The sequence below is a fragment of the Nicotiana tomentosiformis genome, chromosome 5 (assembly GCF_000390325.3).
Source record: "Nicotiana tomentosiformis chromosome 5, ASM39032v3, whole genome shotgun sequence".
Taxonomy (NCBI): Eukaryota; Viridiplantae; Streptophyta; class Magnoliopsida; order Solanales; family Solanaceae; genus Nicotiana; species Nicotiana tomentosiformis.
The window spans coordinates 124,348,570-124,420,658 of NC_090816.1; the positions used below are offsets into that span (position 1 = coordinate 124,348,570).

Consider the following 72,089-nt stretch of genomic DNA (forward strand, 5'->3'; position numbering starts at 1 on the left):
GTTGGGCATGATTTGTATTGAAAATGAATATGAGAACTCTTCTGAGTTCCTTGGAAGGTCACTTACCGCAAAGTTTTCAGCGGTATCAATCTCAGTTCCAGAAGTTGTTCTTAAGAACGAGTTGAAAAAAGGGACCCAAAAGTTATTTGCTAAGGTCAACGTGATGGAGACTTGAGAAGGTCCTAGTATTGTCGATGTGCAACTCAGTGGCTAAGATGTTGAACTTGGTAATTGGAAAGACACTCCTTTCTTGGCTAGCTAGGGATGAGTTTTGGTGGTTTATTTTGTCGTCGTTTCTGTTGTCCGGGTTATTTCAGGGTTGTAATTTGGATATTGTCTTGTGGCTCAAACCCTTCTTCCTCTTATTTTGCCTAGTTCGTTTAGTTGTAGTAACTCATCTAGTGTTATCTAGGATTGTTCCACAGTTGTAACCTATGTCTATTTTGCTTGTTTTGTTGTTCAAACCCTTTCACCGTATGTCTAATGCAATTTCCTATTTTCTGTTATTTCTAGGCAGTTTTTGTTTAGTTATCTTTTCCTTTTATAGTTCTTTTCACGGTGACTCTAGTGACATGACATGCACGTAGAATTCTCAGCCTGGTCTTAAAAGTTAATCAAATCATGTAACAATGAAACAAGGTTTGAAGATGACAGGGACATTTGAGGGAAAATAAGTAAAGATTTGGAAATTTTGAGAAGTTAAGAGGACGACAAGAATTTGTTACAAGAGAGTGCGTCTTGGACAATTTGAAGCAAGGAACTTTGAGTTCAAATGCATCTCAATTTACAATATAAAGCCAAGAGAGTTTGCTCTAAATTGACGGAGGACATCCATTGTGAAGAGGGAATCACCCAACAAGAGTTCTGTACTTGACAATGTACTAAAGAAAGGTGGAAGGCATATCTGTGATATCAATGCCGATGCTGCAAAAGAAATTCTACGCATGATCTTCAATTTTAATCTTCAAGCTGCATGTGTTGTACTTGGCATTTTCAGGGATTGGGAGGCCCTCTTTCAGCTACCCAAGCACTTTACACCATTCGGTACCCCTTTTGAGCCTATGTTAACTTTTTTGACATCCCCTCTTTTGGAATTAAGTTAGCCAAACAAAATCCATTTCCCCATAAGGTTTGTTTTAGAAGTTCATCCCGAAAAAAATAGAGAAAAAAAAGGAGAAAAGGAAAAGAGATAAAGAAAAAGAAGAAGTCAAGAAAAAGTGAAAAAGAAAAAAAAAATAAAAACAACAAAAAGTATTCTTTTGAACTATGTTCGACCTGATTCTTGTGTCAACAAGATACGTAGGCAGCCTTACTATGGGGTTCGGTCACACCAAGTCAAAAATTCAAATTCCCTCGTCTCAAGAAACTAGGGCAAAAGTTTTGTTTCTAAAGAAGAGATGATTCCAAAAGTTGTAAGTGTAAACCCCTTTTGTCTTAGTTTTAATTCGAGCCTTTATGATATCCTTTCTTTCTAACCCTGTCCAAAAATCACATTACAGTCCAAAAAAGACCTTCCAGATAATCTTTGAGAGTGTCGAGTTAGACATGCAAGGAACATATAATATTTTTACAATGGTTAATGCCTTGTCATCTGCAGAATCAGAGAAAATAAAAAGAAAAGAACAAAATTAGAGAGTCTTATCGGTGAAAACCCTCACGAGCACCATAAGGCGACGATGAGTTGAAAGAAAGAATAAAATGAGAGAGGCTTGATAGTGAAAACCCTTCAGGGCACTACAAGTCAACTGAGGATCGTGAATTAGAAAGGACAATTGGAGCATTGAAGCCCAGTTTCACGTCTTAGTGGTACAACAAGAGTTGAACATTAGACTTGCTTGACAGATTAGGCCACTTAATCCAAAATGCATGTCATGATCATTAGAGTTGGTATCCACAACTGATAAGTTTCTACTTTGTAATTTTCTTGTTAAATATCATCTCTTTCCATTGTCCCCTTTACTATGTTCCGTTTGCCTTGTTTAAGTCCTCTTTTTGAGTCTGTTTTGTCTAAACAAATGAGAAATGATTTAAAAAATTGCTACCAGCTTTCCAATTGCACAAAGCGGAGTCTGGCTAGCACATCAAAGTGGTACAAGTCAGGAAAGAATATTATGCACACTGAGTTGGTAACAATTGACGTGCTTTGGGATTCATATGAAATGCAAAGGTTCGGTAAATATCAATTCATGAGCACAATGCAAAAGATAAAGGGTATAGGGACCGAATAGATCAGAGGTGTTTTATGTGGTAAGGTTGACAGAAGAGTGGTTAGCCAATAACAAGCAGGAGCTTCCAAGTTTAAATGAAATTTATCATGGCAAGTGTATGATCAATCGCCCTAAAGATCAAGGCCACAAACCAACCACCATATTTTAAACTCACAAGTTTTCTATGTTTGAAATAGGGACGAAGACTATGTCCAAATCAAAGCTTGGAAGCTTGAATTTTTCAGGTGTCGTGCCCAAAATTTGTTAGCACAAAGGCTGTTTGAATAGGTTTTTACCTCTTAGACATTCCCCTAGTTGAGAAGAACCGTACCTCCTAAGCATACCCCTAGTTGAGAGGAGTCCTTAGCATTTCTTAAGTTCAGGAGTACCACCTGCAGAATATGGTCAATTTTAGTTTTCTTAAGTTGTTAATCTTTAGCATTTCTTTAGTTCAGGGGTCCCGCCTGGAGAATAGGGCTAGTTTTTAGTTTTCTTGAGTTGTTAATCGTTAGTTTTCCTTAAGTTCAGGGTCCCGCCTGTAGAATAGAGTCAGTTTTAAGTTTCCCTAAGTTGTTAGTCTTTAGCTTTTCTTGAGCTCATGGGTCCCGCCTGGAGAATAGGGTTAGCTTTTAGTTTTCTTAAGTTGTTAATCTTAGTTTTTCTTTAGTTCAGGGGTCCCGCCTATAGAATAGGGTCAATTTTAGTTTCCTTAAGTTATTAATATTTGGCTTTTTTAAGTTCGGGGGTCCCGCCTGGAGAATATGGTCAGTTTTTAGTTTCCTTAAGTTGTAAGTCTTTAGTTTTCCTTAAGTTCAGGGGTTCCGCCTGGAGAATAAGGTCAGTTTTTAGTTTTCTTAAGTTGTTAATCTTTAGTTTTCCTTGAGTTTAGGGGTCCCACTCGGGGAATATGGTCAATTTTAAGTTTAGTCAAGCTAAGTTTATAGTTTTCCTTAAGCTCAATCTCACAGGAGACGTACATCCTAGTCGAGTCTTTAGTTTTACTCTCATTATTGCATTCTTCATCAATAGCAAATGTGATTTACAGTTTTGCTAATAACTCATAAATCTTCCTAGTGCAAACTGGGGCAGAAATTTTTGTTCGTTTTGATTGCAGACACCCACCTGGAGAACGAGGTCAATATTTCAGAAATCGGTTTTAAATTCAAATCAGAGAAGTACTAGGAGCCCGCCTGAAAAACATGGTCAACTTTTATTTTTCAAGTTCGAGTCAAAGGCACCAGGAGCCCGCCTGAAGAACAGGGTCAACTTTCAATTTTCAAGTTCAAGTTAGAGAAGCATTAGGAGCCCGCCTGAAGGAGAGGGTCAACTTTCAGTTTTCAAGTTTAAGTGAGAGGCACCACGATCTCTCCTGAAGAATAGGGTTAACCTCAAGTTTTTTTCAATTCAAATCAGAAGTAGCACGAGCCGCCTAAAGAACAGAGTCAACTTTCACTTTTCTTCAAGTTCAAGTCAGCACGAGCCCACCTGGAGAATATGGTTGATTTTCAATTTCAAGTCGAAGACTCAAGGAAGATTCAAGACAAAAGTAGATAGATCTTGTATTTTTCTTTTATTTTCCTGTAATTTTTATTTTATTTTTGATGTAATGGAAGGAACCGCGAACCAGAACCTCGATGGCACTTCGCTCGACTCTCCACCTTGGTATCCTCCTCTACTTCTCCTACTTCTGAATTATACATGACTTGATTCCTTTATAGTCAAGGATATGTAGGCAGCTCAGATACCAGGACTCGCTCACACTTTCTTATCCATCATTATTTTGTTTTTGAATAAGTGTCGGGTCAGAAATCAATTACGTCGCGTACTTATTTCTTTGCTCAAAAACACTTCGTGTTTCCAAGCAAAGAGGGGCAGCTGTAAGCACGTAATTTTTGACCCGCACAAATTTTAGAGTAAGTTTTAATATCTTTAAAATATTCACTTGAGTTTATTTTAATATAATTTTAGTCTATTTTAGTTTTAATCTTAAGACATAAATTAAAAAACACAAAATAGTTTTATTTATCATGTTTCTCACCTTACTATATTTTCATTTTTAGTTTAAGGTCAATTAGTATATTTATAGTAATAGTATTTTTATTCTACCATGACTTCAACATATTTTTCTCTACTTTTTATTCTAGTATAACCTTAAAAAAAATACCAAAAATAGTTGCACTTTTAAGGTTTAGATTTAATTTTATTATATGTATTTTTAGACAATTGGGCTTAGTTTTGAACTTTCAGCTTTCTTAAGCCCAACATAGGCCCAACTTGAGCCCAAATTCGGGCAGCCCGACCATCCTTAACCCCATGACCCGCGCCCAAGACCCATAACCCATCTGAGTCATCTCCCTTAATAATTTAATCCTAGCCCTTCATCTTCTTCCAATCCAATGGCCAATACTCTAGACCAAACCAGCCGCACCCTCTTCTTCACACCCCACTGCCGCCTCCCTCACTAGACTAACTCGCCGGAATCAGGCGAGTTAACTCGCCCCACGTGGTCCCCCTCGTCTCTTTCTGCCACGTACCCTAACGACCTCTGACATAAGAATATTCCTCCAAGTGATTACCGCATTTCTTATTCTATGTTGGACAAATATTGAAAAAATGGGAGCCATAGGATCAAGATATTTTGATCCTAGGTTTTCACTTGTCTAGAATCGGTCCATTCATAAGGAATTTTGGATTTTGGAGATTTTTGGGGATTTTAGAGAAGAATTCGGATTTTTCCTGGGGAGGAAGTATGAGAAGCTTCTGGAGAGCTATATATTCTCATTTTTCAGATTTTAGAGGGGGTTGGGAGAATTGAAGAGATTTTCAAGAAAAACATTAGGGGAAAAGCTAGGTTTCAGAAAAGGAGTTCTTCAATTTCTCACCTGATTTTTCTGTTTTTTGAACATCTCAGAAGAAGGGATATACAAAACAAAGGAAAATGTTTCTATTTTGAGTTAATTAGCATTTGAATTTCAAAAAAATACAAAAATATTCCAGTTTCTTCTTTTGATTTTGAGTCTCATATATGGAGTTCGATTGAGCTGAGATCGATTCGAGTTCGCGTCCGTAAATTCATTTTCCAGTCGAGGTTGTTCCGTCCGAGGTTCAAGTTGGTCGTTCCTGATTAGCTTGCTGTCGTTTCAATTTTGTGGACGAGTTTGTCGCCGGACTATCTTGTAATCGCCTACTAGCAGATTAATCGAAAGCTCTCATTCAGGTTCATATCTTATCTTGCTCTGTTTATATATGTGTGGATCCAAGTGCGGTTGGAGCTTAGGATATAGGGGTTTAAATTATATGTCATTCCTAAGTGAGTTGTTAGTGAATGGAGGCTGTGATCGAGGTATTATCAGTTTTTGAATTTTTGTTTTTTATAAATTAGGGTGTTTGATTTCTTCATGTGCTTGAAACGTCATTTACGTTCATATTTGCTCGACTTTTACATGAATGACTGAACTTCTAATCAGCTCTGTGATTGATAGGCAAAACATGGTATTATTGCGTTGATTTTCTGTTGTTTGAAGAATTTCTTATGCATCTCAAGTTCAAACTGGATTCATAATAATGTTAATCAGTGATTCCGGTTATATCTTAATTAGTTTAACTGGACATATCCATTAGAGCATGCCATTATGTGTGGAATTTAAGGAGTCTATGTTAGTTGTGAATCAGCAACTTTGTTTTAGCTTTCAATTGCTTGAATGGTAAAGTGATTTGGTTTTAGTCTCATAGTCTTGGTTCAGTCTGTATGTTTTCGGGAGATTAATTAGTTTTTGTGTGATGATAATTCCTTGGGGATAATCCTTCTCGCTAAACTAGAACTCAAATGGAGTCGATTTAGCTGTGTATTTAGTTCATTTTCTGGAGTTTGAATCTGCCTGTGGCAAACAGAGCATCTCTGTAGTTACTAACTTGGTATTTGTCGTGAAAGCTCATACAACATTAAATTAATTAAGCCTTCCAGTAATTACTTTTTCTGATTTTCATAATAATGTACATTGCTGATAATTGGGGTTAATATGCAGATTGCTGAGCTTTTAGTTTGAGGAATAGACTTGGATGTGTGAATGGTCCTACCGTGCTTGGATTCATTTTCTTTTCCTTTCTTTCTTCCTGATTTAATTGATTAGCTCTTTCTTTATTTCTTCTCCTTAATTGCTAATGTTTACTTATTTGGTTTGTGTTGAAATTGTTTGACTGATTGTTATGTTGGGGTCGCGGGATCGGGATAAGACCAAAGCCCATTAGTAATTAATTTGTCTCAATGCTTTAGGAATTGGGCTTGGTCAAATACCTTAAATAAAAAGTTAAAATAAGAAGGTATAGTTTCAAAATTGTCCAGGCTTTCAAAACTAAATACAAAATCCTAGCAGGATAATGATATTTATATCCAATGGCAGCAACATATTTTCATTTAAATCAGAAACGTATGTATCACAAACAAAGTCTTCCTAAAATCACGCATAATGGCATAAGCTTTTAATTCTCACACAATCGTTTCTTAATTTCTCGCAAGAATGACTTTCACAAGAAATAATTATTGGTATAATATATATTCAATTAGCAACATTAATTATATAAAAGGTATAATACTCAAACGATGCCATTATATATTTATAGAATAATTTTGGTATATTTCATACTCAACTATATAAGTGGTATAATAATGGTATAATGTATATGCGTTCTATATATATTTGGGTCTTCTATTTAGAATAATCTTGGTATATTTACATAATAATTATGGTATATTGAATGTTTAAATATATATATATGGCACAACATGGTAATTTTTATCAAATATACATTAGATAAACTATAAAGTATATATCTTATTCTTTTTTATTTTCTTTGTTCCTTTTTCTTCCAAAGTGAGGAGATAAAAACAGATAAGAAGGGCATGGGTAAATAATGGTACTTTTCTGACGATGTTCCCTTTTCAGATTTGAAGGTGATGGATTCACCATTTCTGTTTGTTGGTCGTTGACAGATTCAGAGGTTAAAAATAGAGGGGCTATGGTGGTTAGGTTGAAAAGGGTGAAGGTGGAACATGAGAGGAGAGAGAGAGAGAGAGAGAGAGAGAGAGAGAGAGAGAGAGAGAATAGATATGGGGTAGGCAGTGTTTTAAAGGGCGTGGGCGTAAGGCGGAGTGTTTTACATATGCCTCAGCAGGGCGTAAGCCCCGAGGCGCGAGGCGTAAGCCCCATAGGTATTTAATTTTTAATATTTTATAAAATAATATAATGACTGTTAATATTTATAAACAAGTAAAATTGTATAAAAATTGAAGAAAACTATATATATGTGTGCTCCATCCCCACAAAAAACTAATCAAAACAATCTATTATACGTTACTTACAAGCACAATTAATTTAAGTCTAAAAGAATACAGTTTTCTATATGGAGGAACAAAAATGATGATTAACCTGCAATTTGAACTTTGAATTTGCTGTTATGAAGAAAAATGTAGTTCTCTTTGTATTTGTAAAAAAAATTAAACATTCGTTGCTTTTGAGAGATATTAGCAGATTAGCAGACAAGATAAAAATTTGGAAAACCCATGAATTAGGGCTTAAATCAATAAAAAAAAGGTCTTTACTTTTAAATTTAATACTTTTGAGTTTCTTTTTAAACCTTTTGAGTAATTACCAAACTGACTTTTGAGAATTTTGGGAATTATATGAAGGATTAATTCAACAAATTTTGTTTTAATTTGAAAAAGTCTCTAGGGCTTACTCCTTACTAAAAAAATGCGCCCCGAACACCCGGGTGTACGTCCCAAATTGCGGGGCGTACGCCTCTTGAGACTTTCGCCCCACACCATCGCCCCGGGACGTTTTTGGTACGCCTCGCCCCGGGGCTCGCCCTTGAAACGCCTTTTAAAACAGAGGGGTTAGGGGATACGAGAAATTTGAGGGGAGAGAGGATAATAGGTTAATAGGGTATAAAATCTATTAATTAGTGGGTCAAATGTTCTTTTTAACTAATCCATGATTTTGTGGACATGTTAATGTTTTAATCAATCTCATAATATTTCAATACTGCTAAAAATGTAAAAGAATTTGCTTTTTTTTGGAATAAACAAAAAGTAGTTTTATTTATGAAAGTAATTTTTAAGAAAGGACCAACCGTGTAAAAAAAACTCAAAGAGAATATAGGTATGATTTAGAATTTTCTTTTATTTATTTATTCAATTTGTTATATTATTCGCTAGTAGAGCATGCTTAAGCCGACCACATTTGGGTAGGCAAACCTTTAGGGCGTTAATGTTTTAGTTTCCTTTGAGGCGAGAGGTTGTCCCTTTAGTCAATTATATTATCCGGAGAATGCCTCGAAGAACTTGTAAATATTTTGGAAGTCGTGATGAGCATCGTGGATGAAACATTGTGTAGGTTAGTTTAGAACTTTTCTTGTCTTTTCTTTTCCTTTTCTTTTATTTAGGTAGGGACAAACTCTGACTTCTCTTTGTGTGTTTTAACCTCAATTTGAGTATTTTCAAAAGCCAACTTGATTATGTACGCAACCGTACTAGTTACGGGGAATGCCTAACACTTTCTCTCCGAGTCAAATGAATCCCTTAGAATTTCTGGTGCAGGCTATGTTTTAGAGTCTAAATGTGTTTTAAAGGAAAAAATCATTTCTTAAAAAACGGTGACCTGCCACACCAAAACCAAATGTCAGGTGGCGATTCAGAAAATCCTTTGAAACATAATTTTTGTCACTTTCAAATTGAAACTCTTTCTAGCTTTACCAATCTTTTTATCTCTTTTAAAGAGGGGTTAGTGAGGTAAAAAAAGGGTGTGACACTATAAAAATATTTTTCAAACTATTTTGTGCAACCAAATAGTGAAAAATGAGAAAATATTTTCTTTCATACCAAACACACCCTTAATTTCACCATTTTAAATTTTTTATCATGTTTTGGGAAAATAGCCATGCACCAGAATTTTGAAGCACGCTGCTAAAATTTTCAGCATTGTGATCGAAAAATCTGATGATCGTCAAAATTTTCATCAGAATATAAACTATTTTTCTTTTCTTTTTTTTTGGTTAAACTGACAAGATTTTCATTTAATTAAGTATAAATATGTATGACCGCTAGCTCATTTGGACTCTAGAGCTAGACCAAAAAGATAAAACAAAACAATTCCGCAACGATTCAGAACTAGAATTCATTTTGCCTTCTGAGGTAATATTCCAGTACAATATTTTTAATCCTCTGAGTGCATCAGTAATCTTTACTAATATTAGGATTGCCTATATTATTCTGAAATAAATCTTTTCAGATTTTAAGTTCACATTTGACATTAGTTAACATGAAAGGAGCCCTAGCTTGTTGGATTATTCAGTTTTTTTATTCTTTTTATCCCAGAGTAGGTCAGAAGTTCGATTCTTTACAAATTACAACCTCCATTTGTTTTATTATTATATGATACGAACCAATTTGGTGGGACTAACTAAATTATATGAAATTTTGTTAATGAAAATTGCCTAATACCATTCTGTATTTCTGTTATAATGTCTTAATCATTTAATTGGTTACAATGAAATAATAAAACATTTCCTTCTAGATTCTCTATGACGAGAGCTCTTAATCATGTATTGCTGGTATTTAAATAACATACCAAAAAATATGACTTATCATACCTACCATTTCAACCCCTCTTGTAAATACATGTGAGTTAATTGATTGTAAGATAAAAAAAATTATTTTCTCACGCAATTTCCGATATCTACATTAGGTTCCTGGGTAATTCGAATTTGAGTCGTGTAAGGCATATTAAAAAGGAATGTGTTTCCTATCATGATTTTTTTTCACTTTTAGGCTTCGAAACTAAGATCTCAAATTAAGAGTAGAGTGATTCTATCTATTCCATCGTCGAATTGATAAAGTTAGCTAATACATTATATATGCTAAACACCACATACTGATATTAGGAAATTACAGACTTAATCTCTATTCACCCCAAACCAACCGTCACCCCCAATAGATAAAAATGAGTGATTTTTTTTTTGAAAAAAGAAAAATAGTCTTGTAGAATTAAACTGAATTTATTGTTATTGTTGTCGAAAGAATAGAAAACAAGTTAGGCAGACAAAAAAGGATGACCCTGGATCATTTACAAACCTAGACCTACAATGAACTCGGTGACAAAAAGGATCTCTATTATATTCTGCAAAGTTGAGATTTTAATGAAAAACAAATACTACTATTATATACTATAGTTGCATACACTGCATGTGCAGATTGTTTTACTGTATTACGTACTAGCATAATTTTTTTGTCAGACTGAACCATAGTTTAAATAATACCCACACCATACTTTGGCCGGTTTCTTAAACAACCAATTGATATATACAGAATATGTATATTGCACCGCAAAAAAATATGGATATATATATGTTGTTGAGACTTTGGTGGTCAATAATAAGTTTTCTTTATTATAATTGTGGTATCGGGGCAACTTCCATGCATGTACGCTAACTTAACAGTGTACGTACTACTTTCCACCGGCAAAGGTATAGTATTAGTAACTTTGTTCATTGAATTTTTTTTACTGTACTTAATATTTCTAATTTGAGAAACCGAATACCAATTAAACGTGGCATAAAATATTACTGAATTTATACTAGAATAATATGGTTACTCTTTGTAACCAAACAATCCAAAAAATTAGAGAGGCTTTGGCCTCATTTGTTTTTTTAAAGATTAAAACGTATGGATCTGAATACATGTCTGAATATCAAGATTTATATTAAGATTAAGACATCTGAATCTGAATACATATCTGAATATTAAGATGTGTATTAAGATCTGAATACTAAATGATTAAGACTGTTTGTTTTTTAACATCTGAATATAAAAAAATTATCTTTATTTAATAATTAATAAATATAAAATTTAAGTAAAATTCTAATTAATCAAATATCTGTCAATATATATATATATATATATGGTTGTTGTTGGTGGTGGGTGGCTAACAGAGGTGCGTGTTAGTGTCGACTAAAGACGGTGGTTGGTGGTGTTTTTGGTTGATGGTGGTAGTTTTGAGTAATAGGTTGTGGTGATTGGCAACGATTATGGTTGAGGATGGTGGTGGTGGTGGTGGGTGTGATTGAGAAAGGTGATAATGGGTGATGGTGGTTGTGATTGAGGAAGGTGATAATGGGTGGTGGTAGCTAGTTTATAATGGCGGACAATACTGGCGATGGTTGTTGATGGTGATGGGTGGTTGGTTGTAGTAGTTGAGGTGGGTAAGTGTGTAGTTGTGGTTGATGATGATGATGGTTGGGATGGTGGGTGGTGGTAGTGGTGATAGTTATGGTTGAGGATGGTGGTGGTGGTACTTGATAATGATAGGCGGTGACGACAGTTAGTAATGAATGTACATGATATCATCTTAATAAAATTAAGTCTTTGTTATAGATCTTAATCATACAGTTCTATTCAAACTCATTAAATGATTGTGAAGTAATAAAACAAATACACCTAATGAATAAGATCTGAATAATTAAGATTCAGATTTTAAAAATAAACACACTTAATAGCTGAAATCTGAATAATTAAAATTAAGAACTCCATTAAGTGCAGACAAATGAGGCCGACACTTTATTAAGCACATGCATATTTTTACCTTAGCATATAGCAAAAACATTTGAACTATAATTGGACATAACGGTTGTTTTTTTTTAGGATAAATATTGACAAAGAATATAAACTTTAAGATTTACAAAGCATTTTCTTTGAATATTTCCTTTATGTAAAAAGCTGCAAAAACAGCCACATTTTACTTTAGCCTTTAGTCATGTGGTAACATGAATACATGTTTGTCTTTAAACTGAAATTTTCTATACTTGCTGATATGGATCCCATACCATTAGTTGGTTGTAAAACAAGAAAAATGGTGGTTTTGCAAAGTAAAGCAATGTAAAAGCTCTAAAAAAAATAAATGCAACAAGGATTTAGAATAGTGTGTAAAAAAGAGTCAGAATAATAAATATAAATAAAAGGAGGAGAAAAAAATGGTATCAATTACTTCGCAATAACTCGGGATTTAATCCCGTAGAGATAATAAATCTTTAACTTATTTACAAGCAAAATTAATTTTGTACGCAAGATTTTATGTAAGTTGCGTCAGTTAATTAGAACAATTGATAACTTGTACGTATGTAAGTTTGAGAGTGTTGTAGTATAGTTCTAAGGTTTTACACTTTTATTTCTGGTCTCAAATTGATATTTATTTTATATTATTTTCAAGTTGTATGGATCGATTATATATATGGATATTATTTTCTTAAATGTACCCCTGCCGTTTTACTTTTTGTTATTTAGTTTAAATGAAAATGGAGTTTAAAAAAGAAAAAAGATGTTCGGAACTTATAACCTTAAAAATGTTTGAGATTTATGTGGCTATAAAAATAAATAATTTAAGTGTAAAATAAAAAATTTAAATAAATTATTTTTTAATATAAAAAGTGTCATTTTCTTAAACGAGCTAATCAGGAAATATATGCCACCTAAAATGGAATTGAAAAGAATATTATTTAAAAATATAATTATGAATTGTTTTAACAAAGTGATGTTGGATGATACACGTTGTAAGAGGCCACCGAGCGAAACTACTCCAAAGCAAAACGATAATAAAAAAAAGATTATTGGAGATTTTAGAGTTAAGTCTTAAAAATGTTTTTCGAATTAGGTCAATAGAGCAAGTGACTTCGAATATTTGACGATTATACTTAAAAAAAAAACAAATATAACTCAAGCTGCACTATTTGCGAAATACAAAAGAAAAGGTAAGCAAAAAAGTCAAGCCACCGTCGAGCATATTAATAAGAAGATAATGAAAAAGTAATCAACTTGTTTGATTTTGAAAGCAATGGGAGCTAAATTATACTTTTCCTTTCTTTTCACCAAAATTCTAACCATTTCATGAAATTCACGAAAAGTACTTGTCCTTTGCATTTTTTTCATGCATCGATGTTTCTTTCATATTTTTTCACGCGTATAAATTTTAATTTTAATGCCATTTTATACTTTGACTATTAATCACCATGTTAATTATCTCAAAATCTCTTTTATGACAATTAAATTTTCACATTAATCCAATAATAACACATCTTTTATTAATTTTTTAAGTTCATGGATTAACTATATATATGGCGATTAGTATACTTCATAAATAAAATAAGAAAAAGTAAAAGATTTTGGATTTGAGTATTGAATATAGAGTTACCTTTATAAGAAGAGTTTTATTCTTTAATGTATGCGAATCAAGATTTTGTCGAGCGCTAATATAAATACTAAACATCGGGGGTGGAAAATCCAAAACAGAAAAAATAAAAGAAAAAGAAAAAGAAGAAAGTGAGTTATGAAATCATTTTCACTTTAAAAAGTGTAATAACTCCAATATATAGAACCAAGAATAGGGCGGTGGAGAATTACACAAATGCTGACTCATCTTTGATGTTATCCTCTTACATTCTTGTTTCAACTTCATGACGATGATGTCTTTTTGACTAAATAAAAGTTTTTTTTTGTTGTTGCAATATTTCCCTTCGTTATAAAATATATTTTAATATTTTCTTAACCTATTTTTGAAGAAAGCATCAATTAATGGATCCATTTTCCTATTACGTCACTCCCAAATCTAGCAATTATATAGTATTTCGTTCGCATTATTTGAACTTCATTTACGACCTTTTTACCTTTTTTTTCTAATTGCGTGAATAAAGTCCCACATAGAAAGTAGAAAAAAAATTAATTATAAGGATGTTGGATACTCTTAATGGTGTGCGGTCTTTTGAAAAAAATTGTGCAAGTTTGGGTCAAAGCGAACAATAGCACACTATGTTAAGAATATTTTTGGGTTGTTTTCGCCCGACAACTGCTATCACAGCAAGTAGTTTAGTGGAACGAGTATGGAGGTAGCAGAGTGATGGCGTACGACCGGTTTAATGCCTTTGCCCGTCTATGGGCCGTTTTACTACCGTTACTCATAACTTCAAAGACGCCTACACAACCTCTTCGTTAGGTTTTGGTGACCATAAATACTCGGATTATGTGGGTTACACACGGTTAATATTCAAATTAGCCCGTGAATGGTGACGTGTCATGTGGATTGGGCGTGTTGAACAAAGTCTCACATAAAAAGTAGAAAAAAAATTAAGAAATTTGATACTCTTAAAGGTATGATGTCTTTTGGGGAAATCATGCCGGTTTGATCCAAAATAATTTCATACTATAATAAGAATATCTTTGGACCGTTTTCGCCCGACAAATTATTCTTTCTCCTCTCTTTTATAACTTATTGCTCTTGAACAAAACTAAACTGGCTTCATTAATCATTATTATATGTTTCTTTGATGATGTATTGTTCATTACGCTGTAGAATATATTCATTGTCATAATGCCATATATAGAAATATGGTTTCTCTCTCTCACACACACACAATTTTTTTTTTTTTTTTTTTATGTCTTCTTCTCTAATAGCATCTTTTCAAATTATACAACTTAACTTAATTCCCATAGAATAATTTATTTATTTTATTTTTGGTGTGCATTCCTCATCTAGCAACCAACTATTAACCTAGCTAGTACTATTTAGCGCCATGCCATTTGATTTTTTGCTTGATGTCCAGAATCTAAGTGCTAATGTGATAAAGACCAATTTGGAAGGGCTAAATAAATGAAATGCAATTCTTTATGATAATTAACATAATAACCACTTCTATTATATTTTTGCTCAATAATGAAATTGGTGGGATGAATTATATATTATATTCCTCCACGTATTATTGACTGATTTTTGAAATTTGATATTGTACCTACCTCATTCATTTCAACTACTAATCTTGAGAAAAATTGTCATAGGAAATCCTATCCAAATAGCATTTTGTTTAGACATGAAAGAAAAACAGAAAAAACTTCATATTCTTGAGCTAAATAATTCATGGGCATCTTGCTAACTAATTTTTTCTCAACTAGCATGGATAGAGTTTTTGGGGATATTTATATTTTTTCAGGAAATTAAACTTTTTTTTTTAGTTAAGTATCATATATTTGTAATTAAATCAATCATAACACTTTAGTAGGGGTGTCAATGGTTCGGTTCGGTCGGTTATTATATAAAATTTATACCATACCAATTTTTCGGTTATTCTATTATGTATAACCAGAATTAAACTTTTCGAAACCGTCCCAATTATGTCGGTTTCTCTTCGGTATCGGTATTATTCGGTTAATTTTCGATATTTTTTAAAATATCATATAAAATTCAACAGTAGAAGTAGAATGCAATAACATACGTTCTTTTTATAGGACTTAGCAAAATTCTCTAGACATTCTTACTGTTTAAAGGGTGATGAATTAAAAAAAATAAAAGATGGCTAGAGTGTAGATTCATCAACTATTCTACAACAACGTAAAAAAAACCAAGCAAAGGCAAATAAAATATAAATCACACGAGTGAAAAGATATTAACCAAGCTGTGACTCATCAAGAATAAAGTTTATAGAAGATTAAATATTCAAAAAGATAAATCTAAATTATATGAAAGGAAACATATTCAATACATTGTAGTTTGCTACTCATTATCGCTAGAATACTTTGTGTCTTGCTAATAAAGATATTTGAAATAACTTAGTTTAAGTAGATGTAGCATAATAAGTTTTAGGAATTAGTATTTTGAGTTTAATTACTTGTTGGCTTGTAATAGTTTTCATAATTTCAAGGCCCAAAGAAAAATTTAATGCATTATTCTTTTTAAACTTACTAGATAAATATGTTTTCACATGTAAAATTTATTCGGTACGGTTCAGTATTTTTTCGATTTATTTTTATAAAATAAAAAACCTACCCTAATTATCGATGCGGTTATAGATTTATATAAAAACCTAAAATCGATTCGGTACGGTACGATTCGATCGATTTAGTCGATTTTCGAATATCCATTTACACCGTTACACTTTAGCATGCAAATGTCTTTAATTCCATGATGTTTGCTTGGTTTTGGAACTTGACATGCTTTGCCTAGACGACAATGGAAACATCTATAATTGTAGTGGTGGTTGGCAAATTAATACAAAATTTTGAATCATTATTTATGTTTTCTTTTGTGCAATTTAATTATATTTCTATAAAAGGTAAAGTTTCATAGCTTTAGGATCTTTTTTTTCAACTCTATGAGCCTAAGGTATTTTCTAACAAACATGTTACTACCAAGACATGTTATTTTCACTTGATGGGATGGGAACTTGAATTCTAAATTTTCAAATTTCAGCCTCTGAAGTATATTTAATTATTTTTATTTACGACCACTTATTTCTTTTATTTTGGTTTATTTATTTAAATTTTATATAAAGTCTTAAAATCATTAAAACGTTATTCATGAAGATTTATATGAAAGTGATATTTTTTTCATTACTTTGCCACTATAATCACCACTCGCCATATATTGCAACGTCAACCACCAATATAACTTGGTTAATCATCGAGTACAAATAAGTATTTTGAAAGATTTAACTTTTTTTTATATAGTATATATGCTCCATATATATTATCTAGTTAGAGTATGCCGTAAGGTCTTGTGTAGTAACCTGATAAAAGATCTTTATTCAAGTCCTAGTAGAGAGAATCCTTTTAATCCAATAATAGTTGACATTTTATTATAGTCTCAATTGATATGAAATCTTAGGTTCCAGTCTTAATTGAGAATTTTTTTTTATATTTCGTTAGTTAAAAAATAATTACAGGCAGTGGCAGAGCAATAAAATCATATAAAATATTACAGGGTTTGATCCTTTGACCTAAAGATTTCTGAAACTCCTTTTTTTGTTTTACTAGAATTTTTCCTTACGTCAAAAAGGATTCAGCAGCTTATATATAAAAAAAAAAAGAATTCGATTTTTTCTTCCAAAATAAAAGATTTTAACAAAAGGGAATTCATTTGAAGCGCCATCTTTCAAGCTAGATCCGACCCTGATTATAGGTAGTTCTATATAATAATAACTTGAAATTACAATTTGAGGCATATAATTAACAAAAAGGATTCCATCTTTCCCAAACTTTCTGTCACTATTACTTCAAGAAATACTAGCCTATATTTAAGTCTAAAACGAAAGAACAGAGTAAAACAAAATTACTAATCACCATTTTAATGTTTATTATTTTGGTGTAATGATAAAAAAATATATGAAAAAGGCAAGAGATCTACCATCTTATTATTGCAGTTATGGCCTTCAAAAGGCTATATAGTTAATTTAGTTTAGTACAAATCTTAACATTCACAAATCACAAATCTTTCTTTTTTTTCAACCTATCCATTTTATATTTAAGATTCACTAGCATTGCTAATTCGGAATATCATCGCATATAAAAATGAAGCACTTCCTATCAAAAAAATTATTCTCAAAGCTCGAACTAGAAACTTTTAATTAAAGTTGAAAATAATTCATTCATCTATCACACTCTTTAGAGATCGTTTGGTTTGAAGACAAGTTATTATGAGATTAGTTATGATGAGATTAGTGGTGACAAATGAATTTTTAAAAAATAGTTATCCATCTATATTATCCACTAAAAAATGGGTTGGATAAAGAATTGTTTACAAATGGGTCAAATATAGATAAGAACCATATTATCCACTTAAAAGATGGATAACTAATTGATTTAACTTTTATATCTGTAAAGACTCAAAACGAGGATTTCTCAAGTTTGGGAGACTAGGAATTCTCCCAAAGTAATCATATTCAAGAAACCATGGATAATATCATCTGTAGGATCGTGTCAAATCAATTTTTTGTATTACTTGTTTTTGACATGTCCATATCCGATCCGCCCGTTTGCTACCCATAGCTGAGATTAATTATATTGAGATTAGTTATGTTGGAATTAGATATTCTGATATTATTTTTTATTGACCGATATGTTGTATTAATTCTAGGATTGCGAGAAAAAAATGGATTGAATAAAGAATTGTTTACAAATGGATCAAATCACCCTTTGGTTTCGATCTTTCTCCTTTTCAAAAAAGAATCTCGAGCCCCTAAAGTAGCCAAATCCCACCTCCTATGTTCCTTTCCCCACAGCCCCACAGGAAGCTGCTGATACATTTTGGATAAGCTACTTTCTTGTTAGAAATAAAAAATCTCAAGTTTTCTTCTCAATTTAATATATATTCAAATATGGATCTTATATTAGAATAATTACAAAAGGAGCCAATTATGTGAGTGGCTCGAGGTCGAGGAGGCTGCAAAAGGAGAGAAAAAATAACAAGAGCCTCTCTTTCTCTCAAACTCACAATTCTCATGTGGGAATTGGGTTTTGGCTTATTTCAACATCATAGCCACTAATACACCAAAAATCTCTTCCTTCTTCTTCAAACAAAAATATAGTACAAAACCTAAGTCCAAAACCCTAATATTAAAGCCAATCCAATATTCTTTTTTATTTCTTGTTTAATCATATTTTCAACCAATATTATACCCATTCTTGTTTTCTTGTACTACTTATATTATATAAGGAACATTACATTTTTTACAAAATTTTCAAGAGCAAGACATCTCTTCCCTCCTTTGAGAGAGTTCCTTTTACAGAAGAAACAGACCAATTACTACAACTACAAGGAATATTAATTCATTCAACCATTTGTATTACACTTCTTAAGATGCTTTCTGCTATTTGTATTCTCTTATTCTGTTTCTTAATCTCATTTTTCCCACTAATTACAACTTCCCTTAATCTCACCCTCCCCTATCAACACCCTTACCCTGAAGCTGTGGTTCAAGAATTACAAAGGTAGTATTTACATTTCAATTCTAACTTTATTCATAGCATTAATACTCAAATTCCTCATATGGGGTTTTCCCATTCTTACATTTTGCTCATTTGATCTTTATACAAGTAGCAAGTCATATTCACTGTTTTCTTTTTTATAGCCATCTATCTGCATTATACATTGATGATACACAATTATACAAATAATGCATAAAGTATATTATACCTCTATCTGTTATTTTTGGTTTAAGCGACAGGGTGGAAGGCTATTTGGGGTTTTTATTTTTTTTATTTTAAGAATAACCCATCTGGGTTCCTCTGTTTTACTAAGAAAATCAACAAAACCCATCTGGGTTTTGCTCATATTAAACTTTTGAACCTTTCTTGAGTTAAGTACTTTTTGTGTACACATTCTGCTTTTGCCAAAATCAATCAAGAAAATATTGTTTTTTTCCCAATAAAGCTCCGATTTTTTCTAATTTTAAAGCTCAAAATACCTAAAACTTTCACCTACTTTTTCTTCCACCACCTGCATTATTCATACAATTTTTTTCTTTTTTCTTGTTATGACGGATTATGATTTAATCATGTTAGCACATTTACTTTATATCGTAATTGTTTTTATTGTTGCATTGTTACAGGAGGGTGAATGAGTCCATATCAAGAAGACAACTGTTAGACACAACCATAAATGCACAATGTCAAACAGGGAACCCAATAGACGATTGCTGGCGCTGCGACCCAAACTGGGCCAGCAATCGTCAACGTTTAGCAGATTGCGCCATAGGCTTCGGTCAAGGCGCAATCGGAGGAAGAAATGGCAAGATTTATATTGTTACTGATTCCTCCGACAGAGACACTGCCAACCCAACGCCGGGGACTCTCCGGCACGCGGTAATCCAAGACGAACCTCTCTGGATAATTTTCTCGGCCGACATGTTCATAAAATTAAAACATGAACTTATCGTAAATAGTTACAAAACAATCGACGGTCGTGGTACAAAAGTACACATTACTGGCAATGGATGTATAACGTTACAGTATATTAGTAATGTTATTATACACAATGTGCATATTTACAATTGTCGCCCTTCGGGAAATACTAATATACGTTCGACCCCGACTCATGTTGGGCATAGAGGTAGATCGGACGGTGATGGAATTTCTATATTTGGTTCGCGGAATATTTGGATTGATCATTGTGCATTGTCGCATTGTACCGATGGCTTAATTGATGCTATCATGGGGTCCACTGCGATTACTATATCTAACAACTATTTCACTCACCATGATGAAGTTATGCTCTTGGGACATGATGATAGATATTTGCCCGACTCCGGAATGCAGGTTAGATGTATTTTCTTTATTGAAAAAGGTTTGACATTTATCTATTATAGTACGAAATATTTTAATTTTATTCCTAGTTATACTTCGGATTATCCATATCTTTGTCATTAGTAAATGTCATTTCCAGAGTCGGATTCAGAAATTAACTTTTATGTGTTCAAACTCATTATACTTTTAAATTTATGGGTTTATATCTATTTTCTCACCTGTTGGAATAGACTATGTATGTTGTTGTTTGTTGTTGGGTTCATATCTATTTTTTTTTGCAATTTTAATAATTTTTTACACATAAATTTATAATCCTCTTCGAAAGTCTTTTAGATTACGGTTAGTGGGGATGAATTTATTGGGTGCACCAATAAATCGTCTCATTTATATCTTTTATAATATTGATGCACCACTAAATTAAGGAGAAACAATAAAATATTAAGGGGGAATTAATCTCTCTTCCTTTGGGTAAAAATTCAAAATTTAACCACGTATATCATTCAACCTTCTTAGAGCATGGCGGGCAAATAATATTTAATTCTAAGAAATATCTAATAAAATACTTAATTTGACGAAAAAATTATGGATTCATATGCCCTATAATTTGGGCCTAAATCCGCCCATGACAGTTAGGATGCCTGCTGATGTTCTATTAGATTAAGATGACTTGCTAACGACGGATATGAATAAGCCGAAAGTATAACAAATGACAAAACTAGGATATTTTGTATAGTAGAAAAATATTGTTTGACTACTTTCCTTCATTTTTAAGAGTTTTTTCTTGCTGATATTGGAAACTTTTGGGGATTAATGTGTAATTTATGGTAAAATAGGTGACAATAGCGTTCAATCATTTTGGAGTAGGATTAGTACAAAGAATGCCAAGGTGTAGAAGAGGGTATATCCATGTAGTGAACAATGATTTTACAGAATGGCAAATGTATGCAATTGGAGGAAGTGCTAATCCTACTATTAATAGTCAGGGCAATCGCTATATGGCGCCAGTTGATCCAAATGCAAAGGAGGTAATTTTCTTTCTTAACTCTTTTAATTTAGATTTTCTAAATCTTATTATTTTCATTCTTTTTTTCTCTAGTGAAAAAGAAGAAAATCATTGGCTTAATGATGTTTGGGAAAATCCTTGTTAACTTTTTAGACCATGTCCCACAAATTTTTTAGCGCAACCACTAAATAAGAGTGATTTTGGTATTCTCTTTTTTTGCACCTGAAAAGACCTTTCAGAACAACGATTTTCGGTTTAGTGCCTGGTCTTTTCTGGAAATTTTACAATGTATTAGAGACTTCTTATTTTTTACCTGAAAAACCGGAGCAAAAACAATTGTAGTTAAAATAAATTAGGATGATTGTGCTCCCTCTGTTCACTTTTATTTAGCATGTATACTAAAAATAAATTTTTACTTTTACTTATCACTTTACGCATATCAATAGAATACAATTTTTTTTCCTGTTATACCCACAATATTTATTACTCATATCAAATCATTTTCTCAAATCCAATAAAATATGCATCAATTAATATGAATATCATAGTAAATTATGTATTTCATTTATTATTTTTAAAGGACGTGAAAAGTCAAAACGTGCCAAGAAAAAAGTGAACCGAGGGAGTATAAATTTTCATTGATCATATTCTTTTCAAATTTTGTCTGCTTAAGCTTGCTAACATTATTGTTCTCTGTTTCCGAATAATAAAGCAAACATAATAGAGAAAAACAAGAACACTTATCAAAATCTCTTTCCTTATTGTTTTTGCTTTAATTGAAGGGGAGCTTTGAATCAACAGTAAAGTTATCTCTGTTTGACCTATAGGTCACGGGTTCGATGTATGAAAACAACCTCTAATGCTTGTGTTAGAATATACTATCTATAATAGATTATTTAGGTCCGACTCTTTTCTGAATCCTCCATGAGTATAGAATATTTTATGACTGTATTGTTGTTCTGGCTGTGGTTGGGCCTTTTCTAAGATAATTTTAAATCAGTGTTTGAAAATGCAAAGTTGGTCATAATGATGTTTGCTTGAAATGATTATATTGATATCTTCATATACTGATTAAGGGAAAGGTGTTTGTGTGGGAACAGGTGACAAAGCGCGTGGAAACAGACGAGGGGGAGTGGAGTGACTGGAACTGGAGAAGTGACGGGGACGTAATGGTAAATGGAGCATTTTTCGTGCCATCAGGTGAAGGGCTGAGCAACCAATACGCGAAGGCCTCGAGCGTGGAGCCCAAATCCGCTGTTCTTATTGATCAACTCACCCTCAACGCCGGTGTTTTTGGTGCCCCGAGGTACTCCTCTTTTCATAATTTAAAATGAATATTATTTAATATTGTCAACTAGCATTAAGTATTACTACATAATAAGTTAACCAAATATTTTATATGCTTAGATTAATTATTTCAAACTATCAACCAACGAAACCTTAGTTAATACAATACAACAACATACCCATTATTATCCCACACCGTAAGGTACGAGAAGGGTAGTGTGTACGCAGACCTTACCCATGACTTGTGAGGATAGAGATATTGTTTTCAATAGACCATCGACTCAGAATATATTAGTTAAAACAATCACAATAATATATTCAGTGTAATCTCACGAGTGTAGTTTAGAGAGCATAATGTTTACGCAGTTATCACAATAACATATTCAGTGTAATCTTATAACTGGAGTTTAGAGAGCGTAATGTGTATGCATTTATCACAACCAGGGGCGAAGCTACAATGTAGCAATCGTCGAAAAATATCGGAAAATTAACACCGTGTATATAAGTAAAATTTTGGATTTACATGCATGTAATACATATTGAACACCCTTGCAACAATGAAGATTCTTAGCTCAGTGGCAAAGGGTGGTCAAAAGGGCCTCATGGGCGCGGGTTCGAGCTTCACTCTCCACAATTTTTATTTTTCTTGTACAAGTTTGAAACCCTTGAAATATTTTATAGCTTCGCCACTGATCACAACAACATATTCATAATTTTACAAGTAGAGTTTAGAGACCGTAATATGTATGTAGACCTTAAGTCTATCTTATGCGAGATAAATAAGTTATTTTTGATAAATCATGACTCAAAGAAAAAACAAAGTAAGTTTGAAAGAAAAAAATAGTAGTGAAGAGGCTAAGGAACCACTAGTTATTTTTAGAAAAGAAAATGATGGGCTTTTCTCATTTTTAAACATTTTCTGCTTTTATTTTCTCTATTGAACCCATAGAGTAGATTTGTTAAAGATTATAAAAAAAAATATACTTTTTAGAAAAGGGCAGAACAAGTACAAAGTTATGGCTATATATAAAAAATAAAGCTGGCATTGAGAATCGAATTTATACATAGAGCCTTGTACTCTTGAGTTGTCTCATTCCCACTTCTCATAGATTTAAGCAGTCACTTTTAGTGATACTGCTTTGGCCTTTGTGTATAGAGTTCTATAGTTTGCGATAAGGATTACACTAGTATGGTAGATATTCTTTTATCTTTAATTTTCATGTTTGAATTCTGGTTATGAATATGCTATGTTAAAAAACGCTTAATCCCATAATGTGAAATTTCTCTTGCGAATTTGTATTCAGTCGGTGCTCCAATATGAGTATCACACACCGAATAGAAAACCAAATTTTTTTTTATATAGCTCCATTGCCTATTTGCATTTTAGAGGGAAATTAGGCGACTTAAGTTTAATGAATTAATTTTTAAATCTTTTAGCAAGAAAACATTGTATTTTCGAAAAATATTAAACCTGTTAAATATAAGCTGAATCCGCCTTATCATTGCTCAAAGAAGGGGTCCACCCTTACATAGAAAACTTAAATCGAGGTTCATATAAACCGGAATAGATGAGATAAAAATTTAAGATTGTTTATGATTTTTGTATATATATACACACTTCGATTTGTTTTATTACAATATCAATATTTGATTAAATACAAAATTTTAAAAAAATGAAGTTCTTGACGGGGAACAACTTTGTAACTAAGTTGGACGCGGCTAGAATCTTTTTATTTTATTTATTATTTGTCTAATGTCTAATTTATGTAATTAATAAAAAAAACTAAAGCAAGGAAAAAGGGAAGATCGGGATCAGGTCATGTGAGGTGTTAGATGAGAAGTTAGATTCTGCGATTCATGCTTTCCAGCCCATGGAAAACGTGGGCCCCATAAGACTTTTCTTAAAGATTTTGGGCCCCACTTTTGATATTAACTGGGCTTGGACCAATTTCCGTTAAGATAAAGGTAGGGCATATATGGATTGTTAGTCAAGATTTACAATTGATATTCAAGAATATAAATTGACTTTACAAACTAATTGGATTTCCTAATCAAAAAATATATAATTTATCGACTATTATTTGGGGGAGCGGCTAAGAATATATAATTCTCAAGATTTTTCTCTACTATGGAAAACACTATGATTCCGGAAACCATTATCATTTAAAAATATTTTTAGTGACGCACTAATAATCAATTTATTATGTGTTTTACGTGATAGATTTTAGTTTGGGTTTATACGTTGGCAGCATAAAAATTAATTCAATTTTTACTCTCTATATATATATGAAGTAAGATAGGTTATCAACTATATTATGTTAAAATGCATTGAATATATTACATTACTTACACTATCAGTATATATAGGTTAAATTCCTCTCCTTATTGGTCCATATTGTTCTCCTCTTTCTCTTCTTCATACTTACTTACACTATCAGTATATAGGTTTAATTATCTTGCATTATTGTAAATAAACAGGGATAATAGTATTAGCATATCATACGGAGGAGGGACCACCACCGGAGCTAGCGGGAGCGGCGGTGTCGGGTCCACCGGCGGCAGCGATAGTGATTTCTTTGGAATGATATTTGGGAGCGGCGCAGCAGAAAAATTATCACCATCTACAATCACTACTATTCTATTGTCTCATTTAATTATTTTAGTTTTGTACATTACCACCAACCATGGTGGGCAATTATCATTACAATTATTACACTTACTATAGCATTTTTAGTAAAGAATATTCCTATATTATTCAAGAAAGAATCAAAAGTCTAAGAAAATTTGCAATTTGATAAAGACCAATCACAAGGGTCCCAATTTTTCTTTGTATATAATTTTCTTTAGTTCATCATTTGGTGTCCGATACCTGTATTGAGCACAATTAAATTAGAATTTACACCGAAAAGTCTCACGTTGGAGTTAAATCGATATCTAACAAAGACGATTTCATACTAAAAACTCGAACCTAAAACCTTTGGTTAAGGATTAAAGAGTACTTATCATTCACCACGACACTGGTTGCTGTTTGTACATAATCAATTGATAGGAATCTATAGGGGGGAATTTATGAGTTGTTAACTCTTGTGTCAGCATTTTGTTTTCATTTTTTTTTTCCCTTGTGGGGTTTTTGAATATGACTTGGAATTGGCGGCCACAGGATTTTATTGACTTTTTGGGTTAGATGATGATGAATTAAAGTGAGGAAATTGTATTAATTTTTAGAAAGATAGGGTGTGGGTGGCCATGGTTCCTTTTTCGGATCATACATCAATTTCAGAGCCTATGTGACTTTTTAACCTTTTTCAATTCAGCCAACACTTTGATAAGATATGTTCTTTGCTTTTTCGGTGGCGGGAGTCTTGGAGTAATGGTAAAATTGTCTTTTCGAGCAATTGAATCAGCCACTAATACTTTTATGTTATGTTGTTTACATCATATATCTCTTGGGATGCGATTCTTCTCTGAATCGTATGTGAATACATAATACTTTGTGTACCGTGCTGCCTTACTTTTTTCTTGGATCTCATAATTGCATCAGTAAAATGTGGATGTCTCCACTACTAAAACAGAATTGACATAATCCAAGTGTAAGAATGATTTGAGGAAATTCTAGATATCCTTTTCCCTTAATAATTCAAGATTTCAAGTTAATAGGGGAAAAGAACGATATTGTATTTTTAACTCCTTTCAACGCTCAACATCTTGTAGCATTTCAATAATTAAGGACTTTATCATTGGTAACATGCGCCTAAATAATTTTCGATTAATCGCTTATTAATGAAAATGGCTGAAAAATATAAAATCTCCTCAATAAAAGAAAAAAAATAAAGTAATGCAATAACTAATATTATTGTGGATGAAGAAAGTTAAGAACTCATTATAAGAAACTAATTCACCTCAATTTTGCTGTCTTCATTGTTATTGTTCGTCATTGATATTTATCTCCATTTAATATTTCTCCATAATTAAGAGCCAATATACAAGAGGTGCCACTTCCCTTTGCAACAACTAGCTCCCTCCAACACAACGTCCAAATCCTCCAATTTTGTGACTATGCAACAACCATTATATACTCAGAAATACACTAGAAATACGTATGTGAACATATCAAAACTAAGGCCAAGCCTTGGAACTAAAAAAGTTCTACTTTCATGTCTTCTCCTCCTTCCAATTAGGGGTATTCGTCGGTCCGTATTGTACGGCAGTGGCGGACCCAGAATTTTGTGCAAACGGGTTCAATCTTAGAAGTACATAACTTTAGTCGTAAAATAGTAGTTGTCAAGTGGGTTCAAATAAAATATTTATACAAAATTTACACTGCTTTAATCATAATTTATACATATACACAATATTATTTTTTGGTGAAGCGGGTTTAACTTGCCACCACGTGCGTCTGCCACTATTGTACGATATTTAGACATTTCAGTTCGGTATTTTCGGTATTCAGTTTCTTAAAATGCAATACCAATACCGTACCTAATTAAATTTTGTATGGTTCAATTTTTCTTCTTTCAGTTTCGGTTTATTCGGTTCGGTAACTTCAGTTTGAATGTTAACTAGTACGTAGAGTCATAGATTATAATATTCTTAATTAAAGTACTCAAAAGTACAAAACTAAAAAAATTTGTTGATAAAAGTTTTGTCCAAAACCAGTAAATATAAACCTAGAGAGAAAAAACTATACATAAAGGAATAAATTTGATCATTAGAAACGTCTTGTTACTTGCTTAGAGTTAATTGATGAACTTAAAGAATAAAGGAAAACAAAATTTAATATATATTTCGATACAGTATCGATATTTCGATATTTCATTTTAAAATATCAAATACCATACCTAATATCATTTTTTTTTTAAAATTAAACCAAATACCATAACAAATACCAAAAACCAAAATTTTCGATGTAATTCAATATTTGCCAATACCCTAATTCTAATAGCAAGCTATTTATATTGAAGTGCGTACTTCTTCACGAATAGCTTTCTTCGTACAGTTAGTTGAACCCTAAAACTTGAGAATACAAGGTCAAGTGGTAAGTGTTCAAATTTTAATAGTACGATCTCTATTTCGGCATATAGACTTGATATAACATAATAGAAGCCAAAAACCCATATAAACAATAACAGCAAGATGGAATTCAAAATTAACTATGCCAATACACTAAAAAAATTGTATTTCCGTAAAAATTGTAAACCTCTATTTCTAAAGAACCAAAGTTAGCCAAAATTGCTTACTCCAGGTCCACTTGACATCAACATGTTTTTAGACGCCCTTTAAGCAATGTGTAAGCTGAAAGATTGTAAATTTAGCTATCTGCAGACTAGGCTCTAAGCATTTATGCACTTACTAAGATCACTTTCCTCTTAGCATTTTCCCCAAAATAAGTAATCAAACAAAAGTAAATAAAACAACTAGAAGAGACAGGTACTGGACCAAACACAAACTGTTGAAACACCATACACCAACCTAGGTTATACTTCTTGTTCTTAAATTAATTCACTTTAGCTTTACTCCTTGGTTTGCACTAAAGTGAAAATTAAGTAAGAGATTATCAAACACCCAACATTCAGAAGTTGGTATTCTGCAATTCAAGTCAATTGCTTATACATCTAGCATCTAAAGTGCCATTTATGCTTTCCCCAAAGACCAAGTCTATCCTTTAATTCTTTTTACAAACCAAAAACCAGATCATTTACATGGATAACTCGGTCGACCCTCCATAGCAAAATAACCTGCATAAAGAAAAAAACAAAATAAGTAGAATGTACAACAATAAAGTTGATGGAAATGGGCGCAGCAAACTGGCAATGCAAATGAAAATTTCTAGAACCACAAGTAGACTAAATATGCTACTTATAATAGAACAGAAAAAATAAGACAAAACAAGATAAATAAAGGAAAGACAAAGAAAAGACCGCATATAGCCCCTTAAACTTGGTCAATTTTTTTCATTTAGACACATAAACTAAGCCCATAACCTATTGAATACTTGAACCATGCTCAAATTATGTCAATTGAACCCTTACGGAACCTGACAAAAGACCAAGTGCGTGCAACTCAATCGCTGATGAAGTGGCACTCAACAAACAAAATAAAGACAGGCAAAGCAAAATTCTTCTTCGTTTTCTTCAACAAACCCAGTATTTCTTCTTTGATTTCTTCAACATCCTCTCTTTCCACCATTCAAACCAGACCTGCAGACACAAAGCATTAGTCTTTCGTTTTTTCTACCTTCTTCTTTGATGTTTATCTTCCTGACCTTCCTTAATCATGGATGCACCATACCTCCCCCCCCCCCCAAAAGTAAACCATAAATCTATATTCATTGAATACAAAACCTCCACCTTCAGAATCACTCCACTGCACCACTCCTTCAACCCCATCGAAAACTAAAAGGCAAGCAATTCAAAAAATAACTCAAATTGATGCAACCCAGAAGGTGGAGCAAAAGAGCAGATAGGTCTATAACAGTGGAGTTATGGAGTTGTTGTATAGGGGTAATCAGATAGAGGCTGGTTTTAGAAAGAATGAGGACGACTGGTGTTTGTTTTGGCAGGGAAGAATGGTGGTTCTGTGTGTTTATCAAGATGGAGCTGTTTCTCCAATGTTTACAAAAATACTTCATGGCGAGGGTACAACGAGGAGCTAGAGGTGATGGCATCAGTGGCTATGGTGGTGGTATAATGGCGGTGGCAGAGAGAAACCGAAGGAGAAAGAATTCGAAAAATAAAAATTAAGAAATTATGTATCTTCAGTCTCTCTTAAGTGGCGTGGTACATGCAAGTGGCCACACCAGCAACTTGTGTCTACTTGACACATTTTCAACTAGCATCGAGTGTTCAATAAGTACAAGCTTTAGCATAGGTGTCTTAAGTGAAAGATTCGGACAAGTTTAAGTGGCCGCGTATGTATTCAGCCGAAACAAAATATATTAACATAATAATATCAACAGGGCGTGTATATTAAGCATAGTATAGTGACACATTATGATGTTTCAAATAGTTTATCTTTAAAGTATTAAAGTAAAAAGTTGAGACTATCATCTCAAATATTTGCAAGTAGAATCTATGCACCATGTAGGAAAGTTTGAGTATAAAGACCTAAATGAGCAGGATATAAAATCAACAAGTTTAAGTACAAATAATTACTGTTCAAAGATGTCACCAGCCTCCCTGACTGCCAGAACTGTTTCCTTTGCCCCAAGAGTTGGTTGCTTTACCCCACGCATCACTCGGTCCATCACTTGTTTCTTTTGATTTGTTCACATCCTCAGTATTGGATTTGTTTGCAGTCCAAGCTGTGGTCGCATTTCCTGAAGCAGCTCCCTGGTTCCAGCTTGTTCCCATGCCATTCTGATCCTCCTTTCCACTAACAGTTGTCTGCTGACCCCCTCCCTGACTGCCAGAACTGTTTCCTTTGCCCCAAGAGTTGGTTGCTTTACCCCACGCATCAGTCGGTCCATCACTTGTTTCTTTTGTTTTGTTTGCAGTCCAAGCTGTGCTCGCATTTCCTGAAGCAGTTCCCTGGTTCCAGCTTATTCCCATGCCATTCTGATCCTCCTTTTCACTAACAGTTGGCCGCTGCCCCCCTCCCTGGCTGCCAGAACTGTTTCCTTTGCCCCAAGAGCTGGTTGTTTTACCCCACGCATCACTCGGTCCATCACTTGTTTCTTTTGATTTGTTTGCAGTCCAAGCTGTGCTCACATTTCCTGAAGCAGTCCCCTGGTTCCAACTTGTTCCCAAACCATTCTGATCCTCCTTTTCACTAACAGTTGTCTGCTGACCCCACCCTGAAGATGTACCTCCCGTAGTAGCAGTAGAAGTTTTCCAACTATTTCCTGGAGTATTCCAACTGGTAGCACTAGTACCACTTCCACTCCCATTCTTCTCGGAGTCGAATCCTTTCTTCCATCCACCATCATTAACATTACCTCTACTATCAGCAGTCTTCCAGCTCCCTCTGTCATTGTTACCTTGACTCCAACTGCCCTTATTAGACTTCCATCCCTCAGCATCACTGCCTGACTCTTTGCTCCAACCGTAGGCTTTATCTTCCTGCGAATCAGTTCTATTTTGCCAATCACCACTTTCATCCCTCCTTCCATGCCCTCTACCACGAAATCCTCCCCCATCCGATCCTCTACCTCTAAAACCTCCCCTGTCCCCTCTACCTCGAAAACCTCCCCTTCCTCCAAAGCCACCGCGATCTGAACCACCCCTACCTCCGTATCCACCTCGATCTGATCCATCACGGCCTCCCCTCCAACTACCACCTCTTCCCCGGTCACCATAAGAATCAGATTGCTGGTCGTTGTTACCAAAACCACTGCCAGAATTCCAGTTACTTTTGCTGCTCCAGGAATCTTGATTTCCAACGGCATCATCCTTTCCGCTCTTCCACAAATTACTTTGACCCCATCCTGTAGATGAACCTCCACCATCTGAAGTTCTTTTACCACTCCATGGATCATTTTGATTTTTCCCATTGGCATCTTGTTCGACTGCAGATTTGCTATTCCATGCAGAGGAGTTTCCTGCTGACTCTTTATGAGTGATCTTGTTGTCCCAACCAGCTGACTGCTTGCTCCCAGATTCACCAGATTTTTTGTCCCAATCAGACTGGTTTCCACTAGGACCTCCTACCTCCTTTGAGACTGAATTCTTGTTCCAACCAGAAGACCATCCTTCGTTTGATGGTTTGGAGGCATTCCAACCACCACCACTCTGGAAATCAGATGATTGATTACCAGCAATACTGGTGTCTTCATTATCGACTGCAGCTTTGCTATTCCAGGCAGAGGAGTTTCCTGCTGCCTCTTTCTGAGTGATCTTATTGTCCCAACCAGCTGACTGCTTGCTCCCAGATTCACCAGATTTTTTGTCCCAATCAGACTGGTTTCCACTAGAACCTCCTACCTCCTTTGAGGCTGAATTCTTATTCCAACCAGAAGACCATCCTTCATTTGATGGTTTGGAGGCATTCCAACCACCACCACTCTGAAAATCAGATGATCGATTACCAGCAATACTGGTGTCATCATTAACTTTTCCCCAACCATGTTCCTGTGAACTATTCCAACTAGACTGGTTCCCCTTAAATTCTACATTACTAGAATTATTATTGCCTTCACCTTCAGTAGTCCAGCTACTAGACTGTCCTTGATTAAAAGATCTTCCTCTACCACTTTGATCTCGACCCCCTCGCCAACCACCTTGTCCTCTCCTGCCACCTGATCCACGACCTCCATCAAATTGTCTTGGCTTTCCCCAGCTCCCCTCTTGGTCCGTACCACCACCCCAGCTACTAGATTCACCATCTTGCTTTTTCCAGTCATTCTCTGCCTTTGCATCAGATTGCTTACTCCAAGAACCACCTTCACCTTCACTTTTCTTCGAAGAAAATCCAGCATCTTGTTGGCTCCACGAAGCATTGTTATCTGGCTTTTTCCAGCCAGATCCATCATTTTTCTTTTTCCAGTCAGTCTCTGCAGTGGCATCAGATTGTTTAGTCCAAGAGGATCCACCTTCACCATCACTTTTCTTCCAAGAAGATCCAGCACCCTGCTGGCTCCACGAGGTTTTGCTATCTGTCTTATTTGATACACCGTCTTGCTTTTTCCAGCCAGTCTCTGCATTTGCATCAGATTGCTTACCCCAAGAAGATACTCCCGCTTGCGCACCCCAAGAGGATCCACCATCACTTCCAGCGTCCTGCTGGCTCCAAGAGGTTTTTCTATCTGTCTTGTTCGCTCCACCATCTTGCTTTTTCCAGTCAGTCTCTGGATCTGCAACAGATTGCTTACCCCAAGAAGATCCAGCATCCTGCTTGCTCCATGAGGAGCTGCCCGAATCATCATTTTTCTCTTGCTTTTGCACAGATCCCCAGGGATCATCCATAACCTTCTCGGTGCTCTCTTGATGTGATTCAACCTTTTTGCCCCAGCTGTCAGACACAGCACTAGTAGCGCCAGCAGTAGAAGTACCTTTCGCCCAACCATCAGGTTTTGTCCAGCCATCATCTTGCCCAGAGCCAGCAACAGCAGGAAAGGCAGGCCAAGAACTTCTGCACAAAATTTTTACCTATATCAGGTCATATTGAGTATCAACAATATTCAAAAATAATGGTAGGAAAAAAAAACACCCATCTTTTCAGTGTCAAATGAAATCAAAAGAAGTAAAATCTGTAGCGCCTTATAAGCAACACTAAATCACAAAATTCATACCGCGGAAATGGCGGGTGTAAGACTGAAGAGTAGTTGCATAATATGTAAAACAGCATGAATTAGAGCTTTTCTTAAGAAGCCAAATGGAGATAATGGAGCAGAAGACATACAGTCTTAAGCACAAATCTCATACGATATTGAAGGAGGCAGAATCAAGTTTGATACTAATAGTGTGAGTTTGGATATCCAAGTAATTGTTAGTTTTATCCTTTTGATATTAGCGCCTTCACTTATGCTAGTGCCTCGTAGGCCTATTTTTTTCGTTACTCTTCTCTGTCTTCCCCCATTCCTTCGTAACCTCAACCCCCCCAAAAGCAAAAAAACCTGCAACCTATCAAGCTTTTCATAACCTGTCCAGTGAATATGTTTCTAAAGTACGTGAGCTGATAAATATGAGTTTTTAAAACTTTTAAGATGATAGAGAAAACACCACCTCCTTGTTTCATTGATGCTAAGTATGGGCAACATAATCACTAGTGTACAAAGAAAATAAACACTCCTTATGGAGTTGGCCTATGGAAGAATATCAGCAAGCACTCGGATGAGTTCTTTCAAAATATAACCTTCAAGGTTGGGAAAGGAGATCATGTTAAATTCTGGAAAGACAGGTGGCATGGAGATGATGCACTGATGGATATATATCCCAATCTATACCAGATTGCACTCAACAAGGAATCCACTGTTGCTCAGAACAAAGAAAATGGCACATGGTGCCCCCTGTTCAGAAGGAACCTACAGGACTGGGAGATTAGTGACCTACTAACTATGTTCCACTCTTTAGAAGACCACATCAGTGATGATCAGCAGCCAGACAAACTCAGATGGGAACACTCTAAGGGGGGCAAATACACAGTCCAAGATGGTTACAAACACTTTTGTTCCCAGAATGGTATGATAGATAGCTGGCCTTGGAAACATATCTGGAGAACTAAGGTGCCTACCAAGGTGAATTGCTTCACCTGGCTAGCTATAAAGGGGGTATGTCTCACTCAATACAACTTTAGAAAGAGGAACATTATACTTGTTAACAGATGTTACATGTGTCAACAAAATTCAGAAAGTGTCAATCATCTTTTCCTCCATTGCGCAGTTGCAAGTGAAATCTGGAATCTCTTCTCAATTTTTGGTCTGGAATCCATCAAGAGGATCTGGAGAATGGTTCCAGCAGTAATTTATTGGTGTATCTGGAGAGAAAGAAATCAGAGGTGTTTTGATGGCATCTCAACTCCAATCTACTCCCTCAAGACTATTTGCTTAGTTAATCTATTTAGCTGGATTTATCTTTCCCCTGTAACTAGTGAAGATCACCTTGTGGATTTCATTAGCTCCTTGTTCTTCGCATAGATTTTTGTACTGGGGTGATTATCTACCTTTTTGTACCTTTTGCATCTTCTTGATGCCTATTAATGAATCACCCTTACTTCATCAAAAAAAAAAAAAAATCCATAGGACAGAACTAGTGAAGATTTGAATTAAACTCTTCATAACAATACTTTTAGCATAACAAGAAAAATAAGCGGCAAATAATCCCTTCCCAAATAACACATGATTTTTGCTTCTTTCTTTTTACAAGTATGGAACGCAAATGGCACGCATTTCAATCTTAGAGATGAAATAACAGATGCATGAATCAACATCTACAGAAGCAAGAAATGGATATACTGTTTTACATAGATACTACTTAGAGATGTATGAACAGGAAAACAAAAAGTAAATATAGTAGCAACTTCGAACCTTTCAGGAAAACAAAACAGTAAATATGAGCAACGATTTTTAAGTTTTGAACTAGATCTTTTCTTGATAACTCTTTTACTATACCAAGAAAATAAGTAGACAATTTAACCCTTCCTAAAAGATAGGCATTATTTTAGCTCCTTGTTTTTAGTACTTTTCAAGTATGGAAAGCAGATGCAAGCATCCCCATCTTTAGACACTTTGCCATACAGTGATTAACAGGTACATGAATCAACTTTTAAAAAGTAAGAAATAGAAATACCTTTCTACATAGATACTACTTCAAGATGTAAGAACAGGAAAACGGACAATAATATTAGCAATGATTTTTAACCTTTCAGCAGAGGATGATGCTCCTGCATTCTCGGTGTTACCCTCAGTTTCTGTGGCCCCTTGAACCATCCAATCTGCCAAAAAGATAAAAGAAGTAGAACGATAAGTCACAACCTTAAACATTGATAAATTTGTTAGTTAGGCTGAATCTCATCAACTGCACTACTCGACACTAATCAATTAATTGTACTGTGGATAGTACTGCCTTTTAAGGAAAGAGTAATTCCAACGAAGTGAAGAACGAAAAAGGATAAAAGTACAGACTCTATACTTATGAAAGGAGAAGTATGGATCTACAGAAAATTTGACATTAAATAGCAAGAGAGACGACCAATATAAAAAGAAAACTAAAACGCAAAAATACATATTAAAAAAAACAAAAGAAGGCTCTGCAATCAGATACATCCATGTAGAAGGGTATGTTCCACAGCAGTAATAAATTTCACATAGGGAAACAGGTTATAATTGACAGACATGCTCATGGAGTGGGCTTGTGGAAGCACATTTGAAACATCTAAGATGATTATTAAAAAAAAACATACACTTCACAATGGATAATGGCATGAGGGTAAAAATTTGGCAAAAGATATCCCCCAATATAATTTGGCAGTAAATACTAAAGCAACAGCGGCACAACATCACAAAGAGGATGGGAATTATCTTTTAGGAGAAACTGTGAAGATTGGGAATAAGGAAAGTCACCAATCTGCTGGTAAAATAGAAGGGGCCAGAATATGTCTAGAGGAAGAAGATGCAGTGAAATGAGTAATGAGAATATCAAAGGGATCGAAATACACCGCCAAGTCTGGATATAGAAATTTGTGCAACAGGCAGAATACTGTTATGCAGTGGCCTTGGTAGATAATCTGGAAGAGCAAAGCATCAGTTAAGGTGGGCAATTTTTGTTGGATAACTGCACATGAGCATGTTTGACACGATCAAAATTACAAGGGACCGGAATGGTGTTGTGCAGCAGAAGCTCCACGTGTGAGAAAATGAGGAAGAAGTGAATCACCTCTTTATACACTGTCAGGCGGCCAGAAAGTTGTGGTGCATGTTTCTCAGCTTATACAATCAAAAGAGGGCAATGCCAAAGACAGTCGAGGAACTACTATGTTGCAGAAATGGAAGAAGATTGCACAAGAGAAGTGGAAGACATAAATGACCATCCCTGCATGCATTTTGGACCAGTTGGGTGGAAGGGAACAGAAGATGCTTTGAAGGCTTAGTTAACTCTATACATAAACTTAGAAACTCGTGATTATATCTTTTCACTTTTGGTGAAAGATGGCAGATGTATGATGTCAACTCTTTACTTGAATTCCTCAGTCACTAGAACTTTTGTTTTGTATGTAGCTGCACCTATTTGGTTTTGTCTCTCTGGAATAAAATTACTTTTACTCATCCAGTGAAGGAGCAAAATGCTTCCTACCTTGAGAACCATCCTGTGTTCCAAGCAGGTCAAAAGGTTTTGCAGAATCACCATCGACCCTATTGTTGAAAGTAAAGAGAAAATTAAAAGAAATCAAAGTGAAAAAAAGTAATTGAACGCTTATTCAGGTAAAGAAATTGTACCCAAGAGACGTGATAGAACTCTTTCCATGAACTTCTGCCAGGTGTTCAGATTTAACTACAATGACAGAATGTTTAGTGACAATTTCCCATATAACATTAAAAGAAGATGCAAGGAAATGTACAAACCTGTAAGAATTTTTTGCCGGGAATCAAGCTTTACTGTAACATCAGAACGTCGAATGGCTACTACACGACAAAGATATCCCTTCAAAGGCCCCACTCGGATTCTTAGAGACTGACCAACGGAAAACATTCCATCTTTATCATCGTGCTTGACTGTTTGAGGAAAAAGAACCAGAAGTTAGAGGAATAAATATTTGAATTGGGAGCAGCGCCTTGATTCGAGACATCAAATAGAAAGAGGGGATCTAAGAGCAGACTAATAAAAAACATACAGCTGCAGTTATCATCCTTCGCTCTCCAAGATTTCTCAGGCGAAAGAGGGGATTTAGGGGATGACGAGAAATCTGCAAAACCTGAGGGACCAGGCTCACTACCCTGATTAAATAGAATAAGCACAAAAAAATTAGGGGAACAAATATGGGTATCATAAGAATACGGTTAGTTCTAATATGCCCCAAAATGTACAAACCTTCTCATTTGATACACCATCACTGCCTGTAATTTTTTCACACATCTGACCTTTGACACAGAGATAACCACTATTATCCTGCTCACTTTGGTCATATAGAAAGACGACTCCTTTATAGATCTGCTTAACAATTCCTTGTCTATCCTGCATTTATTAACCCTACATTACATCATTTCAGAAGACTAATTTACACATAAAAAGATGTTACTGCTTCCATGAATAACAGTCAAACATTCCAAGGGGTGACCTAGTGGTCAAACAGCTGGAGTAAAAACCTTGGGAACCAAGTTTTCAAATGCAAGCAGAAGCACTAGTGAATTATTCATATCTACCTAACCTTTGGTGGGCAGTAGAAGGAAATAGCAAGTCGTCGGTGGATTAGTCAAGGTATGTACAAGCTGACTCGGATACTATCATGATCAAACAAAGAAAAAATAAAAGATGAATAACAGTCAAACCTTCAAGGAACCATCCAAAACTCTAACCATATCACCAACTGAGATGGTATTGGTTAGCTGATCTTTCACAGTGAATAGCTTCCTATCAAAAGATGCACGCTTCAACTCACGCAGTTGAATGCTCACTACCACAGGTCTCTCTGAACCATCTTTCATGATCTGAAAAATAATCGCTTTAATTAAGACATCATTCACCCAAAGAAAAATAAAGCCAATAGACTTGCATATACCTTAAAGCTATCATCTTTCTCCTTGCCAATAATAATGCCAAAATCATTCCTACTGTAATAGCATAGAAAAATGATTAAACAAATATGACAAAATACAGGGTGCAGATTCCACATTGGTAAACAGTAAGAGACAAACCTACCCAAAAAATACAAGATCATCTACTTCAAAATTGTTTTCCATGCTAGAGCTTGAAGAACCCTCTCCTTTCTCACCTCCTTTCTGACCAACCTTGAAATCATTTATAATTCTCTTTTTCTTCCGGTCACCGTAAAGCTGGGTAAGCCACTCTACATCCTGGGGTCCATCACTTTTAGAAGGTTCAAACTTCAGGAGTTCAGCTTCAGTAGGCATTACACCCCAATAGCTCAATGAATCAGTGCCCACTTTTTTGTATAAATAACCATCCTTCAGCATCTTTCCGTCAAGAATTTCTATCATTAGGTTTGTATCCCGATCCTTCCGGTATTGTATGAGAGGCCGAAAGTCTCTGCAGTTTAATTAAGGAAAAATTGTCAAGTACTTGCAACCTATTATATTAATCGTAACAAATGGAGAATGCATATTACTCGAGCTCTGTAGAGCTAATTAGTCTTGGTGCTGCGATAACTCCCTTCTTTGCAGCAACTCCTCCACCCTATAAAACATATAAAAAACTCAGCTATCTAAGCAAGTTGAAAGTAAAAAAATGACTAGGTATGGAAACATCAACATGCGAATAGTCATGTAATGAATGTACGTATCACTAGAAGTCTATAGATACTTAATTATAGAGTTGTTTTAGGATCAACTTAAACCGTGACTAAACATTAGGAATTGAAGCCCCCCCAAAAAAAAAAATATAAACCGTGAAGATGAACTTATAACAATTCCCTGAATGACGGTGGTACCAACCCTATAATATCCCTGCATTTTTGCATTCTCTCGTTAACCACTCTAAGATAAGAAGTTGAACTCTTGCAAAGAGGAAATCTATAGCCTCTGAAAAAATGTATTTTAAGAAGACTAGTCATAATTATAATTGTATTGAGGATGATAAGCAGCAATTTTTTTAATCAGCAAAGATGATAACCAGCATTACTGCAGCGGACTGCAGAAGATATACAAGCCTAAATTAAATGAAAATATATTAATGAGATGTTAAACCTGGATTGCTAAGTGCATAATTAGCTAAATACTTCAAGTGCTTAGTCAATATCAAGCAGAAGTCCCAATAGAGCATAGGAGCAAACATTCAAAACAAAGAGAAGAGGAAGTACAGTGCTTCAGTCTAAAATTGTAATACTATACAAACAACTAAAAGGATCTACGACATGCAGTGCAGGAAATACTAAAATCACAACTCCAATAAGTACGAATGCACAAGAACTCCAAACAGATGTGCATTACTTTAAGGAATTTGAGGTTAAGATAACCCAAAGCACAATTACCCAGAAATCATGACCTGCACTGTCCCTCCCTCCCTCCCTAACACAGCTTTTTGTTCTTTCTTTTTTTCTTTTTCATGATGAGGAGGTGACGAGAAGCAGGGAGTACGGTGCTATGCTTCATAGGTGTTATGCTTCATATCTTCATATTTACAGAGTATTTCACACTAACTAAAACATAAAACATTTATGAAATCGAGTATAAATTGTTACAAATTTGTCGGCAATGGCTTGTAAGTCTATTCTTGGAATCAGCTTCACAGTCACTTTCTTCCGTGAATCATTCACTGCCACAACCTACATGACCATGATGAAACTGTTAGCAAGCTCTAAAAAGAAGGTACTTTGTTATTGTTGTTTAATTTCTCAGACAAATAAAGAGAGGTCAGCAAGCAGCATTAACCAGCAGAAAATTCATATTGCATTTACATGTATGATAAGAGAGATTTAAATAGCAGCTAGCTGATGGAATAAAAAGTACCTGCGCCAGATCGCCCTTGTATATTCCACTTTTGACACGTGCCCACATACCCTCAGAAATCCCTGAAGACTTGCTCCGCACAGCAATCAAATGAGAAACTTCATTCTTTGGAACAGGTGCCACTCTACTCGAATATATACTACAAAGGCCTTTACACGCCTATACAAGGAGCTCAGCTTAGAGAGTGTAAAATGTCATTAAAGAATGTTTTCATCAAGAAAAGAATGTCACTAACGAATTGCTCAGACTTCCACAGAAGCATCAAGGCCAATTCAAGTCATAAGAATGTCATGATAAAACAAAAAAAAAAGGAAGTAGTACCTCGTAGACATCAGATTGTTTGTCAGCCTCAATATAAATATATCCCTTTACATGATCAAGTGAAAAAGCGGAAATTATCTGCAGCTTTGTTCCTAGAGCAAGCAAGTCTATGTACTTCTGCATAAGACAGAAAGTTGAGTGCCTTTCTCTTCCAACCTATACCACAAAGCAAATACAAAAAGAAAACATAAGCCATATAACTAGAAAGACAGTAAAAAAGAATTAAATGACAGCAATCTGATATATATGCATCAATGACTTTTCAATTTTGCCGTCGATTAGAGTACCGTGCATTTAACTTTCCATATAGTTGGATCCTTGAGAGAAGGCACAAGTGTGTCCTGCTCAAATAGCCTCTTCTTCTCATCACTATCTTCTGCATAGGCAACAAAACTAGAACCTGGTCTATAACGCTCCCTTAACATCTTCTCCAGCTCTTCTCCATCCAATTCCTCCTCTTTGATCACTGGGGGTTGGGGTGTTCTCACAGGTTCATTCTTGATTTCAACATTACTTCCCAATTCCTCAAGAAAATCTGTATAGCAGGAGAACAACAATGATTAGATAAACCAAAGTCAAAATAACTCTGGCATAGTGTACCTACCAAAAAAATAACCAACGCACCTGAGCTAAATATATTTTTGTTTGCTATTTATAAGGATTAAACTGCTTGTAGTTTGGTTTTCTTTTGATAAGATAAACTCCTTGTAGTTTGTTTAATCTAGAAGGAAGGTTGGCTAATAATTCCTTCGTTTGCAACTTTAGGCAATGCTGTTATTGTAATACCAAAATTCAAGTAAATGTTTCTGCAGGGCAAGTCTGAAGATCAAATTAGCAAGAAGAATGGAAGATTTGGACTTTTGTCCTTAGAAAAGTTGTATTCTTTGCTTCAGTTATTTACCAATTGTGAGGTTCTGGCGTTCTGCAGCTAAAAGTTGGACAGTGATCCAACTTCCAGTTTTTCTTTTGAAGTTTTTTGTACAAATAGTCACTTGGTAATAAATAAAAATTATATATCAAAATGATTCAAGTAAATGTTATTTTTTTTCTTTTTGATCAGGTAGAGTTGAAGTGGACATGCTTTTGCAGAGCTAGTGATAAAAAGTAAAAATTAGTGGCAGCATAGATCTTTGTACAATTCTAAATGGACAATGAGTTTAGAGAGGCGACAAACAACAAGCACATACACAGAGAAAATTGCAAAAAATAAAGCTAGCAGCAAGCTATTCTCACGAGAAAATGCAGATAAAGAAGTTCAGAATTTCTCTTAGAATGGAAGGGTGAAAACAATATGAACGTAGAACTGTGGAAGTATGAAGCTTAAAATAACAAAGAATAATGTATCAATTGTTCTTAGCCTGGAGAATTATGGTACTGAGGAGCTGCTGTTTAAAACACAATCCTATTCCCCTATTATACATGTAATATTTACAGAAGAGTTCAATCAAAGGAAATCAGCTAATCCACCATACCTTAGACCAAGCATTTTCAAGGAATGTAAGAAATATGTAGATTCGTCAAAGCGTAGTTTTACCCGGTATGTCGCATACCATCTATACACCAAAAACTGAGAAACATAAACTGATTTACAATAAAAAAAAACACAAATTAAAATGGAAAACAAAACCAGAATCCCACTAATGGGGTCTAGGGAGAGTAGTGTGTGCGCAGACCTCACCCCTACCCCGAAGGAGTAGAGAGGTTGTTTCCGAAACAATAGACAAGTGAATCCCGTCAAAACAAATAACTTCCAAGTTTGGATAATGAAACCCTACATATGTTTTTTTTTTCTTTCTTTGTTCACTTGCTTCTTCTTCTTCCTCTTTCTTTTTTTGATTGGTAAAGGTATTCTATTGTGGTGCAGCAAAGTTTGTTCACTTGCCATTAGGTAAACAAAAACAAAAATTTTTAAACAAAAAACCTCCTATACTAAGCCAATTGGAAAAACCAAACAAAAATAACCAAGGACTACTACGCCTCAGACCCAAACAAGTTGGAGTCGTCGACTATATGAATCTCATTATAGCTGTCAGCCTACAGCAACCCTCCTCCTTTATTCTGGGCTCGGGACCGCCAATGTGAGCAAGCTCACACAGACGGAACAGAAAATATTACACCAACATAGCTGCAATTTTAGAACGATTTTTTAGCTTTAAAAACCTCAGTTCTTTAAAAAAGTTTATATAAACCTCAAACATGCAGAGCAAAAAATAAAAGAACAAATCTCCGAAAAATGCATACCAGCATAGGCTATTATACACAAACAAATTCACCAAAAATCCCTAATTCCAACTCATTTTTCTAAGAAAAAGGCATTAAGTAAATGCTGTCTGTTTATTAAATAAAACTCAAACATGCAAATAAGTAATCATAAAATCTATGACAATAGAGCTTATTAAACAAACCGATTTTACCAAAACAAATCCCTAATTTCTCAGTCAATTTCCTAAATTTAAAGTTTAAAAACATGCATAAGTAGTCAAAAATTCTACGATAATGCAGAACATTATAGCTAATTAACCAAACCGAGTATACCAAGAATCCCTAATTTTCTAAGTAGCTTTCAGCTAAAACAAAATAAAAAAGAAATCAAGTCAGTGACAGCTGTAACGCATTATACCTTCGTCGAAGAAATCGGAGTCGTCACTGAAATCGAAATCGAAGTCGTCGTCGTCATCGTCGTCGACCTCGTAAGCAGCGTCGTCAACGAACTGAAGTACACCCTTCCTTTTCCGGACACCGGTTTTATCCTCGTCGTAACCGTCGCGCTTTCTTTTTCCGGCCGACGAGGCTTTGCCGTCGATGACTTTATCTTTACCCTTCGGTAATGACGATTTTCTACCCATCTCTTTTTGATTCTACAGCAGCAATCAACGGAGAGAGTATGAGTTGTGTGAGTGGTGAAATGGCTTTTTATTTTCAATACTTACTATTACGCTATTAGATGTAAGCCACGTGTGTACAATAATAATTGAACGGTTTAGATTCGATTTATTTTAGTATTCATTTAATTGTGTTTTTCGTTTTTCATTATTTTACACAAAAACTAACACGAAGTGGCAGAATCTTTATTAATTCAAATTGCGATTGATAAGTCGGTGTTTCAGATTTATAAAACGCATTTGAAACTCCAATTTACACGTCCCGTTTATCAATTGGGATTTACCTGCTATATTTCCAACTAATTTGAGAGGCATATCCGGAATTTGAAGGCGGTGGATACACGTGAGCAAATTGCTTAACCAGTGTCCCATCGAACTTTTGATCTCAAAGTGTTCCAAGCAAAATATATGATTGTTTTCAAATTTATACACTTATATATTTAGAATTTTTGCTAAAGTTGACGGAGTCAAGTAGCCCATCTTCTCCGAGCATAGATCCATCTCTGGTTAATTTCATGATACACATATGTCGTAAGCAAGTACAGCTTTGACGTAAAGTTAATGTCTTATGACCAGGAGGTCAAAGATTCGAGCCGTGAAAATAGGTTCTTGCAGAAATGCATGGTAAGGCTGTGGCCCTTTTTACGATCCCGCGCACAACGGGAGCTTAGTGCACCAAGCTACTGTTTTACATATGTCGAGGGCAAGAATCTCCCACTCATTAAGATTTATGTTAGTTCATTTTATTACAAATTTGGGGGATGAAACTCTTAACACATAGAATGGTTTGTTCATCTGAATTACTATATTTGTCTAATTTTATATGGTACGTCAAAAATTCTTCATTTATTTATGTGTTTTTTAAGTATTCTTATAACTATCAGAATTGAGACTTATATATAAAAATTCAGAAGATGTATAGTTTCTTTTTGGAAATTAATGAATTTATATTGAATTTCATGCCAAAGTTTTTTTTGGGGGCTCATATTTGGCTAGGGGTGTTCGTCGGTCGGTACGGTACGATATTTAGATGTTTCGGTTTGGTATTCGGTATCCTAAAATGCTATACCAATACCGTACCTAATTAAATTCGGTATGGTTCGATTTTTTGCCTTTCGGTTTTTGTTTATTCGGTACGGTAACTTCGGTTTATTCGGTTCTAAAGCAACTTTTGAACGTTATATTTAAGGGAGAATAACACCTTAACTAGCCAGCAAAATCAATATGAATGCAACAACACTACACATCATATATTGGACTTCTATAAACAAGAGCATAAGATTAGAATAACGTTTACAAACTTCATAAACATGTAAGTATATCTGGTCTAAAGCTCTAACTTGCATCTCCGTAATATACCAGACACCAGTAAGCTTCTCAAATATGACCAAATTAAGTTTTTCACAAGTATTGTTTACAGAAATCATTCGGTTAACATCCATTAACTACATACACAAAAATAGGTGGCGCACGGGTTTTAACTAAAGAACATGGAACTAGAAACATTCTCCTTAAGCTCTCTTGTAACGGCAGGTTGCAAGGATGACAGGATATTTAAAATTAATCTACATAATATATATTTCGGTACGGTTTCGGTATTTCAGTATTTAAAAAAAATATCAAATACCATAATTAATACCAATTTTTTTAAAATGTAAATCAAATACCAAATACCAAAAATTTCAATTTCGATATAGTAATTCGATATTTATCAAATTATGCACGACCCTATATTTGGCAGAATCCTACTCGTATATTATGATCCAGTCAAAATATGACAATTTGCCTGCTAAATAGCCTAAATTAAAGTGATAGCTAGGCTCATAAGTAACTTTAATTTGGATGTGACGTGTTTAGATAAACTCCTACAATGAGTAGAATTTAACCTCTAAAGCTTCTGTTGTTCCCATTAGTAATTAGTCGTTCTACACACTTGTAGATATTGATAATGTTTCTATTACTAGTTAATCGAGTACTAGCACCTGGAAATTTATTGGCAAATTTGTCAGTATTGAATAGTTTCATTTTATAGATTGATTGATAATAATCAGATAAATTACTGATATTAGGATAAAAGCAATGATGGTGATAGTTAAAAGCCATAAAATGTATACATCTGAGGGGAAAAAACAAAAAGAGTTCTTTCATTGGTAAGTGAACCATTCAAAATTAAGTAATATTGACGATTCATGTTGTGAAAGTGAAAGAGACAGCATCTATTGTGGTATATTTCCAGAAACAAAAACAAAAAAACAAAAAACAATCCAAAATCAGTTTTTAAAAATAAATTTATCCAAAAACACCATTTCTCTTAAACCAACCAATTTAAATGCTCAATTAGTTCTTGAAAAGTCTATATAACTTTAGAGCTAATAATGTAAATTGAAATATCCTCTTTTTTTAATAAGCCCTCAATTAAAGATATATGTATAAAATAGTGAGAAAAATACTGGAATATAGTGCTGCCAAATATTGTAGTATTCTAGTGTTTGTATATTGATTCCATGTAAAAGTTTTGAAAAGGTGTTTCTCAAACACTTGTACAAATTAAAGTCTAGCAAGAACTTAAAAAAAGAGTTACACTAAATCCGAAAAAAATTGTAGTAATAAAATTGCAAAGTAGAACGTAAGAAAAATAAATTTAAAGGATGCTAAATGAAATGTAAATAAACATTGGCAGTGGGATTCAAGAACTTGGATGTTGTAGAATTAAACTCCTTCACAATTTCTATCATTAGAAATCAAACAAAAACAAATTTAACCAATCATTTGAAAAGAACCAAAAAAAGAAAACTAAACTAGAATGAAAAATACGTTTCTCTCGAGTAATTTTCAAAGTATAACTCATTCTTGAATTTCACAAGACAAACCCTTCAACTTTCAAATCAATACCTATTTTCGAGCAACCATCTTCATCTCCTTTTCATTTGCTTCCATTTCATCCCTAAATCTTTTGTAAATGTCAGTCTTGTAGTAATCCTTAGTTCTCCATACCAAAATCAAAGAAACAAGAGCTCCAAATGCATTCACACAAGCAAGTATAATAAAAGAATTCATATAGCATTGCTTTCCAATGCAAACCAGTTCTTTCACCATTGATCTTGTCAAACCTTTACTTGCTAGTTGCTTCAATGCCTCCTTATCATAAAGTTTGCCCACAATTTTCACATTCAACACATATGATCCAATAGGACTAGCCAATTGTCCACAATTAAATAACGTTGAATAATACTTCAATCCAAAGAGCTCTGATATTATGATAAAAAGAAGCGTCAACTGAATACCAAAAGAGAAGCCTATTAGCAACGATGCCACATAAACTGAACCCGGGAATGGGAAGGCAATGAGGAGGTCGCCAATGCTTGGTAAGAGTAGAGCGAAGGTCATCATCAGCGTGCGTGGGACTTTCCATTTCAAGAGAATCTTTTCAGAGACGAACCCAGAGAAAACCCTGCCGAAATAGTTCCATATGCTCACTAGGGACACAAATGTGCTAATTGTATGAGATGGATAGCCTAAGGACTCACCAATTTGACCCAAATTATCCACTGCTGTCAAACTGCACCCTAGTCCACAAAATGTGGCCACAAATAGAATTAACATGTCCACACTTAAAAGGGCTTGTAATATGGTATAATCCTCACCCCTTTTTGGCTTATTGCAAATATTACTAAAGCATCCAACTTCATTCTTTTCTTGTGTTTTTGCCATAGAAAAATTCTCCAATTCCACAATTTCTGACACTGGCAAATGGGGTTTTTCAACAATAATCCTAGTAGGGGGTTGCATTATTTCTTTCCTTTTCAATTTCCAAGTGTAAAACTCCTCCCTTATTGCAATAATACATGGCAAGAAAAGTACCACACAAACAATAATGGCACATGCAACATAAGCATTGTGTGAGAATTTAAGATACTTTTGGGAAATTGTTAACCCCATCAATAACAAAGCCAAGGAAATTGAGATAGCAAGATTTTGGTAAAAGACTCTAACCTCATTGGGATGTCTAGAACTTTTCATCTCCCTAATGTTAAAGATGAAAAGAATGGAAAGCAAAGCAGGAAGCCAACCAATGAGAAGAATTAAAGACTTAGAATCATTACCATAAATAGCAAGATAAAGTTGTGTGAAAATTGCACCACTTAACCCTACAAAACCCTTCATTAAACCTAACATCATTCCTCTACTCTCTGGGAAATTTTTAACACATGTAACAAGTGAACCTGTATTAGCAAAATTCTGAGAATTAGCACCAATACATATGTAAATACACATTTGCCATACTTTAGGTGTTGCAATTTTTTTGGTCACGGCTAGCCAAATAAGAAAATATCCAGCAAAATTCATGACTGATCCAACTAAAAGAACGAACCAAGTTGGCGTTATCTCGGCTAAAAGTCCAGAAAGAACACCAACATTAGCACCCAAATCTTTGCACGTACCAAGAAGATTAAGGGTTGATTGATCATATCCAAGAGTCGATTTTATAACTTTGGAATATACACCAAACAAATACGTCGCGCCTGCTCCAGCCATAATCAAGAATGAAGCAAACATCATAAACCAACGTCCACGTAGGAATTGCAAAGTGAAATTGCATAATCCAAAATTAGGATTTTTCACCATTGAATCAGCCATATTTTGTTAGTGATAAAATTAAAGAGCTCTGAGTAATATAAAGGACTGATTTATGGGGATTTGTTCTACTAAGGATAACTTATAAGCATTATGAGTGGTAGTTGGTTAGACTTGTGAGAAAAAAATTGAAGTGTTTTCGAATTGATATATGATTTGGTTGTTGGATAAAAGGATAAAGTTGAAGGAGTTTTTGAGTTTATGGAGTCTTGGAATAAGATATTTTAATTAGGATAAAATACAGTAAATCATGATAAGCATAAAACCGAGGTCATGATATATACGTTAGATTTCTCAGGAGCATTAGTTATTCATTGAATATAATTCCTTTTTCCTCTATAAGTTGACTTTTAAAAAGAATTCCTAATAGGTATGAGATCAATTCAGAAAAGTATAAAGCAATCGATTTTATTCGGAGGTAAGACTACAGATAAGTTATCACTATAAAAATAAAAAAAAATAACGACAAATAAATTTTGTCGTTAAATGGCAAAAAGTTAGCTAATCCTATTTAACGGTGGATTAGCGATGGATTATCACACAATTATGCTTGCTATGGACTATTTAGCGATAGACTAACGTAAATTTCATGAAAAAAAGAAATTAACAACGGAACAAATTTTGTTGCTAAATAGCATAAACTCATTGCTAATCCTATTTAACGGTGAATTAGCGATGTATTATCACAAAATTATATTAACTATGGACTATTTAGTGACAGACTGACATAAATTTCGTAATTTTTTTTTGTAGTGTATAAAGATTTAGGCTTAATTAAAAAGATTGTAAATGCCGCAAGTACAAAGATAGTCCTTTATTATATTTGTATGTAATAATAAGGGAATTAGAGAAATAGGGGACTGGATAAAGAAGTATGAAAAAGTTGGGGTCTTTTTGTCTTTTATTGGAACTTTAAAAGCTGGAGAATATGTTTGAGTTTTAAACAAAATCAGGAGGAGGAAATTGATTTTTACTAGAAGTTTAAAGTCCTTAATATGTTTCTTTTAATAGGACACCCCACTTTTAAGGAAATAAAACGATAATCGCGAGTAAAAAAGAAATCAATATCCTTTAAAATAGGGATTTTATACACAAGTTTTACCACCGTGAGAGTATGATACGATAACAAGTTAGCTATCAATTTTCCAAATTATCAAATAGTGGTTATCATATAAACTAGTATTAGCACCCGCACGGATGCGCAGACACTAACCATGTCAAATATTTAAGTTATTTGGATTATATGTAAATAATCTTAAAATTTAAACATTCTCGATAAATATAGATAATCATTGAACATTAATTAAGAAACAGTACATGAAATTAACAATTTCTCAAATTTCCTAATTATAAATCTATTTTTCTTTTTTGGTACCATTCTCGCCGGTGTCATTGGATCCTAAAAATAGTAAGGAAGCAAAATAATAACTCATATTTATGGCAAAAATAATCAAAGGTTGGGACTATAAAGGACTCTTTGGATATGACTTGACTCAACTAAATACTACTTGAACTCTTATTTGGTGTGTCGTTATCTATTAAAAAATATTTCTATTTTAAAATTTCAGTTTTCAAAACTTTATTTTTCAATAATAATTATTTTTATATCCTTAATTCAAAACTCATTTTAGTCGGCTATCTAAAAATATAAAAAATTCTTTAGCCATTGAATTTTTTTTCCAGTATGACTCCATTTTGATATTTGACATTAACCATGTTAAATATCTGAGTTATTTGAATTATATATAAATAACCTTAAAATTTAAACCTTCTAGATAATTATAGATAATCGTTGGATATTAATTAAAAAATACTACATGAAGAGAGACTAACATTTTCTCAAATCTCGCAGTAATAATTTTATTTTTGCATCATTCTCATTGGTGTCACTGGAACCTAAAAATAGCCACAAAGCGAAATAATAACTCGTATTTATGACAAAGCACAAAGGTTGATAGAGTATGAACGATTATTTGGTTATGACATGACTATTTTATTACGACTTGAACTCTTATTTGGTATGTTGTTATCTTTCAAAAAAGAATCTATTTTGAAATATCAATTTCTAAAACTTTATATATTTTTCAATAATGATCATCTTTATAGTGATGCACGTGAAGATATTATCCTTAATTTAAAATCTACCTTAATCGGCTATCTAAAAATTTAAATGATTATTTAGCTGATTTTTTTTAATATTTCAGTATGGCTCCATTTTGAGTTTATTGATATCTCTAGCCACACATTTTGAATTTTGAATACCCTATATATACAGATTTTTTTGTTCTTTGAATCATTAAATGTTAAATTAGTTAATTGTTATTATATAACATTGCAGATATTGTCTTAAAACTGCCAAGTAGTTTTTTCTCTACACCATACTTGGCTTGACCTCAATGCAAACTACTCAAATTGCATTTAAATTCAAATTTGAATATCATATCAGTTTGTTAGTAATAGTGTTTTTTAAAAAACGACACATAATGTAAATTAAAAAAATATTCTAAGATGTCCTTATCTTATAATCTATATATTTGAGTTGAAAAGAATATTTCAAATCGATGAGATCAACTTCCAAAATTTTTATACTCAACAAAGATGAAACAGAAGAAGAAATTCGTTGTCATCTCTTATTTTTGGTTTTTAGATTTTTCATACATTTTTTCTATATTTATTTTCTTTTATCTTATTTTTTATGCCTTTCTTTTTTTCTTTTTTTACGAAAAAATTAATTTATTTCTCTATAAAAGGATGAATTTTAATAGAAATTGTCTAAATAAGAACTTTATTTATATCTTTAGCCTTTGGTTGAAATTCTTTCATATTTTTCTTTTGGCTTTATCTAATCAAGCTAAATAGGTGCTCACCCAACCACTTAAATTAAATAATTGAAGGGTGTGTAATTTATACATAATTCATATATAATATATGTATGATCGTGTGTTATCGGTATATCATCTATGTATATTAGCTGTAAAACTTTAACAATAAATTTGGTCGGATATTTATATAAATATTTCCTAAGATTTTGGTTTCTTGATTTTATCCATGATACGACTTCTATTATAATAATTTTAAAAACTCTATACTTAAATTAAAAAATATCTTATCGTTTTATTTTAAAAATTACATTATATTTTAAAAAAATAATCCCATTTCGAAATAATTTGTGTACGTTTTAAAAAAAAATCATGGCATGCCATTTTTTTTAAATATACTTTTTGTTACACTTGAAAAACGCTATAGAAACTATCAATTATAAACCAATATCCCTCTTGTTGAATTCGAGAAAAAAAAACTTTCACATAATCTAATGATTCAAAACTAATATTCTTCAACGGAAAAAATATTATACCCTTGCAATGTTGGCTTGAGTGCAGTTAAATGAAAAGGTTTCGGCTTATACCCTTCAATTCCTATAAGGTGCTAAATTGAATTTAATGACAGAAATTGTATAGACAAAGTTTTGTTATTTGTTTGATATTCATTTATACAAATTGATTCTTGAAACAAACATTCTTCAAAAAGAAAAAAAATAACTTTTTTTGAATATTGACTGATTTTTGTGATGTTTTTTCTCCGGCATGTAGATTTACTTCATTATATATGTAAGTAAACTTTTATTAGATTTTTAAAATCTTTTTTATTCTCCGAATAAACATAGATGTGTACTCTATATATTATATTTATTTTAAAAGAAATTCGCTTTATTCAAATCTAGCTATAGTATTTTAAAGAACTATGATTATAGGGTTTTAAATGTGAAAGAGTTTTATATTTATATGGAGTAGTTTTCTTTTTGCTTTTTTGCCAGAGGCGAAGTAGTACTTAAATAATTAGAAAAGATAACAAAAGTTCATAACATGATGGCATATGATCACTAGCCGAATTAAATGTGATAACATGATAACAAAAGATGTCATGTTATAATAATTTTGAAAACTCTCTACTAAAATTCAAAAATATCTTATCTTTTTATTTTAAAAATTACATTATATTTTAAAAAATAATCCCATTTCGAAATAATTTGGGTACGTTTTTAAAAAAAAAAATCATGTCATGCCATTTTTTTAAAATATACTTTTTGTTATACTTGAAAATCGCTATAGAAACTATCAATTATAAACCAATATCCCTCTTGTTGAATTTGAGAAAAAAAAACTTTCACGTAATCTAATGATTCAAAACTAATATTCTTCAACGGAAAAATATTATACCCTTACAATGTTGGCTTGAGTGCAGTTAAATGAAAAGGTTTCAGCTTATACCCTTCAATTCCTATAAGGTGCTAAATTGAATTTAATGACAGGAATTGTATAGCCAAAGTTTTGTTATTTATTTGGTATTCATTTATACAAATTGATTCTTGAAACAAACATTCTTCAAAAAGAAAAAAAATAACTTTTTTTGAATATTAACTGATTTTTGTGATGTTTCTTTTTCCGGCATGTAGATTTACTTCATTATATATGTAAGTAAACTTTTATTATATTTTTAAAATCTTTTTTGTTCTCCGGATAAACATAGATGTGTACTCTATATATTATATTTATTTTAAAAGAAATTCACTTTATTCAAATCTAGTTATAGTGTTTTAAAGAACTATGATTATAGAATTTTAAATGTGAAAGAGTTTTATATTTATATGGAGTAGTTTTCTTTTTGCTTTTTTGTCAGAGGCGAAGTAGTACTTAAATAATTAGAAAAGATAACAAAAGTTCATAACATGATGACATATGATCACTAGCCGAATTAAATGTGATAACATGATAACAAAAGATATCATGTTATAATAATTTTAAAAACTCTCTACTAAAATTCAAAAATATCTTATCTTTTTATTTTAAAAATTACATTATATTTTAAAAAATAATCCCATTTCGAAATAATTTGTGTACGTTTTAAAAAAAAATCACGTCATGCCATTTTTTTAAAATATAGTTTTTGTTACACTTGAAAATCGCTATAGAAACTATCAATTATAAACCAATATCCCTCTTGTTGAATTCGAGAAAAAAAAACTTTCACATAATCTAATGATTCAAACCTAATATTCTTCAACGGAAAAATATTATACCCTTACAATGTTGGCTTGAGTGCAGTTAAATGAAAAGGTTTCAGCTTATACCCTTCAATTCCTATAAGGTGCTAAATTGAATTTAATGACAGGAATTGTATAGCCAAAGTTTTGTTATTTGTTTGGTATTCATTTATACAAATTGATTCTTGAAACAAACATTCTTCAAAAAGAAAAAAAATAACTTTTTTTGAATATTAACTGATTTTTGTGATGTTTCTTTCTTCGGCATGTAGATTTACTTCATTATATATGTAAGTAAACTTTTATTAGATTTTTAAAATCTTTTTTGTTCTCCGGATAAACATAGATGTGTACTCTATATATTATATTTATTTTAAAAGAAATTCGCTTTATTCAAATCTAGCTATAGTGTTCTAAAGAACTATGATTATAGGGTTTTAAATGTGAAAGAGTTTTATATTTATATGAAGTAATTTTCTTTTTGCTTTTTTGCCAGAGGCGAAGTAGTACTTAAATAATTAGAAAAGATAACAAAAGTTCATAACATGATGGCATATGATCACTAGCCGAATTAAATGTGATAACATGATAACAAAAGATATCATGTTATAATAATTTTAAAAATTCTCTACTAAAATTCAAAAATATCTTATCTTTTTATTTTAAAAATTACATTATATTTTAAAAAAATAATCCCATTTCGAAATAATTTGTGTACGTTTTAAAAAAAAAATCATGTCATGCCATTTTTTTTAAATATATTTTTTGTTACACTTGAAAATCGCTATAGAAACTATCAATTATAAACCAATATTCCTCTTGTTGAATTCGAGAAAAAAAAACTTTCACATAATCTAATGATTCAAAACTAATATTCTTCAACGGAAAAAATATTATACCCTTGCAATGTTGGCTTGAGTGCATTTAAATAAAAAAGTTTCAGCTTATAACCTTCAATTCCTATAAGGTGCTAAATTGAATTTAATGACAGAAATTGTATAGCCAATGTTTTGTTATTTGTTTGATATTCATTTATACAAATTGATTCTTGAAACAAACATTCTTCAAAAAGAAAAAAAAATAACTTTTTTTGAATATTGACTGATTTTTGTGATGTTTCTTTCTCCGGCATGTAGATTTACTTCATTATATATGTAAGTAAACTTTTATTAGATTTTTAAAATCTTTTTTGTTCTCCGGATAAACATATATGTGTACTCTATATATTATATTTATTTTAAAAGAAATTCGCTTTATTCAAATCTAGCTATAGTGTTTTAAAGAACTATGATTATAGGGTTTTAAATGTGAAATAGTTTTATATTTATATGGAGTAGTTTTCTTTTTGCTTTTTTGTCAGAGGCGAAGTAGTACTTAAATAATTAGAAAAGATAACAAAAGTTCATAACATGATGGCATATGATCACTAGACGAATTAAATGTGATAACATGATAACAAAAGATATATTTCTTTTTTATTTTAATTCAAATTTAAAAACTTTATCTATAAATTTAAAATTATCCTTTAATTCAAATATACATATATATATATATATATATATATATATATATATACACACACACACACATTGTATTTGACTAACATAGTCAAATATAGAATAAAGTTACCATATACTATTGGCATTTATTAGTTTGCGAGTTGGCTTAACCACAATGTCAATTATATATGGTAACTTTATTTCTTTAATATATATATATATAGATATAGATATGAATTTTTACTAGATTATCAAGTAATGCTTATCATAAATTTGATGTGCGAAGTACAATTAGAGACTTGGCGAAATATTCACATATTAGTATATGCGGGCCAAAAATAGTTGTCTAAAATGTGGCAAAAGAGCATAATTTTTAATACTTAATTATGTCTTTAGCACACCCATTCATATGCAGGCTTAATGTTTTTTGACGAGTCAAACACGTGAAAATTCTTTTTTGACATTGAATGGCAGTGAGCCTCAAACTTAGGATCTCTATCTGCTCTGATAGCATATTGAAATGTGTGACAATCTCATCTAAATACTTAAGTTGTTAGAGAGAACACACTTTTATTTACTTAATTATGTTTTCAATAAATAAACCTTATATAATGGGAACATAAATTAGTGGGGCCCAACGAATACCATATATCGGATGCAAACCAAAAAATACAGTTCTTTTTTATGATATTAAAGTGGGTGATGACTATAAAGAAATTAAGTAGAGCCTATTTACATTGTAGTTTCGAGTTTTAGCACTTCAAACTCTAAATTAAAATGTTGCCACACAATAAAGAGTCAATTTAGTTGTTGTGGCTTCTGAGTGTGCTGAACTCATTTTAGTGTTTTGTTAGAAATAGTTAGTAGATCAAGATGAAAAATAAATTTGTATGTTATGCATTTTAACATCTCAAAATCGAGTATTGCAAATGAGCGAGTTAAGCGAGTATTGCAAATATGCACGAGAATCGTGACAATTCCGGCCATCAGCACTCTACTGTCACCGGCGAGCTCAGTAACACCGGTGAATGCTATACCGGCACATGCAAAACCACTCACTTTTGGAAGTTTTCTACCAGTACAATTTCAAACTATACGTGAGGAACCAGAAGAGGGAGAGAGAAATGAGCATCAACTCAACTTAGCTGGGAAACGAGCTGTGAGAAGAACATGGGAAGCGGTTCTCCGCCGGCTTCAATTTTCTGATTTAGCTAAATCCACAACAAATATTCCAGATGTACCACAAAAACCAGTGATAATGGAGCAGGAAACCCAATCAGTGGAGGAGAAGGCTTACAAGAGGAATCGAAGTTCACAAATGGGTAAGGCGCTTACATACATACCTCCAGATCTACATGGGGATACATTTGTAGTGACGATTGTTAATAAGGACATTAAGGAATAACAGGAATATTGGGGCAATTCTCTCATAGGATATGTTCTAGGGGATACTCCTTACTTCAAATCCATAGAGAATTATGTTGATAATGTTTGGGATTTTGTTAACAAACCAAAAATTCTATATCATGATGATGGCTACTACATTTTCAGATTTGATTCAGTAGATGATAGGGATCGAGTCATGCAATTAGGTCCCTATACATTCCATAATAAGTCGTTCATATTGAAGAATTGGTCGATTGATTTTGTGTTTGATCTTGAGTGCCTAACTGTAATTCCACTGTGGGTAAGATTACCTAGCTTACCAGTTGGATATTGGTCTACTGAAGTACTAAGCAAATTGGCTAGTTTTGTGGGCAAGCCTATGTACACTGATTTGTTTACAGCTGAGATGGATCGTATTTCATATGCTAGAGTACTAGAAGAAGCATATATTTCACATCCCCTGCCAAGTGACATTGAAATCCATACTCCAGCAGGGATTATCCAACAAGGTATTGAGCATGATTGGAAACCAAAATATTGCACAGACTGTGCTAAGGTTGGGCATACTACTGAGGACTGAAAACAGAGGAAGGCTCAAGAGACAAATGAAGAGTTTGCAGAGCATAAAAGGAAGAATAGAAGGGGTAGAAGGAAAAGAAAGGTGGAGACTAAATGGGTGGCAAAAGATAAGAATAACAATATAAGTGAACCAACCATTATTGCTCCACATACTTCTGAAGAAAATGACAATGTAACAAATTCACAGGGGACAGAGGCTGCTTTGGATGAGAGTGAATTTCTAGCATTAGCAGCAACAATTAGGAAAGATGGGTAGCAGGTAAAAGAGTGGCTGAGAGAGGATTGGAAGAGCAGACACAAGCTACCTGTTCTACCAGTCATCTTGGTGTTGCTAACAGATTTGAGGTTCTCACTCAAGGATGTATCTCATCTGATGCAGGACAGGGTGGGCATGACCATCTCATACCCCCTATGATTATAAGCACTTGGAATATTAGAGGGCTCAATAGGCCCTTTAAACAGAAGGAGATGACTCTCTTTCTGAAAAAGTATAAAGTAGAAATAATGGGGATAGTAACCCTCAGGGGTTGGCCTGGTGGCAATTGACTTGAGCCTTGGGGTTTGCTCCCTTAGACGGGGACTTCAAGGTTTGTGAACGCCGACAAATCTACCTTGAGTCTCCGGACAATGGACCAATAGCAAAATCTCGATCAACCTGAGCCGATACCAAAATCTACACAGAAAGTGCAGAGTGCAGCATCAGTACAACCGACCATATGTACTGATAAGTGTCGATCCTAACCTTGACGAAGTAGTGACGAGGCTAGGACAAGACACCCACATATAACCTGAACAATATAATCATGCTAATGGAAATAACAGTAAATAAAGAAATAAAGCAGAAAATAATGGGAAGGGGACATATAGTGGGGGATTTCAATATAAGGAGTGAGAATAACGAAAAGACAGAATTAAACAGCAATCCGTAAACAAATTAAGCAATTAAAACAGTAAGGAAAGCTGAACGACATCACCCTTCATGATTTACCCTCAACCTTACCAAATAATAAATAAAACTATACGGCATCACCCTTCGTGCTTTTACTCTCAACCTCACTAAATAATAGATAGAACAGCACGACATCACCCTTCGTGCATTAAACCTCTCATATTATGCACGGCATCACCTTTCGTGCTTTATTACTCATAAATCATGGCACAACTGTGTTGAGTTGTATCGAGTTGGTAGGTTTGGGTTCAGAGTAGTTTTGGAGTGAAATAAGACACTTAGTCTCATAATTGAAAGTTTTAAGTTAGAAAAGTGGACTAGATATGGACCTATATGTAAACGATCTAAAATTTGAATTCTGATGGTTATGCCTAGGTGGATATCTAACGGGTAGCAAGAATCTAGGGCAAGCTTGATTAATTTGGGGTCGTAATATAGTTATCACATCCATGTACTCACTCTATACCTCTCGATAGTTTGAGTAATTTTGCCCATTTTGGCTTTCTCAAGTCGAAATGGGTATTAATGCAAGTCACGTGACATTAGCTCAAGTCGGGTATTACTATCTCTAGGTTTAACCCTTTAACTGGGGCTATCAATTTCTTGAGTTCACCCCAATTACTTGTTAGCCTAGTTTTCCTAGACTTAGTCCCTATTTTTCAAGAAGAGACTAAGTCATAAAGGCATGAATCAGTGTTTGCAACCACTAATTCTACAATTCTAGCAAGAACTAGGCTAAATATCACTAACCCATAAACATTCAAGCCCTAATATTCAGTACCCATTAAATACCCACACTAGGGTTGGGTCACAACCCTTGCTATGGGTCTAGCTACTCATAGAAATAGCATAAATCAAAGATGAAAATAAGATAAAATTCATAATACTAGATTAAAAGATGAAAATCTAATGTTATAAGGTGAATCTAATATAAAATTTCCCAAAAAGGGAAGTTCCAGCTGTCTCACGTGCTCAACAAATACACCACATACCCTAAAAATGAAAAAATGTATTTATACTAAGCTAAAATTTTCGGACAAAAATACCCCTGCGGAGGTTACGCGGCCGCGTAATTCTGACCGTGGCCGCACTCTTGCTTTAGCGGCCGCGTAATTCTGATCACGGTCTGCATTCTTTAATTCTGGATCTGGGTTGAGCATGGTTTCTCGGACTGCATAATTTCCATCGTGGTCGCGTATGAGACTTCCACGGCCGTATAATCTTGACGTAGGTCCGCGTAATTCCAATCGCGGTCGCGCAGGTACTTTCGCGCCCACTCCTTTCTGACGTGGTCCGCGTTCATATTTTGGCCCAAAAATCCATCTCTCTGAATCTTCCTTTCGCGGACCTCGAAATAGTGCTCGCGACCACGTTTCATATTTTTTGGCCCAGTCTTGGTTTTTGTTCAAGTTTTGACTCCTTTATGAGTTAATTATGACTTCTTTGGCTCATTTTGAACAATCCCTGCAAGCAAGCATATTACATTAGTTTCCGGGAATACCTTTATGCATTTTTGGCCCTAAACACAAGTAAAAGAGAGCAAATAATATGTTAAAATACCTACTTATCACAATGCACCATCAACACCTATTAGTGCGCCTCCGATTCAAAGCTATCACCGTGGTTACCGGACAATTCGAGTCAGCTTCAATTTCAGCAGCCACAGCAGCAGGATGGGTGTTTTGAGTGTGGTGGTATTGGGCACATCAGGAGGTCTTGTTTGAGATTATTGGGCGGCATACCACAGTAGAGTTCTCATGCCATGGTTCTGGCACCGATTGCTCCACTGCCCGCTCAGCCAGCTAGGGGCAGGGGTCATGCAGCCAGAGGTGGGGGTCTGGCTGTTAGAGGTGGAGTCCATCCAGCTAGAGGCCGTCGTAGAGATGTAGTCTAGAGTGGTGGGGCCTAGCCCCGATTTTATGCTTTCCTAGCTAGGCCTGTGGTTGAGTCATCTGATGCTGTTATCACAAGTATTGTTCCTGTTTTCCATAGAGATGCTTTAGTTCTATTTGATCCTGGATCTACTTATTCTTACGTGTCATCCTATTTTGCTTCATATCTGATTGTGCCTCATGATTCTTTGAGTGCTCTTGTGTTTGTGTCCATTCCTATGGGAGATTCTATTGTTGTAGATCATGTATATCGCTCATGTGTGGTTACTATTGGGAGTTTTAAGACTAATGTGGATCTTCTACTTCATGATATGGTAGATTTTGATGTTATCTTGGGTATGAATAGGCTGTCACCTTATCATGCTATATTGTACTGTCACGCCAAGGCGGTGAACTTAGCCATGCTGGGGTTTCCTCGATTAGAGTTGAGGGGGACTCCTGACCATTCTACTTACAGGGTCATCTCCTATGTGAAGGCTCGACGTATGGTCGAGAAGGGGTGTCTTGCTTATTTGGCGTATGTATGTGATTCTAGTGCGGAGGCTCCTTCCATGGACTCAGTGCCAGTTGTTCGTGAGTTTCCAGTGGTATTTCCTGCAGACCTGCCGGGGATGCCACCCGACATGGATATTGATTTCTGTATTGATTTGACTCCGGGTACTTAGCCCATTTCTATTCTGACATACCGTATGACCCCGCCAGAGTTGAAAGAATTAAAGGAGAAATTGCAAGATTTTCTTGATAAAGGCTTTATTAGACCCAGTGTCTCGCCTTGGGGTGAGCCAGTTTTGTTCATGAAGAAGAAAGATGGGTCAGTGAGGATGTGTATAGACTATCGCCAGTTGAACAAAGTCACTATCAAGAACAAGTATCCGTTGCCGAGGATTGTTGACTTATTTGATCAGCTTCAGGGGTGACAAGGTGTTTTCGAAGATTGATTTGAGGTCTGGCTACCATCGGTTGAGGATTAGGGCATATGATGTCCCTAAGACGGCTTTTCCAGCTCGGTATGGGCATTATGACTTCCTAGTGATATCATTTGGGTTGACAAATGCCTCAACAACATTTATGGATTTGATGAACCGGGTGTTCAAGCCCTACTTGGATTATTTTGGGATTGTATTCATTGATGATATCTTGATCTACTCCCACAGTCGAGAAGAGCATGAGCAACAACTTCAGATTGTACTTCAGACTCTAAGACATAGCCAGTTATATGCCAAGTTTTCAAAGTGTGAGTATTGGTTAGACTCAGTCACCTTTTTGGGGCATGTTGTATCGAGAAAAAGGCATAAAGATGGATCTTAAGATGATTGAGGCCATTCAGAATTGGGCTAGACTTACTTCAGCTATAGAGATACGGAGTTTCCTGGGTTTGGCGGGTTATTATCGCTAGTTCGTGGAGGGGTTTTGATACATAAGAGCCCAATTGACTAGACTGACCCATAAGGGTGCCCCATTCAGATGGTCAGATGAGTATGAGTTGAGCTTTCACAAGCTCAAGACTGCATTGACTACGACGCCAGTGTTAGTGTTTCCCACCCGTTCAGGTTCTTACATGGTGTATTATGATGCATCTCATATTGAGCTTGGTGCAGTATTGATATAGGATGGTAGGGTGATTGCATACGCGTCACGACAGTTGAAGGTTCATGAGAAGAATTACCTTGTTCATGACTTAGAGTTGGCAGCCATTGTTCATGTGCTGAAGATTTGGAGACACTATCTTTACGGCGTGTCGTGTGAGGTATTCACGGACCATCGGAGTCTTCAATATTTGTTCAAACAAAAGGATCTCAATTTGAGGTAGAGGAGATTGTTAGAGTTGTTGAAAGACTATAATATCACCATTTTGTATACTGTGTACAGGAAGGCCAATGTGGTGGCTGATGCCTTGAGTAGAAAGGATGTGAGTATGGGCAGTCTTGCATATATTCCAGTTGGTGAGAGGCCGCTTGCTGTAGATGTTCAGGATTTGGCCAATCAGTTCGTGAGGTTAGATGTTTCAGAGCCCAGTCGTGTTTTAGCTTGCACAGTCGCTTGGTCTTCCTTGTATGAGCGTATCGGAGAGCGTCAGTATGATGATCCCCATTTTCTCGTCCTTAGGGACACAGTGCGATATGGTGGTTCCAAGCAGGTTACTGTTGGAGATGACCGGGTTTTGAGGATGCAGGGTCATATTTGTGTACCCAATATTGATGGGCTTCATGAGTTAATTCTTGAGGAGGCCCACAGTTCCCGATATTCTATTCATCCAGGTGCCCCCAAGATGTATCAGGACTTGTGGCAACATTATTGGTAGAGGAGGATGAAGAAGGATATAGTTGCATATGTAGCTCGGTGTCTAAATTGTCAGCAAGTAAAGTATGAGCATCAGAGACCTGGTGGTTTGCTTCAGAAGCTAGAGATTCCTAAGTGGAAGTAGGAGCGTATCACTATGTATTTTGTTGTTGGACTCCCACGGACTCGGAAGAAGTTCGACGAGGTATGGATAATTGTGGACAAGCTGACCAAGTCAGCACATTTCATTCCAGTGGCAGTTACATATTCTTCAGAGTAGTTAGCCGTGATGTTGAATTCATGGTCGGAGAGAGGGTTTTGCTCCGGGTTTCACCTATGAAGGGTGTGATTAGGTTCGGAAAGAAGGGCAAGTTGAGACCTAGATATATCGGACCCTTTGAGATTCTTGAGAGAGTGGGTGAGGTGGCCTACAAACTCGCATTGCCACCCAGTTTATCAACAGTTCATCCAGTGTTCCATGTGTCCATGCTCAGGAAGTATCACGGTAATCTGTCTCATGTGTTATATTTCAGCTTAGTTCAATTGGACAAGGATTTGACTTATGAGGAGGAACCGGTGGTTATTCTAGTCTGACAGGTCCGACACTTAAGGTCTAAGAGTTATCCTTTAGTTCGAGTGCAGTGGAGAGGTTAGCAGATCGAGGCATCCACTTGGGAGTCCGAGTTGGACATGCAGAGTAGATACCTACACTTTTTCACCAGTCCAAGTACTTTTCTATGTCCGTTCGAGGACGAACGTTTGTTTTATAGGTGGAGAATGTGATAACCTGATAGGTCATTTATAGTGTTAACCTTCATTTCTGATTACGGTCATCATACAGAGCTAACGGAACTGACGGAACTCCATTCCGGAGTCGTCTTCATACAGTTCTGATTACGGTCAAAATCCTAAGATTTAAGCTTCCTTTTTAGGGACCAAGTGTCCCAAATTACTCTGAATCATCCGGTAACTGAATTCAACCATGCTCGCAAGTCAATACGTGTAATACGAAGCTTCTCTGGGCCTTATGCCGTCGAACAGGACTTAAATTCTTGAAACGACAAGTCGGATCGTTACATTCTCCACCTCTTAAACAAACGTTCGTCCTCGAACGTGCTAAGAATCTTTCTGAGGACTTTAAATTACTGAGTACATTCTTGCACACATACTTGTGGATGATTCTACATTCCCGCAATTTAACACGGGTCCGACAACACTATCTCAATTGAGATTATTTATTTTCTCCATTCTTATAAGCTTTAAAGCAAAATCCCTAACCCTTCCAATAATTTCCAAAATGCCTGATTTTTACTTCGACGTACGGTATTAGTCTCAACTGGCTATAGCAACTCGTGCCTATACACATATCAACTATCTTAATAGTGTTGAAGTACTTCAAAAATTTTCTGGGGTGTTTCATTCTCCCCCGCTTAGGATTATTCGCCCTCAAACACATAACATAACTTATCTCTTCCTTTGCAAATCTCAATCCTCCAAATTTTACTAACTCCCAATTTTTTTTCCAGAAATTTCGGCAGAGTCTCCCCTGTAATTGGGCCTATCCACCTGCCATAGTAACACCAAAACAACACCTAACAACACATCCACAACCCAACACAATAACACAAGGTATATATCAATGACACCAATCTCAGCATTACAAGCATTGCATTATCATAGTGATATCAGGACATGAAGCACATCATATGTATGCTCATCACCACATCTCTGGTCTTAAAAGCTGTTCATAATTAATTCCAGCATCATCAATTAATCTCATATTAACCACCACCTCATTTCGAATTTTCACAACACTTACAATAGAATATGAGGCATGAAGACCTCATGATTGCTTACTCGGATTAATGAGTCACATTTAACGCCACTTGGGCACTCATCTCATAGGTTAAAACTCAATATTTATAGCACGAAAATAACTGAATATGAGCAAAAAATATACAAGAATTATCAAAATAAGCCTAACAGGCATGACTCCCTATTAATATTATTGTACAAATTAAATTTCACAAAGGGAGAATTTTCAACTCATAAATATTTCACCACAAGGGCCTCATCCTTATATACTTACATCGCGACTTGCAACCCGGTTTAAATATTTCACATCATATAAGAAAAATGCGAGGATCTCGTCCTCAACTCCGAATCCCAAGTATTTTGCACATTGTGCTAACTGAAATTTCAATTTCCTTTCTTTCTTCCTTTCAATAAATTTCGTAAACAGTTTTCACAACACATAATGAACCCTCATACCGGTAGGGCATATAATTCATAAAAATTGGAATCAATTCTTCCAAAACACATTTAACCCATTGTAAAGAATAATAAAAAATTTACTTTTGGACTTATAGCCCTCAATGGTGTACAAAATAAAATGACAGGCACGGGTTCACATCTTTAAATCTCCCAACAGGGATAAACATATAAGTGGGTCACAAATTTACGAAGCTCCCCCATAAGTGGAGCATAATGGGAGGACTCACCTCAATATTCAAAACCGAATCAAATTAAGGGAAAAATATCCTTTTATAACAAAAATCAGGACCGTACCTGTAACGTCACCATCTGGTGTATTTCCCTCAGCCAAATCATAGCAATTATATCAACGAGTCGGGTCTCCACCTCTTAGGTGCCCACTACCCGCCTGTCCTCCACCTCTAGCTGACTGTGCACGTGGAGTATTAATTGGAATAAAGCTTGTAGCCTAAATATTCTGATGAAATCCGTCTCTTCCAAATCTGGGATATTCCTCTTGATGCGTGTGGTACAATCACACTTATAACAACCCCTCTGAAGTCGCGGCTGCTCGTACTGAGTCTATGCCGGATAATTGGAATAACTACAGTAAGAATCTTGTGTCGGTGGTGCATTGAAAGAACTTACTGGAGCACCCCGAGTAATCTGATGTGCAGACTGAGTTGGCCGACTGTTCAAGCCTCCGCTGTATTATCATAAGGTATTTGAAACTCAAACTTTGCCAATAGGTATAAATGAAACATGTATATGCTTTATACCAAAATTTTCTAATGCTAATAATCTCAAAAATTTCAGACCTATTGGTCTATGTAATACGTCTTATAAAATTATCACCAAAATCATAGCGAATAGAATCAAACCATTCCTCCATTACCTCATTAGTCCTCTCCAATTCAGTTTTATAAAAAATATAAGATCTAGTGACAACGCTATTATTATCTAGGAAATCATGATTAATCTCCGTAGGTCAAAAAGTTCCAGCTTCGATATGTTAATCAAAATAGACTTAGAGAAGGCTTTCGATCGACTAGAATGGTCTTTTGTATATAGGGCTCTAAGATTCTTCAAATTCCCCCCAAAAATGTCCAGATTAATTATGCATTGTATTAGTACAAGCTCTATGGGGATCCTGGTAAATGGTTCTAGAACGAATTTTTTCAGTCCCAGTAGGGGTATACGCCAGGGGATCCTATATCTCCATATGTATTCATCTTTTATATTGAAGTCCTATCAAGACTCATAAACCATCAAGTAGACATTTTAAGGTGGGGTCCTATTCAAACAACGCATAAAGGCCCTTCCTTCTCTCATGTACTATTCACGGATGATATTACTCTAATGGGAAAAGCTAGAAAATAAACAGGCCAATGCATAAAATCATGCATGGATTTTTTTTTTTGTAATGAATCCGGGATTTCCATAAATTTCTCAAAGTCTAAGATTATCTTCCCAAAAAACTGCCTTAAGGAAATTACCGGTTATCTCACAACCCTTTTTGGAATAAAGTCTAGTTATGAGTTTGGTAGGTACCTTGGCTTTCCAATCCTAAATCACTCTCCAAAACCTAAAGACTTCCAATTTGTGTTAGATAAATTTCATAGTAGACTGTCACACTGAAAATGTTCCTTCTTAAATATGTCCGGAAGGACAACTTTAGCCACTAGTACCTTAAGTGCCATTCCTACTCATTCTTTGCAGTACACCTTACTCCCCACCAAAATCCTAAAACAAATTGATAAAATACAAAGGAATTTTATTTTGGGATCCACTAACTCTTCTAGAAAACTGCATCTTGTTAATTGGCAAGTGGTTACGAGGGGTAAAGATGAGGGTGGTCTTAGTATACGCTCAGCATCTTCCAGAAATATGGTCTTGCTAACAAGTCTTACCTGGAGACTCTTGAAAAACCCTAATACACCTTGGGCACATCTCATTTCTACAAAGTATGCCTGGAAAAAGTCGATGGCTAACACCTCTTTCATTTGGAAGGCTATCCTTAAAGGATGGAAAGTGTGCAACAATGGCATATTATGGCACCCTTGTACAAACTCCAATATTAATATCTAGTCCTCAAAATGGATTTTCAACTCAAATTCCCTTAGAAATTCCATATATGGCCCTCTTAGTAAGGATGATCAAAATCTTTTCATTAAAAACCTTATTAAGAAAGACGAGTGGACTATCTATGGTATTTCTTTCGACTTGCCCTCCAATATTATTAATAAGATTGCTTTAACTCCTATACCTAGTAAAGCTCTTAAGAAAGATAATATCAGTTGGAACCTAAATTCAAATGGTTTATTTGCTACAAAGTCTTGCTACAAACTTTTAACTCTTAGTTACACCCCAAGTATCTCTTTTAGCTGGATTTGGGGACCTCCACTGCCCTAACAAAATCAAATTCTTCCTTTGGCAATGCATGCCTAATCGTATACCCTGTCGAGCCTTATTAGCTCATATTGGCATTAACATTGATACAACCTGTATGATTTGTAAGGAGAATGTGGAAAATATCCAACATATCTTTCTACACTGTCCTGCTACCAAACGCTTTTGGAACAATATGGGAATTTCGACTCAAACTATTGATAAGAACATCCATTGGCTTATGAGCTTAAAAGAGATTATCATTTAGAATAATAACCATTCAACAAGTTGGGAGACCATATTTCCTTTCTCCATTTGAAAAAAAACCCTTGATCAATCTTGATCTTGACCTTGAGGCCCAAAGAGTTATTCACCAAGCCTGGGAATTTAACCTTTTTACGGAAAAAACCCTTTCAAAATTCGTAAGATTAAGATTGATATTAAGTGGGACAAACCACCAACTGGTACGGTTAAATTAAACATAGACGGTGCTTTTTCAAAAAATACTATGGCAACTGGTCTAGGTGGCATATTCAGAAATAGCAATGGAGACTGGATCGTGGGGTTCCATAAAGCAGGCCATGCAACATCTCCCACACATGAGGAATTAATGGCTTTACAAGAAGGTTTAAAGATTGCAAGAGAGATGAATTTCCACAAAATAAAAATTGAAACAGACTCTACGGAAATCATCAAGCTCATATATGAAGACAACTATTATCTTTCTAACATTGTTCATGAATGCAGGTTATTAATACACTAGTTGAAGCTCCCACCTCTGAAACATAATTTCAGAGAAGGAAATGAAGTAGCACACATTTTAGCCAAGGAAGCTGTTAAGAACTTGTCCTCTACTAAGTGTTTTTACCATGCTCGTCCACCCCTTTTTGTTGAGCCTGAAGTAAACAAGAATAAGCATGGAATATGTAATAGTACTAAGTTTCTTCCTTCTACGGTTTGTAACTATCTAGCATCTCTGGGCAACAGTAATGTCCTAAGGAACTATATTATGTCTATGTAACCTTTTGTTTCTTAATATAATCTCCGTTTTTTGCGTTAAAAAATAAAAAAATAAAGCACAAAATATGAGATAAACTTGAAATTCGTAGCTGCTCTAAGCAGAGGTGGATCCAGGATTTGATAGTTACGGATGCCACAGAAATTAAAAGAATTTAAGAAAAGGAGCATAAAGAAAGGAAAGGGAAGGGAAAATGATAACAAGAGAACAACTAGGACCACAACCTAGAGAGTTTCGATCTGGGGCCTTTTATCTGGAATTTCAGTGCTTTAAAGGTGGCACCTGCTGTTATTTTGTGACTTGGGTTTTATGTTCAATATTTTGAGGAAAACACCAGTACATATATAAGCTTTTACCCGAGCGACCGGGTGGCATACCACCCCCAATCCCCTACATAGATCCGCCCTGGCTCTAAGCTATGTGGCTTTCAATCATCTTATAATAGCATATTGGACTTGATGGGACAAATTCCGTCTAAAAAATCTGAATGGGAATGAGAAACAGGAAGCGTCATCAAATAAGACTGATTTTACCCTATCATATGTAAAGTTTTGCGGGGCAGAAGCGAATCTAAGATTTTAATTCCATGAGTTCAATGCTTAAAGTTTTTAGCATTAGACCCATTATATTTTTAAAGTTATGGGTTTATATGCTCTGTGCCGAAAGTATTGCGTTCAGTTGAACTTGATAACTTTGTGTTGCATCCGCCCCTTGGGGGAGGGGATCATTCGGCATGGACCTCTCTGATGATGGTCAACTACTTACACAATTTGTCTAGAAAATAATAACATATGCATACATAGTATGTCAGTGTTGTTGGCAAAATAATACAAAAGTATGTAATCTCACAGTCAAAATATATGCACAAATTGAATAGTAACGATAAATCGACACTACTATTTTTCAATTATCAAGGTGAAAAACAATAAATTGACATTACTTGCACAAAATTCTGCTTGCCGTATGCATTAATTAACTACTATAAGATTTCGTTACATCAATGCAAAAAGGGAAGCATGCATTCCGTTATACAATTAATGGGGCACATTAATTTACCTTAAAGAGAAAACTAGAACCTCTGAAGGTTGGCATGCCTAAACTAAAAGCTACGACAATGACCAAGATCCAAACTAAGTAGCCCACAACTTTCTTTTTCTTCATTTGATTGATGAACTTCGTTAGGACATAACAATCTGGTGGATTATTTTTTTTTTTTCGTTTCTCACATGGTGTCTAGTACTCGTATTGGGGCCGTACTAAATTAGGATTCACACCGGAGAGTCCCATAATTGAAAGGTAAAGCGCTCCCTAACAAAGGCGGCTTCATACCCAGGGCTCGAACTACATGTCTCTTATTAAGGATGAAAGAATACTTACCACTCCATCGCAACCTTGTAATATGGTGGATTATTGTATATACTCTTTCTATTTTCGAGGGTATTAATAACCTCAAACCTAAATATGTTAATAAAAGTTTGTGGCACCTTGATTATTTGTCTGCACGTGAAAGTGAAAGCCTCCAAAAAAAAATATGGTGAATTATCAGTTTTGTATATTGATACAATCAACTCAATAACTCAATTGGTTGAGTTACATTCTTTGAGTTCATTCTCCTCACGTCCAACCACTCTTCTATTTTAATAAACATAATTTCTCTTTCATCCTTTTCAAAATAAACTAGTAGGTCAAAATAAATTTATCAACCATGTCACTACAAGAAAACACTAATTTTGTGTGAGTTTTTTTTGTCACGGTTTCTGACTGCCACAAAAATAATTATGGCGGTTTCTGGAAGGGCCACAGTTATCATTGCCATGAGCATTATTGCGGCAATTTTTGTGATAACCCGATATGTTATTTTTTAATTTTAAATTTAATTTATGTATTCCGAGACCTCGAATAGTTCCATTCAGCCTTCCTCAATTTGCATGCGCAATCTGTATTTTTTTCTAGAAAAGTTTATGTGAAAACCCCCCAAAGAAAATATGAAATTTTGCTTTAAAAACTTATTTGAGATGACATCGGTCAACGTTTTGAGCAAACGGATTCAGATCAGTATTTTGACGGTTTCAGTGAGTCCGTATTGTGATTTGAGATTTGGGCGTATGCTCAAAATCAAATTTGGAAGTCCCTAGCTGGAATTATCGCCATTTGACGGAAACTTGAAATTTAAAGATTTAAAGAATTCTTAAATTTGGCCATAATTAGATTTTTGTTGATACTTTGTCCCGATTTGGATTCCGAGAGTTCGATCAGCTTCGTAAAAATATTTATGACTTATGTACAAAATTTGAAGTTATTCCGAGGTGCGTAGGCACGTTTTCCGTTAGTTTTTGAAAAACTAAAATAAAACAAAATGTTTGATTTTATAAAGCTTGAATTTCTAAAGTTTGACCGGAGTTTGACTTTTGAGAAAACGACCCCGGAATGGAATTTTGATAATATCAATAGTTTCGTATGGTGATTTTGGACTTAGGAGTGTGTCCGGACATTTATTTGGAAGTTCGTAATTGATTAGGCTTGAAATGAAAAAACATAGGAAGTTAAGTTTGGAAGTTTGACCGGGGAGTTGATCTTTTGATATCAGGATCGAAATTCGATTCTGGAAATTAGAATAGCTTCGTTATGCCATTTATGACTTGTGTGCAAAATTTAAGGCCAATCGGACTTGATTTGATAGGTTACAGGATCGAATGTAGAAGTTAGAATTTCTTAGTTTCATTAGGCTTGAATTAGGGTGTGAATCGTATTTTTAGCAAAGTTTGATGTGATTTGAGGCCTCGACTAAGTTCGTATGATGTTTTAGGACTTGTTGGTATATTTGGTTGGGGTCCCGGGGTCTCAGGTGTATTTCAGATCATTTTGGGCTACTTTGGATGCTGATTTTCTGATATCTGGTGTTGTTCTTCGGGTTCACGAAGAAGGATTTGGCTTTTGGGATTTTGTTATTCGCGAAGAAGGAAATTTCTGTTGCACTGGTCTGACTTTGGAGGCTCATATATCACAATCTATAAGAAATTTGGGGATGATCCAAATATAAAAGTTGCAGCCCTTTGTGTCAGTTTTCAGAAAGGTAAACCACTTATCATTTGGAGTTGTGTACAAAAAGTTATGGCGGACAAAACTACAGGCTATATGGGAAGAGTTTGGAAATCTCTATTGCATAGGGTTGACTTTGGAAGCTTATATCTTGCAATCTATAAGGCATAAAGAGATGAGCAACAAATAAAAGTTATAGTCCGTGGAGTCTAGTTTTCAGAAAGTTAAACCATTCATCATTTGGAGTTTTGTACAAAAAGTTATGACCATTATACTAGAGGCTATCTGGGAAGAGTTTGAAAATGGATGTAGGAGAATTTGTTCATCGCGAACGCGAGGGAAGGGTTGCGAACGCCAAGAACAAACCCATGGGCAACAGAATAAAGTCCAAATTCGTCTCATTCTTCCATTTTGGGACCAAGGAAGCTCGGGTGAGGCTATTGTTCGAGAGTTTTTCAAGGAAAACATTAGGGTAAGAATTCCTAACTTGATTTTGGTTAAATTATATGAATATATTATTATTTTTATCAATAAATTAGTGAATTGGGTTGAAAATAGTAGATATCCTCTAGACTTCAATTTAAGATTTGAAGGGCGATCAATTATCGGAATTTGATAATTTTGGTATGGTTGAACTCGTATCGGAATGGGTGTTCGGATTTCATAAACATTCTGTCGGGTTCCGAGGGGCGGGCCCTGCGTTGACTTTTTAGAATAAAATTTTAAGTTGGTGTTTTATTATCCGGAATTATTTCCGATAAATTTTAATGAATTTATACAATTAATTTGGATAGATTTGAGATGTCCGGAGGTCAATTCAAGCAAGAAGGTGATTTTGAAATATCGGCATAACTTCAAAAAGGTAAGTATCTTGCCTAGCCTCGAGTGAGGGAATTACCCCTTGGGCATTGAGTCTTATGTGGAAATTGTGTGATTGGAAGCCTTGTACGCGAGGTGACGAGTACGTACTCGGGCTTATATGTGCAAATTTTATTGGTTTAAAGTTTTACGCATTTTTATGTATTAAATTGGATAATTGTTGGCATTTAGTAAATCCTTGAATTGTCACGCCTCATTCCTTATTTGTCGAGTTTATATTTTATATGATAATTTGGTGTTATTGTCACTTGAATTTTTATGTGAATTCCGTGTGTTTGTTGATTTGATATTTTTTTTGGAATTAAATTCATGATGGAATCCTTATCTGCAAATATTTATTAAATAAGTTTAAATTAAAGAGTTAATATAATTATTAAGAATTTGAACTAATGAAGGCATTTTCCTATACTGAGTATTTTTCACCTCTATTGATTGTTTTGAGGTTTTATATACGTTGTGTGGAGGCTTGGGCTATTTGTTGAGAAATTTATTGATTCTGATACATATTGGAAATTTGGTTGTGGTCAGTAGCAAATTGTGATATGAATTGTTGTATTTTATTGTGGTTTAAACACTCTCCTTGATGTTATTTATGCTTCCTACCTTGCTTGTATGCGCTTGGTAAGGAAGAGTGTAAAGCACGAAGGGTGATGCCGTGCCATTTGAATTATATTATTATGCGAGGGAGAGTGTAAAACACGAAGGGTGATGCCATGCCATTGAGAGTGTAAAGCACGAAGGGTGATGCCATGCTATTTTATTTACATTATCATGTAAGGATGAGAGTAAAAGTACGAAGGGTGATGCCGTGCCATTATTTTTATATTATCATATGTTCATGGCACGAAGGGTGTTTCCGTGCAGGCGAGGACGAGAGACATACATTATATTGTGATATTTTCTTATTGTGTATACATTTATGCCTTTATCTTGAGCTGTTATTGTGCACTTATATTTTCTATGTGACTTGTAGTTGTGGTTGCTGACTGTGTGCCTCCCACTTTACTTCTTTTATTGTTATTAGTATTTCTCCCACCTAGTTGGTACTGTTATATGTATGCACGATGAAAAAAAGATAAATGCACGAAGGGTGTTGCCGTGCCAATTGATTTGATTTACATATATATATTGGGTGAGAATGAGACAAGCGCACGGAGGTATTGCCGTGCTATTGATGTGATATATTGAATATATTTGTTACACTAGGAAAGATAAATGAGGTGTCGCATGGTGACTTTTACTTGAAAGAATTATATTTCAAGATATTTATTTGAAGAAATTATATTTGAAAGAGATTTATTTAAAAGAATTATATTTGAAAGATATTTATTTGAAGGGACTATATTCGAAATATATTTATTGGAAAGTATTATAACCTGAAGATTA

At 34.5% G+C, this 72,089-nt stretch overlaps 3 protein-coding genes across 6 annotated transcripts; 1 reads left to right on the forward strand and 2 right to left on the reverse strand.

The window, feature by feature from the left end:
- The first annotated feature begins 18,428 nt into the window (after positions 1-18,428).
- On the forward strand, positions 18,429-25,460 carry LOC104107545 (probable pectate lyase 13). Its single transcript, XM_009616377.4, has 5 exons — positions 18,429-19,005; positions 19,626-20,331; positions 21,153-21,344; positions 22,423-22,628; positions 25,088-25,460. The coding sequence occupies exons 1-5, from the start codon at positions 18,875-18,877 to the stop codon at positions 25,332-25,334; spliced, it is 1,482 nt and encodes a 493-aa protein (XP_009614672.1). The 5' UTR covers positions 18,429-18,874; the 3' UTR covers positions 25,335-25,460.
- A 2,580-nt stretch (positions 25,461-28,040) lies between these two features.
- On the reverse strand, positions 28,041-42,871 carry LOC104107544 (protein RNA-directed DNA methylation 3). Of its 4 annotated transcripts, XR_688819.4 has the most exons (18): positions 42,604-42,871; positions 40,271-40,518; positions 39,984-40,139; positions 39,663-39,821; positions 39,395-39,478; positions 38,324-38,391; positions 37,897-38,244; positions 37,757-37,808; positions 37,527-37,685; positions 37,069-37,212; positions 36,872-36,974; positions 36,603-36,752; positions 36,477-36,531; positions 36,334-36,392; positions 34,903-34,975; positions 29,761-32,674; positions 28,644-28,806; positions 28,041-28,344 (listed from the first exon to the last, which is right to left on the reverse strand). XR_688819.4 is itself a non-coding variant. In XM_070175298.1 (17 exons), exons 1-16 carry the CDS (start codon positions 42,827-42,829, stop codon positions 29,773-29,775), a joined length of 4,968 nt encoding a protein of 1,655 aa, XP_070031399.1. In that variant the 5' UTR covers positions 42,830-42,871; the 3' UTR covers positions 28,041-28,344; positions 29,761-29,772. The 4 variants fall into 4 exon arrangements, 3 of the variants coding, with proteins under 3 accessions (XP_070031399.1, XP_009614671.1, XP_009614670.1); XM_070175298.1 differs by lacking the exon at positions 28,644-28,806 and having other exon boundaries at positions 40,271-40,520; positions 42,624-42,871; XM_009616376.4 differs by lacking the exon at positions 28,644-28,806 and having other exon boundaries at positions 29,761-32,671.
- A 2,655-nt stretch (positions 42,872-45,526) lies between these two features.
- On the reverse strand, positions 45,527-47,592 carry LOC104107543 (protein NUCLEAR FUSION DEFECTIVE 4-like). The gene has a single exon (XM_009616374.4). The coding sequence runs from the start codon at positions 47,501-47,503 to the stop codon at positions 45,758-45,760; it is 1,746 nt and encodes a 581-aa protein (XP_009614669.2). The 5' UTR covers positions 47,504-47,592; the 3' UTR covers positions 45,527-45,757.
- Between the last annotated feature and the right edge of the window lie 24,497 nt (positions 47,593-72,089).

Bases quoted from the DNA above. Each gene is read 5' to 3' on its own strand.
- LOC104107545 (XM_009616377.4), top strand. From the start codon at position 18,875: ATGCTTTCTGCTATTTGTATTCTCTTATTCTGTTTCTTAATCTCATTT. The intron at 19,006-19,625 runs GTAGTATTTACA...GCATTGTTACAG, and splicing joins GTGGTTCAAGAATTACAAAG to GAGGGTGAATGAGTCCATAT. The intron at 22,629-25,087 runs GTACTCCTCTTT...GTAAATAAACAG, and splicing joins GGTGTTTTTGGTGCCCCGAG to GGATAATAGTATTAGCATAT.
- LOC104107544 (XM_009616375.4), bottom strand. From the start codon at position 42,829: ATGGGTAGAAAATCGTCATTACCGAAGGGTAAAGATAAAGTCATCGAC. The intron at 38,392-39,394 runs GTAACAATTTAT...TATGTTTTATAG, and splicing joins AAGCCATTGCCGACAAATTT to GGTGGAGGAGTTGCTGCAAA. The intron at 38,245-38,323 runs GTAATATGCATT...ATTAAACTGCAG, and splicing joins ATTAGCTCTACAGAGCTCGA to AGACTTTCGGCCTCTCATAC.
- LOC104107543 (XM_009616374.4), bottom strand. From the start codon at position 47,503: ATGGCTGATTCAATGGTGAAAAATCCTAATTTTGGATTATGCAATTTC.